At 32.0% G+C, this 72089-nt stretch overlaps 3 protein-coding genes, 2 long non-coding RNA genes and 1 pseudogene across 7 annotated transcripts; 3 read left to right on the forward strand and 3 right to left on the reverse strand.

The window, feature by feature from the left end:
* The first annotated feature begins 6109 nt into the window (after positions 1 to 6109).
* LOC120068811 (uncharacterized) lies at positions 6110 to 6851 on the forward strand. Its single transcript, XR_016527714.1, has 2 exons — positions 6110 to 6480; positions 6565 to 6851. It is a non-coding gene; the product is annotated as an uncharacterized LOC120068811 (long non-coding RNA).
* A 6490-nt stretch (positions 6852 to 13341) lies between these two features.
* Positions 13342 to 16600, reverse strand: LOC120070145 (putative E3 ubiquitin-protein ligase RHB1A). Of its 2 annotated transcripts, none has more exons than XM_090310201.1 (5): positions 16342 to 16600; positions 14680 to 14798; positions 14212 to 14584; positions 13974 to 14083; positions 13342 to 13797 (listed from the first exon to the last, which is right to left on the reverse strand). In XM_090310201.1, exons 1-5 carry the CDS (start codon positions 16460 to 16462, stop codon positions 13774 to 13776), a joined length of 747 nt encoding a protein of 248 aa, XP_090166327.1. In that variant the 5' UTR covers positions 16463 to 16600; the 3' UTR covers positions 13342 to 13773. The 2 variants fall into 2 exon arrangements, with proteins under 2 accessions (XP_090166327.1, XP_090166319.1); XM_090310193.1 differs by having other exon boundaries at positions 13953 to 14083; positions 16342 to 16591.
* On the reverse strand, positions 14874 to 16329 carry LOC150038203 (uncharacterized). Its single transcript, XR_016527227.1, has 3 exons — positions 16241 to 16329; positions 15523 to 15650; positions 14874 to 14961 (listed from the first exon to the last, which is right to left on the reverse strand). It is a non-coding gene; the product is annotated as an uncharacterized LOC150038203 (long non-coding RNA).
* Positions 16601 to 31278: 14678 nt separating the features above from the next.
* CRCK2 (calmodulin-binding receptor-like cytoplasmic kinase 2) lies at positions 31279 to 34843 on the forward strand. The gene is made up of 6 exons (XM_039022000.2): positions 31279 to 31675; positions 32279 to 32508; positions 32615 to 32783; positions 32864 to 32953; positions 33220 to 33515; positions 34071 to 34843. The coding sequence occupies exons 1-6, from the start codon at positions 31378 to 31380 to the stop codon at positions 34332 to 34334; spliced, it is 1347 nt and encodes a 448-aa protein (XP_038877928.1). The 5' UTR covers positions 31279 to 31377; the 3' UTR covers positions 34335 to 34843.
* Positions 34844 to 48808: 13965 nt separating this feature from the next.
* Positions 48809 to 53478, forward strand: SLD5 (DNA replication protein-like protein). Its single transcript, XM_090306654.1, has 8 exons — positions 48809 to 49152; positions 49900 to 50115; positions 50537 to 50659; positions 51148 to 51230; positions 51318 to 51427; positions 52177 to 52276; positions 52381 to 52505; positions 53129 to 53478. The coding sequence occupies exons 2-7, from the start codon at positions 49939 to 49941 to the stop codon at positions 52475 to 52477; spliced, it is 690 nt and encodes a 229-aa protein (XP_090162780.1). The 5' UTR covers positions 48809 to 49152; positions 49900 to 49938; the 3' UTR covers positions 52478 to 52505; positions 53129 to 53478.
* Positions 53479 to 55950: 2472 nt separating this feature from the next.
* On the reverse strand, positions 55951 to 56878 carry LOC150038204 (brassinosteroid-responsive RING protein 1 pseudogene; annotated as a pseudogene). The gene has a single exon (XR_016524334.1). The product of XR_016524334.1 is annotated as a brassinosteroid-responsive RING protein 1 pseudogene (transcript).
* Between the last annotated feature and the right edge of the window lie 15211 nt (positions 56879 to 72089).

Consider the following 72089-nt stretch of genomic DNA (forward strand, 5'->3'; position numbering starts at 1 on the left):
ATCATATATTATACATCACAAGCGTTCGTACAAACTAGTTATAAACTACAGGACGAGACTTTAGGGCATCATCCCCAACATAAACATCCTTCTTCAGTTCGTAAAAGATAAATTCTATAGGCAATCGGAAATGTGTATGAACAGATTCACCATCCTGCCAATTGGAATAACGGTAACCATTTACTGCACTTCTGAATGTGACTACGTTGGTTGGCTATTATGTGTTTTTAATGTTCATTTTGGTGTGTAAAGTCACCTTAATGCTCTAGATGGGGTCTACAAACATATTAAGAACAAGTTGGCTTTGCATGCTGCCATAGCATGAGGGGAAAAGACGTATCCGAATTATGTCATGGGTAAATTCGATGTCAAGTGGTCAAATGTGGACTTCGTGTATACGGCAACAAATATCGATCAACATTGGATGTTGATTACATTCGATCTAAATAGAGGTTGGTTGTTCATATTCGATTCAATATCGTCCAGGACATCGAAGAAGAAGCTGGAGTCTTGTCTTGAACCATTGTCTTACACCGTACCATCGTTTCTTTACTAATGTGACTTCAAACGTTGGAAGTCGGACATAGAAATGTCTCATTGGAAAATATCCCGACCTACTGCTACGAACACACAACACAGATCGCTAGATTGTGGAATATTTGTAGTAAATTCTTAGAGCATTTGGTGACAGGTAGTTCCCCTTCTATAATCACTCAGGAGAAGATGAGTGACTATAGGATGCAGTTGGCATGTCAGCTGTGGACGAACACTCCATATTATTGATGTACATGTATATTATGTATATTATTGATGTAATTTTACTAACATGTTATTTGAATTGTCAATGTATAACTAACATGAATAGACAAACATTTGAGCAACATGAATAGACAAACTTGATTAAATTCCAGAAAGGTTCATGAATAGACAACCAATTTATTAAATTTAGCAAGATTAGTGAGACATTTCCAGATATTCGTGAATAGACAAACTTGAGTAAAGTTGTGTAAGTGATAGCGAGATTGGCGAGAGCGAGATCCAGAGAGAGAGAAATATTTCCAGAGGCAGTTAGATGACAAACTTGAGTGAAGTTGTGTAAGTGATAGTGAGATTAGCGAAAGAGAAATCCAGAGAGAGCGAGACATTTCTAGGGATTCGTGAATAGAAAAACTTGAGCAAAGTTGTGTAAGTGATAGCGAGATTAATGAGACATTTCCAGAGAGAGCGAGACATTTCCAAAGATTCGTGATAGACAAACTTGAGTAAAGTTGTGTAAGTAATAGCGAGATTAACAAAAGTGAGATCCAAACAGAGCGAGACATTTGAAAAAGATTTGTGAATGTCTAAAGAGAAAAAAATATATATTTGAAATTGACAAGTCCGACTATTTACATTGAGGATTATAAGTGGCACATACAAAATCACACTTGATTGACATTTGAATCATTTGGATTTAATTCAATAGGTCGCCCAGACGTGAGTAGTTCACTGTAGTTTTGCCGATTATGCCCATAGTTCCCACATCTACCACATTTTATTTGTCAACGGTGTTCTTCTTTTGATGGTATTTTCAGTACTCTTCATCGCCCAACCTGCATCACTCTTCTAGCAGGTACAATATGCTTTTCCACATATCCCGAAGGACTCTTCCATTCAGATATGTGACCAAGTGGATTTACGGGCTCTGCATAAGCAGCCATGAGGGAGTCAACTCTATAAAATGGACTGTATATACCTCGGATGGGGATGTTTCGTTCTCGCACAGCCACAATTGCATACGAACATGGGATACCGAGTGAGTCAAATTCCTTGCACGTGCATTCCTTCGTATGGAGGTTCACAATACTGTCCAATCAATTTTTCCGCACATGAATCCTATAACAATCAATCGGCTCAACTTGATATCGTCTGCCCTTGTCACACTCACTTGCTTATCAGTTTTCACAATAGTTCGAGTGTGACATCGTTCAAGATGCCCAATAATTTCTCCGCTCATAAAACTATGATTGGACAAGGCCTCGAACATGTTCCAATAAGCACATTATGGGCAGTTGATTTACGACATGAAGACATGGAATTCAATCCTATTGATCTCTCATTAACAACCACTACAGGTCTATGCACCTCTAAAGGACCACAGTCCCTAGAATTCAATCCTACTGATCTCTCATTATCAACCACGAAAGGATCATGTTCTACCAAATGACCATAATCCAAAAAATTCAATCCTGCTAATCTCTCATTATCAACCACGAAAGGATCACACTTTTCCAAAGAACCACAATCCATAAAATTCAATCCTGTTGATCTCTCATTACCAACCATGAAAGGATCACACTCTTCTGAAGGACCACAATCCATTGAAGTAAGTCATCCCGATCTCTCATGACTAAACATAGGTCCACTACATTGAGTTTCTTTTTCCAAGTCCCATGCATGAATGTTATCATTGTTTATTGATAATGTTGATGGTTGAGTGTTCATAAACAATGGAATGTCACCCTCTTCTCAATTAAGCTCATATGATACCTCGTATTGTCTGTCTACCCCTGTACCATTATAACTCATATTCACATTTTTTTCATGGTTCGATTTTAGCATTACATATAGTCGAACTCTATAAAGATCTTCTTGGAAAAGAAGGAAGCGAACATCACCGTCATTCCGTGTGTACTATGGAGGGGCTTCATAATTAAGCTTATATTTAACTATCATAACAACATCAAACTCTGAGCAACTTACATTTGAAACCCTATAAATGTGAGCTTTAAGTTCATACTTCAATGTAATAGGCATAATAATTTATGTTAGCTTGCCTCCAACATATAAATTTTGGTTCTCATCCCAATCACCTCCGTATCGAATTAGTAGATACTTTTCTGTCATCCTACAAAGCAAGAGAACATTTTTTATTAAGTAGATGAATGTTGTCTAATACATATGGATATCTCTCACTGCCATTCTCCATTGCTTTCGCTCTCATGACTCTCGTTGTCACCTCTCGCTGTCACTCTCTCTCTCTCTCTCTCTCCACCTAGGTCGTTTCGCTCTCTCTCACCATCTTTCTCGTTGTCGCTCTTTTCCACACCCCTTTTGTTATGCTACTTACATACCTTTTTTGAGACAAATGAAACCACGTTCAAGAAAAGTTTGTTCCGTTCTGAAAACTTCGTTTGGTTCCGAAAAACTTCGTTCAAATGAAGTTTAGATTTTAAAGAATTCACCATTACATGTTTGTTGTGTGTTATCGATTTTAATTTGTAAATAGATGATTCCATGAAAATTGTGAAATCAATCATACAGTGACAAAAAATCACATCATGATGGAAGATAGACAGACAGGGAGAGCAAGAACCATGTAGCGAGAGCAAGACAATTATCAAGGGTAATTATTGTAATCTTATACCGTCATGACATCAACAGAAGGTCAATTGACAGTTTTTTAAAAAAATCGGGTCATTTGGCATTATGGGCTTAGATATTAGGTCATTGGCCCAAATTTTCCTAATTTAGGAGCCAATTTTTAGGCCATTTTCAAGAAGGAGAAAAAAAATTGTATTGAATTAAAAAATAATAGTAATAACAAACAACTTGAGATTTTAATTTTTTAGAAGACTAAAATTTGATTTTAACTTAGTGGATCCTTAATTTATAGAGAAATTATTTTAAATGATAAAACTCTTGAAAATATTTATAAATTTGGTAAAATATCACAATTTATATGTAATAGATTGACTATTATCTATGTCTATCATAATATAGATAGATACGGAGTCTATCGCAGTAGATAGACAATGAAATTTTGAAATATTTTGATTCATTTTGTTATATTTGAAAACAGCTCTAATTTAAATCTTTATCTATCTATATTTATACTATTAAAGAATTTGAAGATACTTTTGATTTTACTATTGTTTGAGGTCATTTCACATTAGATTATTAAATAATCTCATTATAAATTATCATTACGTCTAATCATTAAATAATCTCATTTTTTAAAATAATTTTAATAATTTTGAATTATTTTGCTTTATTTTTTATAGATTTTTTTATAGCTCTATGCCCATATTCGTTTTTTTTTCTTTTTATGGTTAAGATCATGTGTTTTTTTTTCTTTTCGTCGAGCTTCTAAGTGTTTTTTTTTTCAAACTCTAAAGTAGACATCACCTTCATTTTCCAACTATTTCTAACTTTGTTTTGTATTTGCTTTAAATTAAAGTTTATAATTAATAAGATAATCAAATCATCCACTCTAAATATCAAATATATATATTTTAATATATAAGCACAATTTTTCTAGAGATTTCTATATAGAAGACTTAAATATAGGCTCATATTACAACAATGTCTTTCACATCTTATTTTTGTATAAATGACCTACTAGCTTCAATTTTTCAAAAATATTAGTAACCTTTTACTATTTAAGCCTTGTCCACATTTAAAAATAAATAAATAAATTCTTCATATCCCATGCCAAAAATAATTATTTCTCTCCTATCATTAAAAAAAAAAAAAAAATCTTCTCCCATCATCAAATAACCCTAAAAAACATCTTCTTCCTTATCTGCCTCCACACTCTTTTCTTCCTTCAGTCCTGTCTTCTTCCTCACTCTCTTTTTCTTCTTCCTTTATTCATGGCTTCTTCAAATTACAAAATCGTCGTTCTCTCCTTTCAAACGAAAGCAAGGTTGCAAGTGATCATTTAAACTGCAAAAATTGAATCGATTATGAAACCGAACTAAAACTAAACCAAATAATATTTGAACCGGAATTATGCGGTTCGGTGCGGTTTAGTATAATTTTCAAACTGAATTTAGCGGTTTGGTTCGATTTCAAAACTGGAAACCGAATTGAAACCAAATCGAACTACTTTATTTTTAAAATATAAAAAATAATATATAATTTATTATTTTATTAGTTAGGGTTTAGATTTAGAACTTTAGAGGGTGAGATCGTGAGGCGTGAGGGTTATCTTGTTACTGCTGCCCACTACATTGATCTCCATCTCGACGTCTCCTCTTTGCTTTCCTCTTTGTCTCTGATTTCTTCGTCTGACGTTTCCTCATCCATCCATTTCCTTGGCTCGTGGTTTAAAGTTTTTCGCTCGTCTCTGCCCATTTTCGTCTCTTCTCTCTTCTCTGAGTCTGGCATTCATCTCTCTCAGTCTCAACTCTGATGTAGTGACGTTTCCTCTTCGACCCTCCATCGGACCACAGGTCGGATCCTTTCGTCAAATCTATATCGCTGAGATATAAGTGAACACCCTTGGTCAAGAAAAGGAAAAGAAAAAAAGAAAAAAAAGCAAAACAGCAAAGTTGAACCAAACCACACCATTCAATTTGGTTGGGTTCAAACCCAACAAGCAATTCAGTTTGGTTTAACATAATAAATTTTTTAGGTTTGCGGTTTGATTCGGTTTGAGCCCCAAATCGAATTGAACCGAACCATGGACACCCCTAAAGCTTGCAACAAATGGACGAAGTAGGGTTTGAGGTTACAAAGGTCCATGAATGGATGTCTACAATGGACATGGGTGATCAATGTTAGATCTTGGTTGGACGACACTAGATCTAATAGGTGGTGTTAGATCTGAGGTTAGAGAGCTCCATGAATGGATGAGGAATCTAGGCATAACACAATAAAGTCAGATCTAAGGTTTGAAACTGAGATGAATGTCCACAATGGATCTCAATCTGGTTGTTGGATATATGTGAGTTTAATTCAAATAATCCATATATATCTGGTAGATCTGGTTAATGGATCTGAGCTTGCAGATGGATGGACGTTGGATTTAGGTGTATTTATACAATTTGTTTTTAATTTCAAACATATATGGTTTTATTGCGGCTGCTAGGGTTGGCAAAAAAACCGCGAGGGCGGATCCCCTCGTTCGGATTGAGGATTCCCCGGTTTGACTGGGGATGGGGTCAAACCGGGGAATTTATTCGGGGCCCATCCGGGGACGGGACGAGGACGGGGACAGTATCCCGCCCCGACCCCGAATTTATATATATAAAAATTTTATAAACTTATTATAAAAATATATAAAAAGACCCAAAATGAAAAAGGCCCAAATTTAAATATTTTTTTTAAAAAAAAAATCAAAAATATTTTCCTCTCTTCCTTCCTTTTTCCAAAATATTAAATCCTTTTGGCTTTTACTGCTACTCAACCCCAAAATCCCTAATTCCAAAATCGTAAATCAACACCAGCAGCCTCCCTCTGCTCTATCTGCTCCCGGCTCCACTGCTCCAGCTCCACCAGCGTCCAACTGATTCGCTGAAACACTTTGAGCATCGTCGTGATTCGTGAAGATTGAAGAGCTCTCGTCTAGCTGATTAATCACCAGCGTCCAACCGAGTCGTGATTCGCTGAAACACTTCTACTGCTCCCGTCCAGCTGAGCCTCTGAGTCTGCGTCCAACTGAGCGTAAAGCTGAAACACTTCTGTGTTTTCTCAACTCACCCTCAGCCATTTCAGGTAAACATTCGACGTCGTCCGTGTTGTTTTTATATATTTTGACTGTTCTAACTTCTATGTTGTTTTTCTTTTGAAAAAAAACAGATTTGTGCTATTTCGAGAGGCAAGATCTATCCGTTCAACTTTCAAGACTTTAAAGTTCAAGCCCGTACCAGTAAAAATTTCCTTTCATTCTCTTGTTTGGCCGTTTGATATTTTTGAAAAGTATGCTTGAAATTAGTAAATAATATGTTTGAGAAATATGTTTGTGTATGTTTGATATTTGAATGATTTGAATTTTAGGCTTGAATATGTTTGAAAAATATATTCGTGTATATTTGATATTTGAATGTTTTGAATTTTAGGCTTAATATGTTTGTGTATGTTTGAAATTTGAATGCTTTCAATTTTGGGTTTGAACCGTTGAATGCTTTGAATATAGTCCAAGTCTGAAGAGGGGTTTTTAAATTAAATGTTTGTATGCTTTGAATAGGTTGAAAACAATGTCTTCATCACCTTCTACAAATAAAGATTCTTCAAATCCAATTCCAAGTCCAATCCCAGATCCAACCCCAGATTCAACCCCAAATTTAACTTCATGCTTATCGAATTATGATAATTTGAATGTTGATAATTGTATTATTCTTGATGAGGATATTGGAAGGGATCTTATATTGACATCGGTTGTTTGGAACCATTTTAAGAAACAAAAAATAGATGGAGTAGACAAGACAATTTGTAATTACCGCAAACGAAAATTAGGGGGTGAAAGTAAAAATGGAACCAAACATTTACATGATCATATTAAGATATGCCCATATAAAGGACAAAAGGACATACGACAATCCCTATTGAATCCTAATAGAGAGAAGAACAATACATTGAGTTTATATAACTTCGATCAGGAAGCTACAAAAAAAGCATTAGCTAGGATGATAATAAGACATAAATATCCTCTCTCAATAGTTGAGCATGAAGGTTTTAGGAAATTTTGTAATGTCATCCAACCATTATTTAAGATGATGTCAAGAAACACAATAAAGAAGGAGATTTTGAAAATTTATGAGACTGAAAAGTTGAAAGCCATGGCATTGTTGAATGAGATTAAATGAAAGATTGCTCTGACAACGGACATATGGACTTCCAACCACCAAACAAAAGGTTATATGGCCATCACTGCTCATTTTGTTGATGATAGTTGGGTTTTGCAAAACAAAATAATCAGGTTTATATATGTTCCTTCTCCACACACTTCTGAGATGCTTCATGAAGAAATAATGGAATTTCTGTTAGATTGGAATATTGATCGAAAATTGTCATCAATAACTGTAGATAATTGTAGTACCAATGACTCTACGGTTAATATGCTTGTTGATAGTTTGGGTGGAAACTTAATATTGGATGGGAGTTTATTTCATATGTGGTGTTGTGCTCATATTCTGAACTTGATTGTGAAAGATGGGTTGGCAGTGATAGGAGATGGGATCGAAAGAGTACGTAGTAGTGTGTCTTTTTGGGTACATACACAGAAAAAAAAGAGAAATTTGAGGAAACTGCTCGACAGTTGAATGTTTATGATGGTCAGATGTTGAGTCTTGATTGTTGTACTAGGTGGAATTCTACCTATTTTATGTTAGCCACTGCATTAAAGTACAAAGCAGTTTTTTATCGATTAAAACAACGAGAACCAAAGTACAAGTGTTTGCCTTTGGATCAAGATTGGGTATTAGCAAAAGAGATATGTGAGAAACTGAAAATATTTCATCACGTGACTAAAATATTTTCTGGATCCAAATATCCTACCGCTAATCTTTTTTCCCAAAAATTTGTAAATTGAAAATTTTGAGTGGACTAATTCTGGTATTCAAGAGATCAGACATGGCTTCAAATATGATGTCAAAGTTTGATAAGTATTGGAAGACAATTCATGGGGTAATGGCCATAGCTGTAGTTTTAGATCCACGTTATAAATTAAAGTTGATTGAGTTTTACTTCCCTAGAATTTATGGAGATGGTTTTTTTCTTGAAGTGGAAAGGATTAAAAAAATTTGTTCAGATTTGGAAACAGAATATCAGCTGAAGCATGAAGGTGAAAGTGATGATTATCACGCTAGAAATTTAGATGGAACCTCACAGAATATCGAATTTGATGATTTTAATGATTATGACTTGTTTGTATCAAATTCCAATAATATGAATCAGAAGCAACAATTTGATGCATATTTGGATGAATCTGTCTTACCTCGAACATCCGATTTTGACATTTTGAGTTGGTGGAAATTGAATGGTGTCAAGTATCCAATTTTACAAGAAATTGCAAGAGACATATTAGCCATCCCGTTATCTAGTGTTGCATCAGAGTCTGCTTTTAGTACCTATGGTAGGATTGTAAGCCCACATCGTAACAAACTTCATCCAAAGACGATAGAGGCTTTGATGTGCGCTCAAAATTGGATTGCGACTGAAGTTTTGACAGGTTAGTTTGTTTATTTTGTTTTACATCTTTCTATCATTTAATATATTAATAAATATTTTCTTTTATTACAAATATTTGACAATGTAAGGTACTAGCACGGGAAAAGAAATGGTTACACATTTAGCAACTGTTTTAGAAGATGCAGACAATGATGAAGATGGCGTGGTGACTAAGGTATGTTCAAGGATTAACATTATTTCGTGGTCTAGTTTTTTTAAAAAAAATTTTATGACATTATTTGTTTATTACATTTTAAATGTAGGAATGAATACAACTAAGGATGGGATGATGCCAAGAAAGGTGAAAGATTTGATTGTGAAGTGTTGAAGAGAGAAGGACGAGTTTTATTGAATTTTAAGTTGTAATACTTATTTGAATGTATAAGACGATTGCCTTTAATTGACTTCCTTATTCAAACTTTATTGAATTTTAAGTTGTAAAGTTATCTAATGGATTTGTTAGTTTTTAAATTGTCAATTGTGTTTATTTCATAGAATAGTCTATTGTTTTTTGTTCATTTGTTGTGCATTAGTCAAATTTCAAATAAAATCACTTGAATTAAAAAAATGAGGAATTCGATAAACTTTTTTAATGGATTTTTTGTAGACTAATCAAATTTTAACTTAAAAAAAATGGGGAATCCCCACAGAGAATCCCCGCGGGAAACGGGAAATGTGGCCCCGTGGGGACCCCATTTCTCCGACGGGGAATCCCTGCCCCCGTCCTCGCCTTTAAATGGCGGGGGCGGGGGCGAGGATGGGGGACAATTTCTCCCATGGGACCGGGGATGGGGGGCGCCCCTCCGCCCCGCCCCGGCCCCGTTGCCAACCCTAGCGGCTGCAATATCATTGTTTAAATATAGTTAGTATATGATATTCGTTTAAATATATACTATTGTTTAAATATAGTTAGTTAGTGATATTCAACTGTATATTGCATATTTACACGGTATCCCCTTACAATATACATTAAATATACAATTGAATATTTGTATTATGGGGGAGAAATAACATTATTAACACTCTAACTTAATAATTTGAACTCTACGAATTTGATTTATTTTTTAAATAATTTTATGATGTCATCTATCTTAATGTATGATATAGTTTGTAGCATATAATATGAGGTATATATTTGTGGAATAACTAAATATACATGTGTATATATGGCAAAGTATTTGGAGTACATAATTCAATAGAAACAATAATAAAGTTAAAATTTGGAATATATATTATATAACAACTTTAAATATGTGCTTCTTTTAAATGTATTTGGAATAACTTCACATTCAAAATATCATGGTATATATTTGAAATATGTTTCGTATATATATACATAAAAACGAAAAAAAAAATGAAGATTTGTAACCATAATTATGCAATAAAATTGTCAACTGAAATCAGGGATTTTGCAATAAATGTAGTCCACTAAATTCGATAAATGTCACTTTGGAAAACAAAATCTCATTGATTCTATATTAAATGCATTAAAATGGAAATTTATATTTACACAACAAAAAGTTTTGAAAAACGATTACAAAAAAGAAAAAGGAAAAAAAACCAGACATATTAAATGATAATTGAAAAGGTTAGAATTGTCCCAAGTTATGTCTAAAAGTTTTCTATGAAATAATTCAAAATTTAAGACATTTATAAAATATATATCTATAATGAATGTCTCTTACGTAGAAATCTCTTTTAAAAGATAATAATATTTTAGTTATGATGAAAAAAATCTTTACTAAGATGATTATGTTTCTGGAATATAGTGTATGTCTTTATTGTACATTAGTCTCCCTAAACTTTAGGATAAGTGGGAGATTGTTGGGAATGGTATCCTAAATCTCCTTGTAATCTCGTAGTTTGTAAACTTTGTATAAACATATTGTTGTTAATAAAATAAGTGTTGTTTTATAAGCATATACTCAATCCAATAAACTAAGATCTGAGGTTATTTCATGTAATTTAAACAAGTATGTAGAGACATACAAGTGGATCTTATTTAAATAATAACCTAAACGGTTTGTAGTAAATGGATAAAGTTGGGTACCTTATCCTGGTGACACTACAGATACAGCCTGCTTTGTAGGTGTTACAAGTATTGTAAAATGCTAAAAATGATCTAATCCTGATCATTCATGTGGAGATATGTAAGCGAGGGTATCCTATACAAAGAGTTTGTATAAGACCGGACCCCGAAATGTTAGTATCTTATATAACATCGTTAATATAGGTGACATGACCTGAATTCTAAGTGAGTTGTGAACTCCTGCTCATGAAGGCGACCCTTTTGATTTGTATGGGTGAGAGTGGCCAAATTGTCAACTCAACAAACCTACCAATTTGGGGATTCGTCTAACTAGGAAGTTGGGAACACAGCTACACAAAACGGAATTCACTTCTTCCCCGATGCAAGGACAAGTAAATAAATTGCTCCCTTAAGGGCTGATTCCGAGTCTTGAACATTGTGACCACGCCTTCTCCTGGCTCGAGAGAGACTTAGTCATAGTGGGACTATGACTTATTGTTCATTAGAGGAATCGGTGGTACTTAAGAAGTTAGATGTAACTACAGGGGCAAAACGATAATTTTAGCCCAACTGTACTTACGAGGGTCATCGCACTGTTGATTGGTTATATCCAATGGACACAAAAATTTATCTGTAGTGCGAAGAGTGCAGCTGTCGGTCTTTAGTGGAGTGACCGACAGTTAATGGATGTTGGGTAATTTAATTAAAGAGTTTAATTAATTTTCTGAGTACTGTTGAAGCTTCAATCTACAGGTCCATAAGGTCCCCTCTGTAGCTCAACAGGGATTTATTGAGAATTATTTTTTGATTAATTTGAAGTGTTCAAATTAATTGAAGGAATTAATTATATATGTAATATAATTAATATAATGTATTTGATATATTATAATATGAGAGAAATTTGAATATGATTCAAATACTAATTATATGAATGATATTCATGTAATTAAATTTAATATAAATATGATTTATATTTAGAGAAATTAAAAATTTGGATATGATCCAAATATCATTTATATGGATGAGATTCATATAAATGGATTTAATATAAATGTGATTTATATTAAATGTCATGTATGGCTGAGAGAAAATAAAATCTATAGTTTCTGTTGTATTTGATGCAATATAAAACTATAGGCTATATGTTATATTGATATAACATATAGTGTGTATATATAATAAAGTTGTTATTATATATATATATATATTATTTATCTATCTATTTATTTATTTTTAATTAATTTAATTGAAATTAATAAAAAAGGGAAGGAGTTACAATTGGCTCTCCATATTTCTCTCAAGTTAACTTCCGTGGGATTCAAGAAGTTGAATTAATCATCTTCTTCCTCAATTCACTGTGAGAGAAGAGTTCTCTCCTGAAAGAAAAATTAACAAGGGAGAAAAGTTCTTCTCTTCCCTCTCTTCCTCTCCATCTGTTTTCCCTCTTCCAAGGATTCAAGCAAAGCCCACAACTCTTACTTGAATCCTTTATCCCAAGAGAATACAAAGGATTCTCGAGTGGTGGTCTTCGTTCTTGAAGAAGGAGATCCGCGTGGAGAAGGAGTTCTGTTCGTGGCGTGTACAAGAGAGTTCTTGAAGAAAAGGTTCTTCAAAGGTAAGGATTTCTGAAACTTAAGTATTAAAGCATGATGTAATTTTAAGTAAATACATATCTTCTTGTTGTTTTAATGTAAAACTTGATATTCAATAAAAAAATGGATTTGGAACGATCTTTGCTTCTGCTCAAAAGATCTTTTTCAATAAATTTCCTTCAGATTATCGCAAACTAAAAAAACCTATACAAGATATTTTAGTTATATATTCTTTTATTATAAATTTTAAATTATTTTAAATTTAATTAGAAATAATTAATATGTTTCCTCACCCAACTTCCAAAGTTTTTATAAAGGTAATTATTTTAAATGATAAAATTACTGAAAATATTTTCAAGTATAGCAAAATATCACTGCATAATATAGTAATTAAATATTTTCACTAACTGATAGAAGTCTATCACGGTCTATCATTAACAGACAATGATATTTTGCTATATTTGTAAATAAGATGACTCATTTTCCTTAGATTGAAAACAGCTCAACTTATAAATAATTTTTTATGACTTAAAAAAAACAAAACTCTTATTTATAAAATAAAGTTTTGTTATTAAAATTTTATAATTAAGTTTTCTTTTTAAATTTAACACAACAGCACATGCACTGCAAATCGTATCAAACCAATATATAAAAACATGATTAAAGAAGACTCGATCAATTAATAGTTAATACTTATACTAAAAAGGTGCACTTTCCTTTTTATTAATTAAATTTGAGATCAAATCATACGCTTGGGGCTTGCGGGGATGTCAACTGCAGGCAAGATTTTCAAAGCCAAAATGAGAAAGACACCTCATATTCTTACAGAGAATGTGTGAATCTTTAATACTCCTTTTTTGAGTCTTATTCTTACAGAGAATATGTGAATATTTAATACTCCTTTTTTGGGTCTATAAGCCTGGAGGAGTTCCTTCAGAATTGATGATTGAAAAAATAATGAATATGCATGAAGATCCAACATGAGGAAGGGAAGCACAGTTGTATCATAGCATGATTTCTTCCCCCACTGATGTATCAAATCGACTGACTACAACAATTTACATCACGAATTTGTAGCTAAGAAACGGCCAACGTATCTATGCAGCCATAGTTTTGAAAATGAACCTGTGGTTGAACGAGGAAACGCACCATCCACCAGATTGAACCGAGCTCAAGCTTGAATTTGAAGGACTAGAGAAGTTTCTCATTTCTGCAGACTCAAGGTAGCTCAAATATCATCTCCTGTATCGAAAATCAAGGACAAATTTTTATCAGTATTGCACGAGCGAATCACAAACCTTCCGGCAAAGTGTTTTTCATTATAAAGAACTCAAAAAATCGTCATCTAAGACAATGTAAGTAATGGACGTTGTTGAATTTGAATTTGATTGTCATACTTGTAACTTGTTGGAACAAACCTTGTCGCAAATGGGACAAACATCGCTTCGTTCGGTCCACTCGAGAAGGCAAGCGAGGTGAAAGTGGTGCTTGCACTTTGTGATAATTTCTGGATGTACAGAATCATACTCTACATAGGAGATACAATGTTAAACATGAATTGTGGATTTGATCTAAAAGTACACGCAAATGGTGCAAGTGAAAAGAAGAATGGTATGCAAAAGAGTATCAGTTGCTATAGATGCCAATTCAACTCACCTTCAAGACAAATAGGACAGACATCCTCTTCTTCGACGACCAGAGTCGGTGTACTATTGCTCTTCGACTTGGAATGTTCCAGTTTCCGTGGAGGGCCTCCAAGCAAAGGGCTGTCTTGGGACTTACTATCCAGTTCCCCAACACTTTTAACTGCTGATTTAAAACTACATCCACAGATTGTTTCTTTAACAGAGTTGAGATCTTTCGGTTGTGGATATTTCAAAACCACATCGTATGGGAGAGGTGTTGGAGGGGATCGATAAGTGTTCGGTATCGACAAATCCAAGTTCAAATCATGTCCTGCATTCAGGAGCATGGAGGCTGAGCCACTATGAATTTCGGATGACTCTCGCTCCTCCATAGCCAGGGGGCACTGCAGAAAGGAGTGAAAATTATGGATCTTAATTTTAGCAAAGAAAACAGATGCAATAGTGGGTCATGATCATGTGGAAAGGCAAATGAACTAACATAGTAGTATGCTGGAGTTCCATTCAGGTGAGAATTTCGAGTCGAACAGCAGCAGCCTCCCATTCTTTGATGATTTCTCTTATCTAACGAGCAGCTGTTATAACATGGTTTCCTGTTATCTGGCGTAAATGTTGTACATTAGACTTCGAGAACAGATGAAAAGGACAAAGAACCATACAGATTAACAGAAAACATACAGATGCAAACGTAGAAAAACTGAGACACGATCCATTGAACAAAAATTCTTCCCCAAGAGAGAAGATAAGGGAAACCAGTCTACAACTTGAAGATCAAGAACACAATTCTGCTTTATCAATGTGGTCGACCAAATTGGCATGTGCTAAAAGTAAAAACAAAAGCACCAAAAAGAGCTGATTTTCCTCTAACATGACTATTATTATGTCTTCCAAAATGTTTCGCAAATAAACAATGCCGATTCTCACGACTCAAGTTTCTAGAAACAACCACAATTCTGCCCATGATCACCAAATATCTCAGCATGGCTATGTTAGGATACCTCCAAACAAGAACACTCAAGAACAATTAAGAACACAAAGTACACTAACGATAGAAATATATATTGCAATATCAATGAAGAAACTACAATATACCATAGTCTTTTGAGAGGGCTTCTCTCTCCTAAATTCTCCAAAGGAAATCTCACAAAATTCTTTCACACCCCCTTCCAAGCCCACTCTCTCTATTTACTAATATGTTCCTTTTCTAGTACTCACACTAATAGTCTACTAATAATACTAATATTCTTCTTGAAACGCTCAAAATCTGGATACAAATAATGGATATAAATGAGGCGATATAGTGACGTAAACCGCAGATGAATACCTCAAATCAACTAGGCTTTACAATCAGAGAGCCAAGTTGCACATAACTGCCAACTATATAAGTATCATGTAACGAACTGGATTAGGTACCGTCTTCTTTTTATCTTTCAATACAGATACAGGTGGAGACTGCAGGATTTAAACTTCATCTGGTTAACTCAAATCAACTAGACTTGCAGTATTGGGCCAAACCCAAACCATACGGCAAATAACCACTGAATGGCTCATAGTGAACATAAAGATTGGATACAAAAGTATTTGAAATCAACTTGGTTTTATCGGTTGAGTTATAACATATGTATAAATATTGTCTCCATTAAGACTTTGATTTGGTAAAATAAATTAATGAAAACAAACAAGGCGTTAAGAAGTCCGTTTTCCACTGACTAACAAGATTCAAAAGAACATAAAGAAGCATCTCAATCTTTCTTTTAAATGAACAGAGGACATTTCAAAGGTAACCATTAAAAATACACTGAACAAAGTTAGAACCAATGAATGAATGATTTGCATTTTTTGCTTCTACCACCATAGCTAAACGTCCAGCAAAGATCTTAAATCCACTTAAAATATCTCTCTAATCCCCAGTTTCTCAAAAAACCCCAAAGAAAACAAAAATCATTTGATCATTCACAATTTCATGACATAAACACAGAATAAACTCCAGTCAAGAAAACGATGAAAAAATTAAATCAACAAATCAGCAAAACAATCCAAACCCAGATCGCAGAATCATCAGCAACAACATTAACAGAAACCCAAAAGCTCAAAATGAATAACTAAAACGATTTGATGAAGAACAAAGAAGTTGGAAACAAACCAATTAAGAGAATCGCCTCAGAAAGGAAGTGGCGCCTGTGTTTGAGCAGTGCAATTTCGGGCTTCAACTTCAATCCACGCGAGTCGCTTTCAAGAGCTGATGGCGGACGCCAATTTGCCATACAGCATTTTCGTTTACTAATTATTGTGCTGAATTTAATTAAAAGCTCCCTAATTTAAATACGAACAGACACGACAATCGATATGATGTCGAGGGAAAAAGTTCATGACGAAATGGACAAAGAGAAAAAGAAAAAGTTTCTTTAATTTTCTTGGACCTACTACAAGATAAAACGGTGTTCGTGACGATAATGTATAGTTTTTTTTTTTTTCTTTCTTTCTTTTTTAAAGCAATAGTATTTTAGTTGTACTAGTTGTTGGAACCCGCTACCCTCTGATTGATAATATTTAACGACAGCGAAAAGTTTTGAACGATACTCGTTAAGTAAATGTAACCTGTAAAACATAAACTCCTTACTGGGTGAGTTGCGGATTTAGCTCTCTTTAAGATATTTTGCGACTTTGCCAAAATGTGCAAGCAGTTTTACAAAATTGTCACGTCGTCCCAGGATAAAACAACCCAGAATAGATAGCACTGTGATCAGAGTAGCACCGTAACTAATCGAAAACTCACACCATTCAGATTGACTTGCTCGGAAAACAAGAATGGAAGAAAGAAAGGGGGCGAGCTAAAATCGTGCACAGAAGACTTGACTGGTGTCCTCTGCTCACAACACGTGGAGCTGTTGAATGAAGAATTATATAAAAATAAAAAAGTGAAATAATAATAGTTCTTTTTTAAAAAATAAGCACACACTCGCCTGAGTGGATGGCAACACGCGTGTGCAAGCAGTTCTGCGGAATTGTCACGTCGTCCCCAAGATAAAACAGTCCAAAATAGATAATATTGTATTGATCAGAGTAGCACCATGACCGATCAAAAACTCACAGCTTTTGGACTGATTTGCTCGGAAAACGAGAACGGAAGAAAGAAAGGGGGCGAGATGGAATCGCACCCGAAAGACTTGACCAGCGTCCTCTACTCGTGACACGTGGAGTTGTTGAATGAATAATTATATAAAAATAAAAAGTAAAATAATAATAAATTTTTATTTTTTAAAAAAATAATCACCCATTCAGATGTCGGCACGGGTGTGCAAGCAGTTCTACAGAATTATCACGTCGTCCCAATGATAAAATAGCCCATAATAGATAGTACTGTCTTGATCAGAGTAGCACCGTGACCAATGAAAACTCACACCTTTCAGACTAATTTGCTTGAAAAACAAGAACGGAAGAAAGAAAGGGGGCGAGATAGAATAGCGCGCGGAAGACTTGACCAGTGTCCTCTGCTTGCGACACGTGGAGCTGTTTAACGAAGAATTATATAAAAATAAAAAGTTAATAATAATTTTTCTTTTCTTAAAAAATAATCACACACTCGCCTGAGCGGATGGTGGCACATGTGCGAGATACCCACCATACTCACATTTTCCTATCTCCTCATTCTCTCTAAAATATAAATACCCCTTAAAGCTCAAACCCATAACCTAAGGTGGAAGGATAAGAATAAGACTTTTCTCTCTCAAAATTAAGCAATGTGAGATTCTCAAACCAAAAGTTTATTTTTCTCTTTTAAAACTTAAATTTTCACTAACACTAGTCCATGACAAATGGGATATACGTGAAATTTATAGTTTATTTAAGTTAATTTAGAAAATAAATTAAAAAGATTTAATATATCTAATAGTTTTTTATATTGACCCGATCAATTGTAACTATCGTAATATAAATTACGTTATGGAAATAAATTTATGAGATTTTAAAAAGAAAAAAGAATAATTGTCCACTCAGACATATCTCCAACCTTAGATATTGATATTTTATATTTATGGTTTTAATTACACCCATGCATGAGATATACCACTTCAACTTACATAGATGTAATGTGTCAAAGGATATTACTATCTATTCAAACATATATTTGCTACCAGGTCGTGGTTTTTAATATTTATGGTCTACATCAAACTTATACACAAAAAGATATATTACTCTGTAACTAAGAATGGAAGTGATTGTCCGTTTAAATATGTCTCTATCGTTAGACTGTGATATTTCATACTCATGGTTTTGTTCACGGTCGTACATAAAAGAATACATCATTTCGTGTATAACCACCTTCACTTGGATAGTTGAAATGAATGACAAAATAGAAATTATGAAAAACTTTAAGGGCAATATAGGGATGTAAAAATTCCCTCTTGATGTATTGATGTTATATAATATTTAGTAGGTTAAAATATTATTTTCATCCCTTTGGACTTGTTCAATTTTGGTTGATGTATTTTTAATTATATAATATTCGTCCATCTAATCTTAAAAAAAAAAGAAGGTTATGCTAATTATCGTTAAAATAAGCTTACACTGATTTTTTTTAATATCAATATTTAACCAAATCGATTGAAGAATAATAATAGGACCACCATGTTATTTTAACCTAAGTTTTTATAAGCAAAATTCACATTATAATGCTTGCCTTTTTTTCCACATATATATATAGATTAATCAAGCTTTATGAAATAAAACCACCCATTTATAGTCAAGAATCACCAACTAATTTGAATGTATCTATCTAAATGTATAAATTCTGATTTTCAATCATTTTGATCGGTCTTTTTCAATCAATTTATATGGTTGTTGTCTTCAATGAAATTATTAATTTTGTATTAATCTTTTATAACAAATTTCGATAGTCTGTTATCGCACATGATATTGTCTTTCTTTTTAGGAGATTATTGTTTCTTTGTTTAATTTATTAATATTTATTAAAATCCAACATCAAGAAAATATTTTTGAAGAATAATAATTAGATAGTTAAAAATTCTCTGTTTGATAATCATTTTATTTTTTTGTTTTTAAAAATTAAATCTATAGATACAATTTCCACCTCCAAATTTTTTATTTTCTTATCTACTTTTTATCAATAATTTAAAAAATTGAGCTAAAATTTGAAAACTAATAAAAGTAGTTTTTCCAAAGTTGTTTTTGCTTTTGAAATTTGGCTAAGAATTTGATCATTATACTTAAAAAAAGAGGTAAATCAAAATTAGAAAGGAAGAGAAAATATGTTTAATATTCAAAAACCAAAAATAAAAATCGAAATATTTATCAAATGACGTAAACAATCCACAGCTAGGAACAGTCTTTTGTTGAATTTCTCTGTTTGGCACTCTGAAAAAATTGAAGACCCACTCATTTTATTGTATGAGCATAATTAATTTCTGTTATGCATTTAAGACAGTCAATTTTGGCCGACTTTAAAATTTATGAAAATATCTACTACTTTTGTAATACATAACTAGTTGTATCTTGTACAACACGGAACCTAACTCAATTAATATAGGATAATTGTACTTAAAGAAAATTAGGCGTTGTCATAATGTGATGGCACACTTCTTTGCGTCTTAAGCGTTGGAGTAGCAAGATTTCTCCTCATTCGATTGTTTATAAAAAATATAATAAATAAAATATATACGTACTCGTGTTAGCTAGAACTGTTGCGTCATATTTATATAATAACACTAAAAGGGGAAAATCATATTTTTAGCATTATTTTTGTGTTAAAAATAGCTTAGCTCAATTGTCATCAATATATGTTGAAAACCAAAGTCTATGGTTTAATAATATGTTGCATAATCATTCAATCAATAATTTTAACATGGACATAAATATAACTCAGATTGATTAGAGTATTATTATTTATAAATGTCGGCGTGTAGATCCCGTTGAGGTCTTGGGCTCGTAGATGAAGCTCTTTTATTTGATAATGACATGTTCCATAATCATTTAATCAATAGTTTTAGGCCAAAGTGCAAGAGAATATGCACCAATATGGTGCCGAGTTGAATTCATTGTGATGCCTAAGTTAGTACACATGAAGTGTCACACCACTCTCCAGATTACCCTCTTAATCCAATAAGGGGTGTGAGGACAACAATTGTCAACTCTTTTATGACACTACCATCCCACTAAACTCTATAACTTGTATCCTTAGCACTTGGCAACCTGATAAACATTTCAATACTATAACTGTTCCAAGCATTACTTCATAACAACATGTTAACACAGGTGCTATTGGTCTAAAAATCCACATTCATTCACATTACAGTTAAACTAGTAATAGACGGTATTATAATTACATTCCTTGTCTCTGTATTTCTTCTTAGATTCTCATGATATGTACAGACAAAACCATAATTAAACAGATATGGTGAACCACCTAAACACTATTCTCTGGAGAAAATCCCGGATAGTACCTGACTGACAGATCTACTCGGCTTCAGGATGTCGACCACTACCTGGGAAAGAAAACATTTAAAAGAGTGAGCTCAAAATGCTCAGTGAATGACTATCTTAAATAAAACATACTTTAAATCATAAACAATATGAACGTGTTTATCATTGAAATATTTATAAAATCATAATCAGGGTTTTGAAAATGAAACTGGAATCGTAAAAATACATCACGTAAGAAAACTCTAAAATAAAACTCATTAGCATCTTTCTAGAAAACACCACTACTCCATTGCCTTAACATGTGAGAGAGCCATTTTGCTCAAACTCTAATAAGCTTAGTTGAGAGAGAGCCCTTTCACTCGATCTCATCAATGTTAATAACATAGACATACATGCACGTAGAGTTGAACTGGGTCTTGACCACCTTACCATATCTTCAATGCCAAGGGTCCCTAGCATAACTGAAATTTGGGTACCTTACCATACCTTTAGTATTAGCATTTGAGTAGGGTTCATACAAAGCACAAAACATTTATGCACATGGAAGAATATACACTCATTTAAAACATTCCTCATAGTTTCATTATCATCACATGGTGTCTTGTAAAACAATAAGCATGCTTATAAAATTCCTTGATAAAACTTTATCATACTATAAAACATGACATAAGCTTACTGAAAAACCGCATACTAAATTCATAAATAACTTCATCACTTGAAACATGGACCACGTGATCAACATTCATTAAAAGCATGCGTCCATTGAAACATAATATGAAAACTTCATATAAACTGCCTATGCGATAAAAACATTTATAAAACTGTCTTTGGAAAACATTTATTAAAACTTTTCACTCACTGTCTTAAGCTACTTATCCAAGGGATTTGTAAGCCTCTCCTATTTACGTCTGCATGTAATACTAAACTTAATATTATCGCATATCATCATCACATCATAACTGAGTTCATCGCATCCCTTATACTTAATTACTTTACCTTTTTCATGTCTAGAGACTGGCTTCCCTCTCTATTGGATGCTCTATGGTCGCAAGGACACCCTTCTGTCCCTATGTGTCAACCAACCCTCGCGTGCCTTACTTCATGTCTTTGTATGTCGTCGCATTCCTTGACAAACTAGCTGCTTGCTTACTTTTCATATGCAGTTGCCTGCTTATTCATCCATAACATTAATTCAGATTCAACTTTTTAAACCTTATAATTCTATTTCCAGCTATTAATTAACTAAATTTCATTTTGATAAACTTGCTCAAAACTTCTTAGCTCACTTACCTTAAAATTTAAGCATCAATTCCTTTTTTATTTAGCTATAAACTTCTCATATCTCCTCAAACTTGCTCATAAATCCTTTAGCACCTTTACAGTCTCAACAAGCACTCACACTTCTCTTAGACGTAGGAAAGTCTGGCAAAACAATCTCCTTCTTTGCTAAGCCTATTTATACTTGGGTTTATATGAGAAGTTTGCTTAATTAAATGCCACCTGGCCCATTAGTCCTTAGTTAATATTTCCTAAGCCTGGCACTTAACCTATTAACAAATTATTAAAACTGAAATCCTCAACTTATTTTCATCACAATGAGCTTGTGATCACTTGAGCTTCTTCATTGCTTATCGCATAACTGGGCCATCGTCGCACCGTCTGTCCCAGAATATTCTTGGTAGACCTTGAAATAACTGGCCCTCATCCATTTCCATAACCTACTTCTTACTTGGCTATTATTTTGGCCGCATGGTAATTAGAAGCTGATCACATACCACTCTGTCTAGCTTTAATCAACATCATACTTGACCCTTAACTTGACTTTATTCACGACCTTCCCAAAACCCCACGACCACACTTAGACATAATTCCTTTTTCCTTAAACACTTGGTCGCATGTCATCTGGAAGAGTTGGTCACATGAACTAGCATGACTTGTTGTATACATTGACATGATTTCATCGCATGGACATATTTATCTTCCCTCTAAGAGTTAATTCTTCTTCACTCACCTGAGAGCTTAACCTTCCATACTTGGAATATTTTCCTACCTTCTAAAGAACCCGGGAGCCTTACCTTTAACACCTAGAAATTTTCTTCTCCTTTAACTATACTTACATGCTCATCATATTTTCATAACATTACACACGGTGCTGTCATCATAAACTCTTACTTGTAAAGGCATTAAACATTTCATTAAGAGGATTTAAATATAACTACTTAGTAAAACAAACTTAGGGGTTTACATGAAGTGTTTAGTTCAACAAAGCAATCAAAATATTTCCTACCCCTTGAGGTGGAGGAATGGTACTTATTAATATAAAGTTCAACATTTGGCATTTTCTTGGTACATGTGCAATATTGACTGCGTTAATGTAGGTATAGTAGGATTGGCAATGGGGTTGGGGCGGGGCGGAGGGAGACTCCTCACCCCCGTCCTCATAAAGGTGTTTCCCCTCATCTCCGCCCTCATCCTCGCCAGTTAAAGGCAGAGACAAGGATGGGGATTCCCCGCGAGGACCCATCCCCATTACATATATATATATATATATAAGTTAATCAGGGACGTGGCAGAGATACCCTCCCCATCTCTGACCAGGGACCTGATTATAATCCCTAGTTTAACCCTCATCCCCGGTCAAACCAGGGATTTCCTGTCTCGAATGGAGTGGGGGGACCCACGGGGACCCGACCCGCGGAAATTTTTGCCAACCTTAAGGTGTAGTCCTTGAAGTTGCAGGTTTTCAAGGGTAAGCTTTCATCGATGCCCTTTTGGTGATAAGGATCAAGTTCGACATAACTGACCCAACACTCGAAGCTTTGACTTTTCATTGGAGATCCGTGGACCCATACGCGTACTTATGGGATGCGTTAGACTTAGATTTTGCCTTGGATGACCTTTAACTCATAAATACTCTTAAATATTTGACGAATCCACTCCTCTTAAAAACCCTTAAAAAATGTTTTTTAATATAGAAAAATACCATCAAAATTCATAAAAGTAATTAACATTGATTTGTGTATTTCAAAAAAGTGCATGTATATGTTTTTTTAGTCCACCAATTAGTGCGACGAGGATTTAAAACCCTAACATTTTGGTGAAATAATAGAATGTCAGAATTAGTTGAGTTATACTATATGTACACTGTTAAAAATATGTTAACGGTTAATTAGAATGATATTTAGATTATTCGTATGTAATTTTTTTTTCAATATTTATTATTAAGGATTCAAACTTATAACCTTTTAGTCGAAAATATATGTCTATCTAGTCTTTATCAATTGATCTATGCTTAGATTGATTATCATAGACACCTTTATTCCATAAATATCCAATCACTTAATCAATAATAATATTATTATTTTGTAACATGAAATTTATTATTATTATATCTATTTTAGTCCTAGGAAAAATTCCAAATATGACATAGTGAATGTACGGCCCACCATGATCTCAAATTGACTTTGTATTTGCAATAGAGGCCAAGTTGGTCCTCTCCTCTCATTTTCATAAATTCCATGGGCCGAATTCAATTCATTGGGCTTCTCAAACCAACTCAACACTAGTCGGAAACTTTTCAATATTGTAATAATTAAACCACGTAGATTTATTATTATTTTTTTAAAGAAAATTGAATTTGTGTAATTTTTTTATTCAATAATAAACGATGGTAAGAATTTGAACCTTAAAACTTCGAACGGAGAGAGCAACAGTTGATTTTTTTTAATATAATAAATGTAGGTTGAAAGGTCTAGCTATCGACTTTTTGAGGTGACGATTAATATCTTATCCACTGAATTATACTAAAATCAACATAATAAAATTGTAGTTAGTTGATATATGATCAAGTTAAATAAACTATATTTGTTGGGTTGACCATAATTCAACTAGTCAGAAAAAAAAAATTATATATCAATGATAAAGGTTAAATATTTAAATCTCTCTTATTTCGTATTATTTAATTATAAAAAGCTCTCTACCTCTCATGTTATTTAGATTATTTAACTAATTAAAGTATTATTCCCTTTTGATTAGTATATTCATTTATTTGGATTTATTGACTAAAGGGGAGCTTTCTTGGAAAGTTGGGCAAGCTTAAATTCTTTGCATTTTGAAATGAATGTAAATTTCCACCTCATACCCAAAAACAAAAAAAAACAAAAAACAAAAAAAAAACTCAATTCAAAACCATTAATTTAGATGTGATTGACAATCTCCAACTTAGCAATAATATCCCCTTTGATTAACTTATAATCTAAGTGCCATCTTCCCTTTTTCTCACCACATCATTCTTAAGTAAACCTCAATTCAATGGTTAAACACACAATAATAAATTTTAAAAAAATAATGATCTAAAATTAAATTATCTATATTCTTTTAAATGTTTTGTTATCACTTGATAAACTCCTTTTCAAGTTAAAACTCTTCACTAACAAATTTTTTACCAGTAAAGTATTCAAGTATTTGATAGATGAACTTTGATATGTTGTTTTGTTTTAATGTAAATATTCAATAGGTTTTTTAGTTAAATACTTGTAGGACGAAAGATCGAATTTTCGTCCATCGCTATGATGTTTTGTTCACTAAATTTAGCCTAACAGACTAAAAACTTGGTAAGTTGTGTAAGTTTTAAAACACTATATTGAATCATATTTTAAGGTATTATAACTTAGGATTGTTTGGATGATTGAATTGGTTATTATAGTCGGTGGATCATAATAGCCAGTGAGTTATAATCGGTAGGAGGCGTTTGATGGGCAGATTTGGAATGTTAAGCCTAAGAATGTTAAGTCTGTGGTTAAACTAGGAAGTTTAGATAGCCTAGGTTTAACAAAATTGAGTTTGGAGTGCAGGTTTTGGAAATCTAGGTTTAAAAAACCTATGTTTGGAGTGCTTGGGAATGAAGTACAGATTTATAAACCTAGAGTTTGTGGAATATTTTCTTATATTTAATCAGTGATTATATTTTATATTAGTTTAAATTTGTCATCTTAATTGTTTTAATATAGTTAAGTCTAAATAATCTAAAAAATTTCAAAGGATATTTGTTTTTTTTAATTATTATTGAAATAGAGTTTTGAAAAAAAAAATAATTTTATTTAATTTATTATTTTAATAATTTGATATTTTTATTTTAATAGATTTTGAAATAAAATGTTATATAGACTTTTGTTACTTTAATTAACTTTTAACTAATTTAAGTCATGGTTTTCTATACCTATAGCTTAAATAGATATATTTAATTACACAATTGCAGTCTAATGGGCTATTATTTTACAAAAAACAAAAAAACAAAAAAACAAAAAAAAAAACAAGTCCAATTTAGTTTTTAGATCTCCTTACTATTCAATTTTATTAAATTAGTCTCTATATAATAATAATAATAATACAAAAAGAAGCATATAAAAATATTTCTTGTAATGATCGATTTACAACTAGGATAATCTAAACAAAGAAGAAATAGAATCTAAACTAGAGGAAACAAATAAACAAAGAAAGGAAGAGAGAATCTACAAAGATAATATAATAAATAATGATAGAAAATACTCCAAATGAAAAAAAGGATGAGAAGAAAGAGAAAATGTATTTAAAAAAATATTCTTGTAATTAAACCAAGTGTCTGTTTATAATGACTTGTAAAAAAAATATTTTTCAAAAATTCATTTTTATTTAAACAATTTTGATTAAAAAGACTTCTTAAAATAAAAACACACATATGTTTGGCAATTATTTCTTAAAAATATTTGTATATACAAGTTTGTTTAGTTTGTTATATACTAAAAGTGTTTTTATTAATGTTTTCCAGAGTTGGCCGGTGGTAGTAGAAGTTTGACTAGAGTCGGTAGTCAGAAGTTCGTTGGAAGGTCGCTGGGAGTGGCTACCGGAGGTGGCTAGTAACGGTCAGAGTTGGTTGATAGTGGTTGCCAGAGGTAGCGGTCGAAGTTTGGCCAGAGTCGATAGCCGAAAGTTCTCCGATAGAGCCGTTGGAAGTGGTCAGTGGCGGTCGTTGGAATTGGTGAGCAGTGGTCGCCAAAAGTTGGCCGACAAACTTCCTAAATTAAATTAGGAAAAAACATGTAATCCATGTATTCAAACTCATAAGAAAGAGCGTAGGAAGCCTTGGCTTCTTAAACCATTGTCCGGTCCATCCCAAACTCAACCCTTGAAACAAACACCCCTTAATATTTGAAGTGTAAGCTATTATAGTTTGGATCATAATAGTTTGTATTTTGGGTGTAAACTATTTTAGTTTGTGTTTGAGGTGTAAACTATTTTTATTTTTTTTGTAGAAAATTGTAAACACGGTAGTAAATGAAAAAATATAAGATGAGTGACAAATACTAGGTATTGTAGTAAAGAGAGTTTTGAAATAACATTTACTATAATTAGTTATATGTTATAAATAGTTGTACGCCACAATTATATTTTGTACCCCAACCATTGAGTGAACTATAATAACTCACTCCATCAAGTTTTGGTTTGTCCCAAACGACCCTTTAGATTTTATTTTATTTATTTTATGTTTTTTTTTAAGTTGTGACTATTCACATTTTAAAGTGTAACTACTAATCATTTTATTGGAGTTCTATTATTATTCTTTGCATAACACAACCGCAATAACTATTTAGGTTATGTATGTTGTCATTTCTCGATGTTAAACAAAGGTCCAAAGGTTTACTAATCTGATTTTCAAGATAGACAATTGTTGGAGTAACCAAAAAGTTGCTCATCTACCCAAAAAAAAAAAAAAGAATGTTAAGAATGAAGGATAAACTTTAGTAGGATATGAGAATAATTTTAAATTAATTTATAATATAAAAGTGTTTCAAATTAAAAGAAGTATATGACATCACTTTCAAAACCCCTTTGTTTTGTCTATATATGCAAATATTTAGTATTATTTATGCATAATATTTGAATTATAATTATTTCAATATCTATTATAAGATTATTATTATTATTATTTTTTAACTCTATTGAATCATACATTAGACTTAGAAAGTGTTACAACTTCTATCCACAATTTAACTAATTTCAGCAATTGATTTTAACAACAAGCAATATGCATACGAATTCACTAATTCCAATATTATTGAATTTTGTACATATTTTAAATTGATTAATGGTCGAATTAATCATTAATGTATTTTTTTCAAAACTCATAATGATTAAAAAAAAAAAAAAAAAACGTAACTTCATTGTCTATTTTGTTTAAAACTCTATATAAGATTTTTTTTCTTACCATGTATATATTTTATAATTCATTAAACGCTTTTAAGGATATTTTATTAACCATCTTTTAGACAAAATTTTATTAGAGGAGGAATATTACGATATTCAAAGTATAAAATAAAATTGTAGTATTTAAACTTGAAATTAAACTAGATGAAATTGAAAATCTAAAGTAAAAATTGATTCCCTCTTACATCTCGGAGAAAACTTTTAGGTGACTTAAAAATTCTATTTGTTTCTCCTTTTATTTTATTAAAAAAAAACATGAGATTTTCAAATCTATATTCTTAATGTTTAGTATTAGGACCCGTTTGGATTTACTCAAGAAAAAATTATTTTTCAAAAGTCATTTTTATTTAAACACTTCTGATAAAAATGATAGTAAATACACTTTAAAAACTATTTAAGTAACTGTCAAACACTCTAATTTTTTTTAAACTGATTTATTTTTAAATTAAACACTTAAAAATGTATTCCAAGTACACCTTTAGTCTGTTCATTTTTGAAAAATCTAAAACTTAGTCTTTAGAACTAATTTATATGTTGACATTTTAAAAAAATAATGGTTTAATTGTACTATAAAATTTGAAGAAATGTTCATATAATGCTTTATCTTACTGAGAATTATTATTATTTACCAAATTTTGATAAAATTTAAATTTGTTTGTAAATAATAATAATTCTTAGTAAGAAATGAATTATCTTAGATTAACTCAATTTAATATTCATTGTAAGTATTATTTTTCTGTTTGAAAAATAATATATTCTTATAAAAGAAAGGAAATATAAAATTTATATTTGGGATTGCGACACGACAGGACGGGACGCAGTCAAGCCTCCAATAATATCCGATTATATTTTTTTATTAATTCTTTTTTGAAAACCGATTACATTTTTTTAAAATAAATAAATGAATATACGTAGATGGATTAGATAGTTTTGAATTTAGGCTCAAGTTATAAATTTCCGGCTTTTTTTCCTTCCCATCTTCAGTTGTAATTTTTTCCATATTTGTGTCATCCTCTTTGAAGTAATACAGAATTGTTCTATTACCACAAATATGAGTGGTTAGCCTCAACCTCTAACATGAAAGTAAGATATAGAAATCTTAATAGATTATGTTGATGTTGAGCATCGTCGAGTAATATTCATTCACATGTCTAACACTATTAGAATAAATATACAATGTCGGTTAAAAAAAACTTTTAATCTTCAGACTTTCATAAAAACAATAATATAGACTTCGTCTGGTAACATTTTATTTTATTTTATTTTATTTTTTTAAATTAAGTCTATGAATACTATCCACCTCCAAATTTCTTCATTTGTTATCTACTAATCATCAGTGGTTTAAAAAACTGAGTCAAATTTTGAGAACTAAAAAAAGTATATTTCTTCATTTGTTATCTACTAATCATCAGTGGTTTAAAAAACTGAGTCAAATTTTGAGAACTAAAAAAAGTATATTTCAAAAAATTGTTTTTGTTTTTGAAATTTAGCTAAGAAATCAATCATTGTATTTAGAAAGATGCAAATCATGGTAATAAAATGTAGATGATATAGACTTAATTTTTTTTTTAAAAAAAATTAAAATTGTTATCAAATGAGGCCTTAGTCTCTAAACTTTGATTTATAATGATTTAGTGTCTAAACTTTCAATTTCGTAACAATCTAGTATCTAAACTTTACTATGTCACAATTTTGTCTTTATACTTTAAAATTTGTAACAATTTAGTCTCTAATGTATAAATTAGTGTTAAGATTTAATGACATTTCCTACATAAATAAACCGATAAATTAATAAGAGATTCAATATATTTTATAAAATCAGAGTCTGCATCATAAAATAATAAAAATTGACATCTAATTTTGATAAATTGTTTACGTTAGGGACTAAATTGTTATGAATTTAAAAGTACAATGACTAAATTGTTACATATTAAAGTTTAGAGACTAAATCATTATAAGCCAAAATTTAAGGACTAAATTATCACTTTCACGAAAGTTTATGAACCAAAAATGTTTTTTAACCTATGATGTTTTAGTAGTTATGATGAACTTAGCTCAACGGTAATTAACATGATCTTTTTATATATGTCGAAAATTGATACTTCATTCCCATATTGTTGTACTCTGCTCTAATTAGTTATTTTTTTTTAAAAAAAAAAAATAGTTAAGCTACATTTAGGGAAAAAACCAACTACTCAAACATAATTTAACCAAGTCATTAAATTAAACACATTTTTAAAGTCAGATAATAAAATATCAGCTTATATTAACTTATACATGGTTGAACTAAAAAAGATACAACATATCCTTAAGTATATCCCTATCTTAATAATCAAAATATGTACCCATTTTAATGCTTAATTACAAAAGGAAAAAAAAAAAAGAAAAAAGAACTATGTACTTTGTCATTTGTCTAAAACATAATCCACGTTATTTAACACGTTCATATAAATGTTAAAAAAAATAAATAACATTGGGAATAAAAAAATCATTAAAATTATAAATGAAAGTTGAGACCTGAAACAAATGTGATAGTGATATGGGTTGATGTAGTTGTGTTCATATCCCAATTTTCGTTATAAGTATATGTAACACTGCTGTCAAATTTTCATCAAACATTCTAAATAATTTATTACAAGAGTACGTCTAAACCATTTATAAAATGTCAATAATAATATCACAAAAATTGAAACTTTAAATACTATTTTAGCTCTTATACTTTTGATTTTTGTTCATTTTGATATCTGTATTTTTAAAATGTTCGTTTTGATCTTTATACTTTCAACTTTAGTTCATTATGGTCAATGTACTTTCAAAATATTTACTTTGGTCCTCGTAGTTTCAACTTTTGTTCACTCTGGTCCTTGAACTTTCAAAAAATAACAGTTTTGATCCCTTAAAAATTAAGTAAAAATGGAAATGAAGAGTCCAAGATGGTCACTTTTAGCAAGAACAAGGACCAAAACGAACCTTTTGAAAACATAGAAACTAAAATGAACCGAAGTTAAAAGTACATGAACTAAAATGAATATTTCGAAAGTATAAAGATCATAATGAATAAACACTAAAAATATAGGATTCAAAATAGTATTTAAACCAAATGTTAACAAATGAAAGTTTTATTTTTTTGAAATGAATGACGAAATTTACACACACGTATTTATTATATTTTGTTATTTAGACTTTTTGGACGTACGAAAATTTCAAAATGAAGAAAAAGAAAGAACTTTTCAAATAATAGTATTAAGAAAAAAAAAAAAAAAAAAAAAAAGAGAACTTTTCAAGTTTTTCATATACACTGACACGCGCGCGGGCGCGTAAATTCAACGGCGTACACTCGAGTGGCATTGACTGACCAATCAGAATATTTCTTGATTTAAGCGTACGTTAGCGTCAACAACTTGCGTTGCTCTCTCTTTAAAACTTTCTCAACGATCAATATTAATTAGGTAGCGCCATTTCTGTGAAGTATCATTTCCGTTTTACTCTCTCGGCGCCGATGACGAGTCCATGGCACGGCGGTGAGCGGCGGAATTCCAACTCCGGCGGTGAGCGGCGGAATTCTAGCTCTAGCAGTGAGCGGCGGTACTCTAGCTCCCGTGGTAGTCGAACTCCAAATTACTTTTCCTACTCGCCCAGTCCTAATGTGTCCGCTGGTATGGAATCCCGCTCCCGACTTAATCCAGTGAAAGCCGCTGCCCGGTCCTTCGCCGGAGCTTTCATTTCTTGCTTTACACCGCCGGAGAATGAAACTTCGCCGGGTTTGGGTTTTGGTAGAGAATCTCGTCATTCTTCGGGTAATATTTGATTTCAAGCGAGGGAATGAGAATGACTTTTATTATGCTGTCTTCGCTTCTGTTTTCATTTTTGTGAAACTAGTAGTGAAGTTGAATCAACGGTCTTGTTGCGGCGTCTTTTCCGAGCAGTTAACCTGCTGTTTATTGCCATTTCTTTTTTGTTGGTTTTCGGATCGTGGGTGTTCGTCTGAAATTTTGGTGAAGATTTTATTCGAATTGTTTGTTTTCTGCATTATCTCCATTTGGAAACTCCTTGTTCTTGCTAATTGCAAAAAGATATCCTCCAAGACTCGTGTTATCTGTTTCTAGTTGATGATCGTCTGAGATAATGGGTTTCTTAATCTTGCGTTACATTGAGATTTGAAACATTTTGTCTTTTGCGCATTAAATTCTACCATTTCTCTGTTAGATAAGTAGAGGAAGATGGGAACAAGTGGATTCTTAAAATCATTTAGAAAGTCCCTGAAATTGAGTCAGTTAAGAAATTGCAGTTACAAGTTTTATTCTTCGTGGGCTCACTTGATTCAAATTGTTCTCGGTTTTAAAGGGTGGGTTAGCAGTAGATTACTTATGAATTTTTGTGCTTATATCTCTGTAATTCAGATGCTTCCTGTCATGATGGCAAAAGAAATCAAGGATCTAGGCGAGAACCCCACTTCAGTTCCAATCTAGCCCATGATAGAGAGCCTGGATCTTTAAGGATTAACATAGAAGAAATCCGCAAGGCCACGAAAAACTTCTCCGCATCTGCAAAAATTGGTCAAGGGGGTTTTGGGGCTGTCTACAAGGGGAAACTTGATGGACTTCTCGTGGCCATAAAACGTGCCAAGAAGGTTAAATTTGATTCTTAAGCAGTTTACGGCTTAATGCTTTTAATCACTATCTCTGTCCATTGTTGTTAACTTTGGTTCCATTTTTTCAAAACTTCTTCATCTGCAGAGTGTATATGATAATAACTTGGGCGTGGAGTTTAAAAGCGAGATCCAAACACTTGCACAAGTAGAGCATTTAAATCTGGTTAAGTTCTATGGATATCTAGAGCATGACGATGAAAGAATCGTCATTGTCGAGTATGTGCCAAATGGGACTCTCAGAGAGCACTTAGAGTGTGAGTTACTTTGTTTCAACTTTATCCTCTCTTTAAACTTCACCGTTTACTCTTATCTGAATCGTGAAACTTGATGGCAGGTATCCATGGCACTGTTCTTGACCTTGCTACAAGGCTCGCCATTGCAACTGATGTGGCTCATGCAATAACATATCTTCATATGTATACAGGTATGGATTTGATTTGGTGCTCAACTTATTTCAATTTCATAGAACTTAGGGTGAGTTTGGAATGACTTTGAGAGAGTGAAAATTTCTTTTATTGGCTAAACGTGCAGTTAATGATTCTTCCAAAAGCGTTTATTGAAGAACTCATTCTAAGACTTGAATCTTAATGTATCTTAGTTGACATTAACGAGTCATTATAGCTGTTGATCTTATTAGATCACACGTCTTCTCTAATTCTTATTGTCCCGACTTCATTCTGCTGCCTGTAGACCGTCCCATCATTCACAGAGACATAAAGTCTTCTAACATTCTATTGACCGAGAATTTTAGAGCCAAGGTTGCGGACTTTGGCTTTGCAAGGCTTGCAGCTGACGGTGATGCGACCCATGTGTCCACTCAAGTCAAAGGAACTGCTGGCTACTTGGACCCAGAATATCTCAAAACTTACCAACTGACCGAAAAAAGTGATATCTATTCATTTGGTGTTTTGTTGGTTGAATTAGTCACAGGCAGGCGCCCCATAGAACCCAAGCGAGAACTTGACCAGCGGATCACTCCAAAATGGGTGAGTCTTTTTCTCTCATCATTTCACTACTAGTATAAGATCATATATCATGACCGAGTCCACAATAGGTACATAAAGTTGAAGGATGATATCTCCATTGGTATACATAGTTTTCAGATAGAATCTAAAAGTAAATTCATGTGAACACAAACTCAATCTGGACAAAATCGTACCGTTGTGAAAATATATCATAATATAACCGTTAAAGAATGTGGGATATAGTCCACAATAGATAGATAAAGTTGAAGGATAATATCTCCATTGCTATACATAGCTTTCAGATCGAATCTAAAAGTAAATTCATGCAAACACAAACTCAATCTGAACAAGATCGTACCATTGTAAAAATATATCATAACCGTTAAAGGATGTGGATATAATTCATAATAGGTCCATAAAGTTGAAGGATAATATCTTCATTGGTATACATAGTTTTCAGGTAGAATCTATAACTATATTCATGAGATTGTACCATTGTGAAAATATGGAGTAAAAATCACGAAACTCAGATGTCATTTGTTCTTCACACACTGTTCTGGGTTGACATTAATGCAGGCCATGAAGAAGTTTTCTGAAGGAGAAGCCAGTGCAATCTTGGACCCAAATCTAGAGCAAACAGATGCAAATCATTTGGCAGTGGAAAAGATTCTGGAGTTGGCCTTACAATGCTTGGCTCCTCGGAGGCATAGTCGGCCTACCATGAGGAGGTGCGCTGAGATACTTTGGAGCATACGCAAGGACCACAGAGATCTCTCAGCTCCCGATTTCCGTTCATTCTCGACAAATTCGCAAAGGAGTGCCTCAGTAAGAGAAAAATGAAACTGAAATCAAGTGGAAAAATAAGATGTTCAAATCCAACGATGCATTTGCAGATAAACTTTGAGCTGAAAGAGAACTTCAATTCTTGGTACATGATCATGATTGTGAGGAAAGGAACAAAGCCCTCTTAGAATCATCACTCGAAGAAGCAACCAGATTCCCTAAACGTATGTTCCTCTTCTTAAGATCATTTGGTGAGATTATATTTGTTTGGCTTGTGTACTAGCTACATTGTTTAGCTTGATTTGGGCTGCTAATTCTCTCGTTTGCTTGTAAATTTGTGTATTTAGTTGTCTTAAGGATGATTAATTGGTTTCTGTTCTGACTTTGCTCATCTTTTGTGAGTGAATAGTTAATAAATTCAATAGGGAATGTAGAAACTTCTGGGCAATCTCTTGTTCATTGTCCATTCATAATAGGAATTACTGATGTGGGTTATTTCTGTTACATAGAGATGTAACTACTTTATATGAAATGGAAAAGGTGAGGACAAGTTGGAATTCTAGAAACTATGTGTTCTTTTCACATTAATCTTTCAAATACTTATTAATTTAATATATTAAGTGCGTATTTGAAATGATTTCTTTGGGTGAAAACAATGCTTGAAAACACTAATAAAATCATTCCAAACAAGCTTTAAATTATATCTATTTTAGCCTTGACTTTTAATATTTTATGGTGCTAGTTTATTCCAAGTTAATATTATTTTAGTCCTTAAACTTTAAATTTCAATCTTTAAACTTTCAAAAACATTTGTTTTAGTCCCTGAACTTTTGAAAAGTGTTTATTTTGATATCTACTATTAAAATTCAGTTAACTTTTAAGGATAAAATTGCATCTAACATGGATTGAACAAAATGAAAATGAAGTAAAATGTCAATGACCAATGTGCACATATAGTGAACGATCAAAAAACTTGAACCCAAAATGATTTATGTGATCTCCTATAAAAATCGTTTTACCATCTAATTCAAAATTGAAACCCCAAATTTTTTAGCGTTACTAACTCATTTGGCAACTTAATCATCCAAAAATGTAAGTTATCTTACTCTTCTGTTTAAGAGTTAATAAAACTTTAATAGTAAAGGTCAAAGTAAATAATTTTTAAAAGTTCAGAGATTAAAATAAATTTTTTTAATAATTTAGGAATTAAAATAGAACAAAATTCAAAATTTAGGGACTAAAATAGGATTTAACCTTTTATTCTATTATTGTGATACAAGCTTATTCAAAGTTGCTCTAATGAAAAAAAAAAAAAAGCATAGACTATATAATACAATTAATAAATGATAATATAATGATTATGACATTCGCAAGTTTTTCTAATAATCTAATAATCTGTCACCCAAGCTTTAAATTCATTAGTTTTTTCTGATGAATGTACTGCAGCAATGCTTCGTGAATGATACTAATGACATAATATGTAAAAATGTAATCGTTAATTTCCAAAGTTTAATAACTAAAGCTATGCTTAATAATCATTTAGTTTATTTTTTTCTACTTATGAGTTGATTTATTTTATTATTCACGTTTCTCAAATATTTTCAAAATTCAAGTCAAGTTTTGAAAACAGAACGATTCGTTTGATAATTATTCGCTTTTTACTTCTGTATTTTATAATTTTACTAAGAATTCAAGTCTTTCTTGACAAGGGTGAAAACTATAATTGAAAAATTAGAAAAAACAAACAAACAAACATAATTTCAAAAACATAAAACTAAAAATAAAATTGTTATTAAATGAGACCTTAATTTTCGTAATATCATTTTTATGTTTTAAAATTTAATTTAGAATTCATACGAAAACAATTGACGGAGAATTTATGAGAAAAACAAAATCAATTTTAACCAATAGAAAGCTAAAAATGAAATCATTATGAAATATTATCTATTAATGCAAAATTATTTATGCAACTTAGGCAGATTAATGAGCCATTTTTGCTGCAGACAGAAGCAACTCACACATGCCTTGTGAAATTTCTTTCACCATAAGTGAGGATCATTGAGTAATTTAATCTTCAAATGCTTTTTTTGGTTGTTTTCAAAATTTAAAAAGAAAAAGAACTTATTTAAAAATATAGCAAAATATCACTCTATCGATGACACATTATGATAGACTGCGATAGACTTCTATCACAGTGATAGAATTTCATCGCGATCTATTGCTTAGTGATAGAAGTCTATCATGATCTATTATTGATAGACCATGATATTTTACTATATTTGACAATATTTTCAATGATTTTACCATTTAAAGAAATATATATTTTTGTGATTGGAGACTTCATAAGTAAGAAAGATTATGCCAATAGGACAAGCTGCATTTAAAATGGGACAAAATTATCAATTTATAGAATCACCAAGTTTTATCTTGACCGTGCATTTGTGACCAAACGTAATTTTTAGGTTGTACAAAATTATTTTTTAGGTTGGACTTGACTTTCGATTTGAATTATAAGATGTCGTTTACAATTTAAATTATTCTCTGCATTTTATTTTTTTTAGACGTTTGCTCCATACTAAGTTTAATTTCAATGTATTATTTTAAGGAACAACAACATCATTTGATTTAGAGGGGAAAGGATAGACCAACAACATCACTCAATCGAATGCCTTCACCTCTTCATAACGATAGATGGAGTGAATACAATAATCTAGGAAATAAAAAAGAGAACTTTACAAATCAAAGAACAATCGGGGGAGACTAAAGTTGCTAAAGCATGAGCAAATTTGTAGCGGATTTGTGGATCAAAGAAAGACCACGGCGCCATCATCAAGCCTCCACCATCACCAACAAGATCCCGAAGTTGAAAATCAATTGACTTTCTAAGAGCGACAAGATTAGTGTTGATACAAAATAGTAAATACAAAATGACTTTGACAGAAAAATTAAGAATATAAAGATGGTGAAGAGAAAGAAGAACAATGGGACTTTTATACTGGTTCAACTCCAAGATTTGTGTCTACATCCACTGTGTCACTATATTATTCATCAGCTGCTTCACAAATTCAAATACAGAGAGATGAAAGAAATTTTAGAAATTAAACAAAATTCTCTAAACTTCTCCTCACTTCCAATACTCTATATTTCTCTCAATAATGATAAAGAGCAACTTGAAAGAAATCCCTAAATACCCAAGAAGATTCGTCAAGAATGAAAGACTTCTCTTACAGAAAGAATCTACTCATCCAATTGCTTTTCAACATACAATGACTTGCTTTTCAGTTTTGCAATCTTCTTCATACTTCCTCCAAAGGAAATGGGCATCGTATTTTAAACCGAGAGAAGATAATCGTCTTCTAATAAATTTTTGTTTTCATCACGTGGAGCGCTTGCAACTGAAAAAAAAAAAAAAAACTAGAAGCAGATGAAAAGCACGTGATCTCTCAAAAAAATCTTATCTCAAGCTTACTTCATATATCAGTTGGATTTCTAGCTCACAAACCAACTCATATTCCAGCTCATAGTCATATATCCCAGTCGATAGAAGATGTTACAAGTCAAAACATATCATGGCAATCAATTTCAATAATCTCCACCTTGATTGCTATGCATCATACAAGCAGCAAAAACAATATGTTAACATCAAGTCTAAATGACTTGCACAGAACAAATTTTGAGAGTTTTCAAACAACTCTCAAATTTCTTAAAAAACAATGACTTTGTAAAAGCATTAGTAACATTATCAAATGTATTTATTTTTTCAAGAGTAAACTTTCCTTCAAGCAAAATATCTCTTAGAAAATGATATCTAATGTCAATGTGTTTATTTCTATCATAGAATGTCTGATTTTTTTTAGAGAAATATAGCACTTTGACTATCACAAAATACTCGCACAACACTATCATCTTTTACAAGTTCATTTGTGAGTTCTTTCAACCAAATAGCCTCTTTAAAAGCTTCAGTGGCTGCTATACACCCAGATTATGTAGTGGATAAAGCAACTACAAATTGTAAAGTGTTGGGGTTGATGCCCTAAAGTCTCGTGTCCTGTAGTTTGTAAACAGTTTGTACGAACGCTTGTGATGTATTATATATAATATTTTACTCCACTTCTTGATTTTGCTCAGTTGAATATTTTATTTGCTTTATCACAAACCAATAAACCTAAAATCCGTGGTTATCTTTATGTAACTTAAGCATGTATGTGGTGACATACAAGTGGATCATGTCTTAAAGGATAACCAAAATGGACTGTAGTATATGGATATAGAAGGGAAACCTTATCCTGGTAATGCTACGGGTGCAACCCGCTTTGTGGAATGGTCACAAGTGTTGTGACTTATCACAGATGGTCTGATCCTGATCATTCGTGTAGGGGACATGCGAGCGGGGGCGTCCTATACAAAAAGTTTGTATAAGACCTGATCATGAAGTGTTAACATCTCGTTATATAACATCGTTCATGACAGAGACTTCACTTCATTAGGATGACCATAAATAACATGACCTCAATCCTGAGTGAGTTAGGAACTCCTGCCATTGAGGGCAGTCCTTTGATTTGCATGGGTGCGAGTGGCCAAACCGCCGACTCAAACCTACCACTTTGGGGATTCATCTGATTTGGGAGCTGAGAACTCAGCTACACAAGATGGAATTCACTCATTCCCCAAGTAAATAAATAAATCCCTTAAGGGCTGATTCCATGGCTTGAACGATGTGGCGCCACACACCTTCTCTTGGCTCGAGAGGTGTTCACACATAGTTGGACTATTTTGTATTGTTCATTAGAGGGATCGGTGGTACTTAAGAAGTGAGATGTAACTACAGGGGCAACATGATAAATTGACCCAGCTGTACTTACGAGCACCTGTTAAGTGTCATCATGCTCATGATTGGTTATATCCGATGGACACAGAAATATATCTGTGGTAAGAAGAGTTCAGCTGTTGGTCTTTAGTGGAATGTCTGGCAGTTAACAAATGGTGGATCTCGTGGCTAAAGAGTTTAATCAGCTATTCACGTACCGTTGAAGCTTCGAGCTATAGGTCCATAAGGTTCTCTTGGTAGCTTGGATAAAGTTGAGAATCAGTTTTTGAGTCAGTTTGAAATGTTCAAATTGACAAGAGGGAGTTCAATTATATATGATATAATTGAACTGGTTAATTATGTATGATATGATTGATTAAATGTATGAGATACATTTTTTTAGAGGAAATTGGATATAAATATGATTTATATCAAGTAGAGGAGAAAATACTATAATAGATATATGATATTAAACTATAGGTTAAGAATATAATATGATTATATTCATTATTTAATTAATTAGGCGGTTATGAGATAATTGACCGATAATTTCTCCAGAATCGTGCGAAAGTGGGAAGATCGAATTCAGTTCTTGTAACTGAAGAATAAAATGAAAATTGTTTTCATTTTGTAAGATATGCAAGAAAATCGCTCACGGTGTGAATCCATACGATCGCTTAGCATTGAGAGCCTGTACAATAATGCCCATCGTCTTAAACGATCGCACACCCACGCACTAAACGATCGCTTAAGTTTACTACACGATCGCTTAGCGCATCGAGCAGACCTAAACGATCGCTTAACTTTTGATAGACGATCGCTTAGCTAAACCTACACGATCGTGTACCTTTTTTTAAACGACAAGCACCCGATTATACGATAGTCTTCTACTATCTCCCACTTGCTTGTTCGTACTACACAATCGTCTTTTCCTCCTCCCTTTACCAATTCCATCAAAGTCCACCCTTTCGATTCTCACTCCGAGAATACTGAGGGCTTCGAGTGGTGGTGTCATCCCCAGTTGCTGTTGGTTTATGTGCTGCCGATCGTGTAAATGACTGTGGTGTTGTTAGGCGGCTGTTTGCTGGGCGATAAGGAGCGTAGAGAAGTTTGTTTCCGCTGGACTGAGTTTGAGTGAAGATTGTCTTCAATTGGTACGTTTACTCAATCTTTTGTATTTTATTTGTTAAAGCATTCCTGTAATTAGTGTTACAATGCATATCTATTTGTTAGAATGTATGTTTGGTAATTCTGTCACAATGAAATCGAAAAGATCCGCATCCGCTCATAGATTCTCTTGTTTAAACAACTAAAAATTGTAAAGATGTTCTTTAACTAACAATGTTATTTAGATAATTAAAGACATAACCTGTAAGAGATTTTCTTTTATCAAATTAGCTGCATAATTGACATCAACATACCCCAATAAGGAATCCCGATTCACATTTCTTTGAGTATATAACAGACCATGAGATAAGGAAGATTTAACATATCGCATAATTCATTTGACTGCTAACTACTGTTATTTCTTGAGTTTCCCATAAACCAACTGACAATACTCATGACATGAGCTAAATCAGGACGAGTAGAAACCATCAATTACATTAAGTTACCAACAACATTAGCATTAGGTGTACGACTCATAGCAATTTTATCTTCATCGGATTGAGGGACTACTTAGAGGACAACTTAAAATGTTTAAACACAACTTTACAATTTTCCATACCAAATCTAGTTAAAAATTTTGTAGAGCATATCTCTTGAGACAAGCTCAAAGTGCCTTTTGATCTGTTTCTTTTAATATCTACACCAAGAATCCTCTTAGTTTCACCCAATTCCTTCATACCAAACTTCTTTTATAATAGACACTTTAGATTTTTTATTTCTTATATATCTTTACTTGTTATTAGTATATCATCAATATAAAGAAATAGAGAGATAGAAGATTTGTTCCTTTCGTGTTTGATATAAACACACTGATCCATATTACTTATAATAAAACCACAATATACAAGTCAAACTTCAAATACCATTGTCTAGGAGATATTTTGAGACCATATAAGGATTTGTTTAAAAGACATATCTTGTCAGGAGCTTTAGAGTCAATAAATCCAACAGGTTGTTACATATACATGGTCTCATTGAGATCTCCATGTAGAAAAACAATTTTTACGTCAAGTTGTTCTAACTACTTATAAAAAACAACAGTTAGTGATAATGAAATTCTTATTGAAGTATGATGAACCACTGGAGCAAAGATTTCCTCATCATCAACTTCTTGAGTTTGGGTAAATCCTTTAGCAATTAACCTTACCTTATACTTAACTAGTTCATTTGGAACAACACTATGTTTCAACTTATATATCTATTTACACCCAATAAGTTTTTGGTTTAATGATTTTTCAATAAGTGTTTGAGTATCATTTTTAAACAATGATTCCAACTCTTCATTCATTGTAAACAACTATTTATCTTTATTAGGTGAATTAACAGCTTCAGTATATGTTATGGGTTCATTACCAGCTTGATTTAATTTAGCACTTAAAGCATAAAAAACTAAGTCAGCTGAAGCATACCTTATAGGTTGTTTGATTTCCCTTCTTGTCCTATATCTTGCTAGCTGATAGGATTGAAGATTAGGAGGCTGCACTTGATGAGAAATTGGTGCAATATGATTTTCAACAAACAGTTGATTGGAAGTTGAACCTTCAGAAATTTTCTCACTGTTTGTAAGGTTGTCTGAACTTATAGCTTCATGAAGACTGAAAGAATCTTCTTGGATTGAAATTTCACCTTGACTAGAAGAGCTTTCTTGGAGTGGTGCTCCACCTTTATGAAAAGAGGTGGATCCTAACTCTATTTCAAAAAACAGCTTGTCCTGTTTTTTTATTTTCACTGCCTTTCTCTAATTTCATTGCAATTGTAGCCTCATCAAACACCACATCACAACTCATAAAGCATTTTTTTCTCCTTTTTCTGAGCTCTATAATTGGTAACCTTTAACACCTCGGGGATACCCTATGAAGACACGCTTCTTAGCTCTATTGTCAAGTTTTCCTCATTTGCTATGTGCATAAGCTACACATCCAAATACTCTGGAGGACTGCTTGTCCATATGTCAATTGGAATCTTAAAGTTCAGTGCAGAGGAAGGACTCCTTCGAGGTATGTTTACCTTTACCAAAGGATACTTTAGTTGACTTTCCATATATACAATGTTCACAAGGACCCAAAGATCCTATAGGAAATGAACTAAGAAATCCTTGTTTATTCAATTCAACAAGACCTCTTTCACTAATATGGCCAAGTCTGGAGTGCATAATTTTGCTTCTCTCTACTCAGCTTGAGAAGCTATAGCTGTTATTCCACACATAATTAATTGATCCTTCAAGAAGATAAAGACCATTTGTTGATCTTTATTTTATCTTCACTATCGACCCTTTTATAATTTCTATGGTTCCACCCCTTGTTCTACATGTATATCCAGCCTCAAATACTCTAAAAGACAGTAAGCTTTGCTTGAAATCGGGCACATACCGAACGTTGGAAACCACTCTGACTTGATTATCAAATATCTTCACTTGAACTGAGCCTTTGCCTTTAATCTTACATTCGTAAAGGTTTCCAAAGAGAATAGTTCCACCATTCAGAGCTTCAAAATCTTGGAACCATTCACGATTTGGTGTCATATGAAATGAACACTCAGAGTCCTGTTGGAACGTATCATCATGCAGCGGACGTGACCAGGATCCATAAGCATTTTAATTCATTAATTTTGGCAGAAGTGAAAACATGCTTCAACAGAACTAAATGGGTTTCATGACATACCGTTGTAGAACTTCCTCAAAGCTCGAATTCCAGCTGCAAATCTCCTCTGAATCTTGTTGTAGAGCACCCCAAGATCTTCTCTACTATTCTTTTGGTGCTCTAGATTGAGTAGTGGAACTCAAAATAAGCCTGAATTAAGGGAATTCAGAGACGAACTCACTGCAACAACCCAAAAATGAAGAACACCCTTCTTCTCATGAATTTTTCAGAAAAATTCTTTCGGTTACCTTGCCTAAAAAATACTCAAATCTCTTCAATATATTGCAGACAATCATGCAAAAAGATTAGTTGCATGAGATGCAGCTCAAGCTTGGAGTTAATGAAGCTTATAAAGTGGGTTGTTAGTGAGCTACTTGATGAAGTAAATGGAAAATGCTTATTTTCTATTTTTGTGTTTTTTTTTTCAATTTATCAAAATTGATTTCATAAATCAATTTTAATTAATAAAATTGAAAATATTATTAATTTTACAAAATTAATTTCATAAGTTAATTTTCTTAATAAAATTAATAAATAATTATTTAAACAATTTAAATAATTCTAATTAATTTAATATCAAATATTAAATTAATTTTACACAATTCCATTTTCAAATATTTAAATCATATTTTTTTCAATTTCATTTAATTCTAATTTGAACGTTTCAAATTAACTTATCACGCTACTCTAGAGCTAATCTATTTACGAGCTAGTAGAGGGACCTCGTGGACCTACAGATCATGGGCTCCAATGATCCGAGATTCATCGACTAAACTCATTAGACTGAATAACCCCCATTCGTTAACTGATGAGTGATTCCACTAAAGTTCATAGCTGAATTTCCCTCACTATAGATATATTATGTCCACTCAATATAACCATGATTAATAAGTTAACCCTTCACAGGTTGTTCGTAATAACAGCTAGGTCGAATCTCTGTTTTACCCTCGAAATTACCTCTTATTTCTTAAGTCTCACTGATCCCCTAATGAACAATTGATTAGTGATCCATTCAATAAATCGAATCCCTTTCAGGCCAATGAGAGAGTGAAGCCTCTTGTTCAAGACCTAGAATTAGCACTTAAAGGGAACAACCTCTCTACTAACCCTAATCAGGTAGAAGTGAATTTCGTCTTGCATCCTATGTCCCCAGCTATTTATTTGGTCTTATCCCTAAAATGAGAGGTTTATTGAGCAGAGACGTTGGTCTACTCTCACCGTTTGCAAATCAAGGGATAATCCCGAACAAACAGAAGTTCATAGTTAGCTCAAGATTAAGGTCAAGTTACCTAGGTCATCGCTTTGAAATAGTCAGTCTTAAACAGTAAACAGTGTTATAAAGTAAGAGTGACTACTTTCGTGGTCTGATCTTGTACAAAACTCATTTGCATAGGACGACCCCACTCCTCATTTCATAACATGAACGAATTAGGATCACTTCGTTTGTAGCACTTTACAACTCTTTGTAACAATTATAGAGTAGGCCACATCCAATAGTGTTACCAGAATAAGACACCCAACCTTATTCATATAATATTGATCATTTTAACTATTTACTCGAATCTGATCTACTTGTATGTCTCCACATAAAGTTCAAGTACTCATGTAATAGTCAAGGGACTTTAGGTTTGTTGGATTTCTAAAAAACAATATATTCAATAACAACTTATTGAATTTTCAGAATAAGTTATATTATTAACAAACCACGAGTTTTAGGACATAAAACCCAACAAGTTCATGATCCAACGAGAAATAGGTATACCATTTAAACCATCTCTTGCCATCAAGACTTTAGCAGTATCATAACCTTCTATCACATTTGCATTGTTATTATCTTCACCTCTTTTATTTTCTTGCCTCATTTTGTTCTTTAATTAAATACAATTCTTCCGGGTATGACCTTCTTTCAGGCAGTAAAAGCATTTTCTAACTTTCCCTTGAGATTTAGACCTTCCCCTATTGTTCTTTGATTTACCTCGACTGTTGTTGGCTTTATTGTTACTTTTCTTTTCAGACCTTCCTTTGGTAAAGTGAGCTTCACATTTCTTAGATCATGATTTCTTAACTTCCAAATCATGAGATCTAAAAGCATTAACCACTATTTCCATAGTTAAACTATCACGACCATACTTGATAGCATTTTTTATTTCATTATATGAATCAGGCAAAGAATTAAGTAGTATAGTATAATTTATTTTCATCGTCTAACTTTTCTCCAATATTACTAAGATCAATAGTGATTCTATTAAACTCATCCAGATTTTGCTCAAGGTATTTAGACGTATCCATTTTGAAACCAAATAATTTATCCTTAAGATAGAGTTTATTACTTAGGGATTTAGTAAGGTAAATCTCATCAAGCTTAGTCCATACCTCTTTTGCCGTGGATTGATCATTTACCTGCTTTCGAGCATTGCCTGCTAGGTAAAGAATGATCGTACTGTATGCAATTTCTTTCATATTAACAAATTGCTCATTATTCATAGATCCCGACTTTTCAACTGATTTAGCTAAGGCTTTAACAACTTCCTGTTGCACCAGTAGGCCTTCAATTTCTTTTTCCACAGGGAGAAATCACCCTTGACGTCAAACCTCTCGACTTCGAACTTCGTCGTCGTTGCTCGAACACAAAGAAGAAGAAGACAGAGATCAATATATCAATTTTCCTAGGAGCTCTAATACCACTTTTTGATACATAATAGTAAATGCAAAACGACTTTGACATAAAAATTAAGAATATAAAGATGGTGAAGAGGAAAAAGAACATCAGGGCTTTTATACTGGTTCAACTCCAATATTGGAGTCTACATCCACTATGTCACTATATTATTCATTAGCTGCTTCACAGATTCAAATATAGAGAGATGAAAGAAATTTCAGAAGTTAAACAACATTTTCTAAACTTCTTCTCACTCCCAACACTCTATATTTCTCTTAACAATGATAAAGAGCAACTTGAAAGAAATCCCTAAATACCCAAGAAGATGAGTCAAGAATGAAAGACTTCTCTTACATAAAGAATCCATTCACTCGATTGCTCTTCAACACACAATGACTTGCTTTTCAATTATGCAATCTTCTTCATACTTCCTCCAAGGGAAATGGGCATCATATTTTAAACTGATAGAAGAGAATCTTCTTCTAACAAATTTCCGTTTTCATCAGTGGGGCGCCTTCAGTTGGAAAAAAAAAAATCTAGAAGCAGATGACATACACGTGATCTCTAAAAAAAATCTTATCCCAAGCTTACCTCATATATCAGTTGAATTTCCATTTCACAAACCAGCTCAAAGTCATATATCTCAGTCAGTAGAAGATCAAGTCAAAATAGATCATGACAATCAATTTCAACAATTATATTACATTTGAATCATTGAGTTTTTAAACTAACAAATTTTATCTATGAAATTTGCATTTTGTAGCAAATGTGATTCATATTTTTTTTATTAAAAAATATGTTTGTCTGATATTTAATTCTTAAACTTAAAAACCGATAACGACTACTTGAATGGAAGAATAAATCAAGTGAAAGGAGGGATGATGAAATAAGAGGGAGAGAAGAATGAGGAGAGAAATCAAAAGAGAAAAGAAAAAATAAATAAAGTTTTTCATTAAAAAAATATAGTGTCACGTTAGCTTTTCGTTAAAGTTTAATAATTAATAATTAGAAGATTATTTTTGTTTATAAAAATATGTGCCACGTCAACTATCCATAAAGAAATAATAGAATAATTCACTGAGTGTCTAGTAATGCTGCCAATTACAAACTTCATGACGTAGAGATTTAAGTCAACCTACCCTAAACCTTATTGAGCAAAAATGTAAGCATCTTCTTATTTTAACGAATTGACATTGATTCGCCAACTTATCCTTATCTTTAATATGAGTAATCTTTTTTGCTTTCATTTTTTCTCTCGATTTTTCTTGAGAAATTTGTATGGATGACCTCAAAATTGGAAAAACGAAAAAGACCCAAATTTTTAGGGAAAAAAAAAACTGACGTCAAATTTTAGTGAAAATACCAAAATATACTTGTGTGCACGTGGAATAGCCATCTCGGTCTCGCTCTCGCTCTCTCCCTTTCTTCTTTTTCTTACTCACAAATTTCTCTCTTTGCATCTCCTGTTCTCTTCCTATTCTCACTCATAATTCACTTCTCTCTCTATATTTCTCACTCATCTTTTTTCACTCATAAATCACTTTTCTCTCCTTTTTATTTTGTCACTCGTAAACCATTTTTTCTCACTCTATATCGTTTGCTCTCTCTAGGTCTCACTCTCTATATCTCTCGCTCTCTCTCACACTCTCTCTTGGGAGGGTTCATTGTGTATTAATCATCTTCAACGTCATCATTCTCACCCTCCCCGAAATTCTCTTCATTTCATATTCTTCACTTTTTCTTTTCCTTCTCCTTCTATTTTTATGCTCATGGATTTTTTATTTTTCATTATGAAGCTGTCCGTCGAGTTGGAAAGGCTCATTGTCGGAGAAGAAGAAAAACAAACGAGGTAAAAAAGAAATAAAAAAAGAGTTTTCGCCGAAGTTGGTATGTCGAAAAAGAAGAAATAGAAAGAAAGAGGAGAGTTTCCCCGAAGTTGGTCTGCCAGAGATGTTGTGGTCGCTCCAGAAACATAAAGAGGCATCAATGAATGAAAGAGAAATAAATATATCAAGGGCATATTCATAACTTCACTCAACTATGAATCAACAAAAGATCATTTGACATTTCAAAGAATGGGTCATTTAACATTTTATGTTTTTAAAATAAGATAATGGTACAAATTTCCCATTTTCCTTTGATCGTAAAGTTATTCTTCAAATATAAAAGGGTCAACAAACGAAATGATAAATTTTAAATAGTGCAACTAAAAATAAAAAAAAGGCTAAATGTGTCGGATTTTGTAAGTATGTTTAAACATATTGTTTGAAAATACCATAGTGAATATTTATACTTTTAGTTCACTTAAACGAATGAGTAAATAAGAGGAGTGTATTCAAGAAGACTATAGATATATGTAACAGTGAGAAAAAACAAATTTGACAATCAAGAATAAATGGTAATTTGTGTTCACTAATTCAAATAAAACCATGTTTTGCATATGATTAAATTTGATTGATGCATAAAATTACGTCATGATGAAATACCTTTAATTTATTGTATGGCGTTACGAATAATCGAGTACGGGATCTTGTTCTGGTGGGGTTTGGGGTTAGCACCCCCGAAACCTATTCAAAATTCATATTTAGCATATTTAATTATTTATGACTATTGACGATTATGATCCTAGGATTTAGAGAAATACCCTATATAAACTCTCTATTTAGCATATTTAATTATTTATGGTTATTTACGATTGTGATCCTAAGGTTTAGAGAAGTGCACTATATAAATTCTCTAACCTTATTGATGCAAATTTGTATTCAAAAAACATGTTCTCTAATAATATTGTTATCCCTCTATCTTGTGGACATAACTAACACTGTTAGTAAACTACGCATATATATGTGTCGATCTCATTTAATTGTCGATTTCGTAACACATAAAAATCAGTTTATACACCTACATTTTGGAATATATATATCTTTTCAAACCATAAATTAATTAGACTATTCATAAGTGATTTATAACTATTTTCACCTGATTCAATTTAAAATAAATTAAAAGCAATCTAAAGAAAATTATTATTATCTTGAAATTCTACCATAACACCATAACAATATATTTTAAAATTATTTAAAGAAATTATAAATACGTGAAATTTACACATTACCGTTTTCAATTTAAGGTTTTGACTTGCATAATTATTAGTAGAGCTTTAAAAGTAATATAAAAGATATTTTTGTATGGTCAATAAATTTTACGAGTATAATGTAATTTGATACAACTTCTTAAAGTAAGGATATATAATCTTTTACTTGGGTCACTCACTTGCATTATAGCTCACGTTCAACTAATTTAATATAATAATGTTTTGACACATTAAAACTATTTTATCACCCACTCCCTTGGGCTCGGGCTCATTCTTACTCTTTCACTTACACTTCTCGCTTTGGAACAAAAAGTTATTTTGGATTGAAGGGTTATCTATGTCATAAAGTTTTGTTTTGTTTTGTTTTTTTTAAAAAAAGGAAAATTGAAAGCCCGCCGAAGCACATCTTCATTCTTCCTTTGGCGCCATTCCGCTGCTGCCTTTGGCTCTTCCAATTCCTCCAAAAGACGAAACGCAATCGTTCTCTCCCTTCGCTATCTGCATCTGTCTTCGTAAGTATTCCTTGAATTTTCTTATGGAATTTCTTTTTCAGAACTGGTTTCGTTGAATTCACCGTGTTTGTTTCTTCTGTTGTTGGGAAGGTTTTAATGTTCGAGCTACGAAGCTTGAGATTGGGGGTAAAGGGTAAGGTGGGAAGGATTTAGGTATTCGAGGGGTTGGGGTTTTTCTTTCTTCGTTCTCTCTCTCTCTCTCTTTTTCCGATCAAATTTCAGAAATTATGTTGCACGCTCTCTAAATGTGCGATTTCTTCCTAACCCTTTTAATTTCCCCAAGTATTATTGAGCTTTACCCAATTTTCCTTCAGAATTTTCTAGAGAAGATTGCGTATTTTTCATATTTGATTGTTTGATTCTGCCGAATTTCTGAGGAAATTGGTTAACTCGATATGAATATGAGAATGGTGAGGTTGTGATCTTGTTATTTGAGCCTATGAGAATAGTTATTAACTCTACAGCTATCTAAGCCTTTAATTTGTGCTTATTGGGTTAGGAGGGCTCTTTATCCCTATCTTGTTGCCATCCCCATCGAAAAGCCTTTGACCCACCTTACCACTTGTGATTTTTCTTAAATGTAGCAGCCATTGCCTGGTCATAGATACTAAGATACAAAAATGGGGTAACAAGGCTTTGCAAAGTTCTCAATTATTGATTTAAGTTTGGCATCCTAAGTGCAAAGAAACTCCAATTGGCACCAATTCTGATTGAACTTCTCGTATCAATTTGTTCTGGTATTGATAGGAAAACAGTCTGGGAGAGTCGGCAGAATAATTGGACAACATGGCATCAAGTTTGGGAGGGGCGTCGATGTCACAAACAGATGAGTTTGAGACGTTCACGCCAACAACTGATGTTGAGCCTCTAAAGAGGGCCTGGCGTAATGAAAAGGCTGCTCCTGAGATTCTACCCTTTGAGGCATCTTTGGTTGGGAGAGTCAAAGAGCAGATTCAATCAATGGTATTCCAGAACTCTGCTTCAATGCCTGTTTAGTTCCCAAGCAGTTTTAGGCAAAGAAAAAAAGTTGCAATTTCGCACCTGATGTAACCCCCATGCTGTTATTTATCAAATGATTGAATATCATCTCTGAAATTTTAGTAATTTATTTCATTTTTATAAAATCTAGTTTCTAAAATTGCAATTTTAGTTCTTATATTCGATTCTCAAAATTTTTTATATGAATTAACAAAGAATTTGTACTTGTTCCATTAATGCTCTCTTGGTTCATATGGCACAATTTTAGCATACAGATCTTCTTGGTAGTGAACTAGAAATACATGTTGATCCGATTGTTCTAAAATTGTAAAAATTCTTCAATTATGTGGTCCATTTACTTTATTCATAGATTACTGACATCGATACCACTTGCATCCATTCGTAGGAAGATACTATAGAGGAATATTCAAGAAGTGGCATCGATCCCCTGATTGTATCACTCTATCAAATGGATTTAGATAGGACACAGTTCTTGTTGAGATCATATATTAGGAGTCGCTTGCAGAAGGTACAACTTGACTGTGGTTTAATTTTGTTCAGAGACAGTAGCTATGCTTTTATTTCTCGTTTTTTCTTCTCTCTTTATATTTCATACAAGTTTATAATGTTTTCATTGCATTTGAAATCATGAATGTATACATTCCACGCAGTGATACAAGCATAGGGAATAGACATGACTTGTGCGACCAAGTTGGGAGAGAAGATGAATTTGAATAATACCTCAATATGCCTTATCAACTCCAATGAAAGACAGCTTATATACTAGGCCTTTTTAAAACATACATAAGCCACACATGAGCTTGACAGAAATAAAGGTTACTGGCTGCCCGCTGGTAACTAAAAATTATAGCAAGTAAATAATTAAACAGAACACTGCTTAAAAGAATACTTCTTCACCGAAGCACCCAACTAGAAAATCAATTTAATTCTCCAATTCACGTTCCATGTATACTACTACTTCTCTTCTTTTAATTTAGAACAATCTTTCTCCCTCAGATTGAGAAGTACATGCTCTATATCTTGAAGTCAGATGAACTTTTCAGACGTCTTTCTAAAGAAGAGATAACATTTACTGATAGGTGAATGCTATCATCGTGTTGTTCATTTTCTAATAGTCTAGTAGTTTTTGTTCATTGTTTTTTTCTGGAATTCATGTTGTGGTGCAGGTGTCGTCATGATATGAAAAAACATTTTGATGAGAGTGTTCTATCAAAATTGCCAAATAATTATCAGGACATTTTGAGGCAATCTATAACAAGTGAAGAGGATGACATGGGTACTCGAACACTTTCAATAAATTCTTTGACTTTTTCCATGAAGCACTGTCTGTGATCACATGCTCTCACATTTTTTTAAATGTTCACATTCATGTTCTGTATACCTCAATTTGAATCTGCAGATGGTAATGGATGTGGACTCTGTGTAATTCCTTTGGAAGGATCAATCTCGTTGCAGAGCATTGATTAAATAGTTCATAATGGATTTGCAGTATATTTTAAGAACTTAAGGTTTCCAAAGATAAATTTCTTTCAGTATTTCTATCAATGGAGCGTTTCTATGATCTGCATAGGTGTTTCTATCATCGTGTTGTTCTCTTACAATGTACTGGCACTAAAGTAACTTTAGATATGTAGGATAGTTTAGATAGACTCCCATTTAGTATTTTTATTTTCAATCTGCCTATATAAACGGTCAAGATAAACTTTTTTTTAATTTAAATACTACTTTGGTCCCTATATTTTCAACCTTGGTTCATTTTTGTCCATTTATTTTCATTTTCATTTCATTTTAAGGGACTGAAACAGTCACCCTTTTTTTTCCCTTCCCTCTTAAAAGTATAGGGACAAAAATAAACATTTTGGAAGCATAGGGACCAAAGTAGTGTTTAAACTTCTTTTTCCCTACTGAATTCAGCTTATTTATGCATTGTAATCACTTGGAAGTTACTAGCACGTGTAATTTTATAGTATAAAATCGATTAACTTGTTATTTGAATCTTAATGATTCTGGTATTGTCTGATTCAGTTCCAGAACCTCCACTGGACACGTTTGTGGTCTGCAAAAGTAAGGAATATCTTGAACATATACAGCTTGAGGATGAGGACGAGAGGGCATCTAGTAGAATGTAACTTTTCTTTTTTCTCTTTTGTATCATTTTACTCCCTTTATAATTTCCTTTTTTTTGGCTATCATATATGACTATATCCTACAAGATATTAAATTCTACAGAGAGGAGCCTTTTGAGATGGAGGCCAATGTATTGCACATTATTCGCTACAGGCCCATAAAATCACTTGTAGAGAGCGGGAGAATTGATTTGCTGTAGACAATCTCCATAGCAGCTTTGGACATCGGTACCCCTCACCATCTTTATTATCTTGCATCTTGTCTTGGTCAATTTGTATGTGATAAAAGGCATTGTTCAAGTTTCTTTTGGTGGTTTCATGGCATTAATGTTGGTGACTGTTCAATAAAGTGAATAATGTTAAGAGCAATTCCAAGGTTTGAACCCTGGATGGTTTTTCAAGGTAGTTTAACCAGAATGTCTTATTGCTAGTAAATGGTCCAGAATGAACTGTGTAGCATTAGTGCAACCAACTGCTAAAATAGTTATGGCATCTGCCTTGAACTTGACTTTTGACATATTTTTGTTTGTATACAGATATTACTAAATTTTAAACTTAAAGTCTAAACTTATTTGATCACATTGGAGATTTGAACCTCCAATCTTTTGATCGAGGTGATCGCGTATCAACCATTTGAGCTAATTTTAAGATAGATTTGTATTCATATGATATGTTTCCTGATAAAAAAAAATTCTGTTCAATATAAGTGTTTGGATTCAACCAAAATGAATATCCAGATAAAAATTAAAAAATTTAAAAGATTAAAGACTTGCATAGAATAAATCAAAAAAGCTCCTTTAGTCATTTCTTTTCATATTCTTCCCTTATATTATTGTAATTCCATTTCAAAGGTGATGGAGACTATTTCATTGGTTGCTTGGATGCTAATTTCAACATTGGTTGAGCTCATAAATGAAAGGAATGGTAGAGCATCGAAAACATTAGCGAAGGTTGGTGAGCCATTTCAATCTGATATCTCATGATATTAAATTATGAATATAGCATTACAGTGAAACCAAACAGTATAATTTATAGCAATCAGTTACACATCAATTAGAAATGATAGATACTTTTAGATGTTTATTTACAAATTTAGCCCATGACCTTTGCGGTTTGTCTTTTCAATACTTGAACTTTTAAAAGTTTTTAATATGTCTTTGAACTTTCAATTTTATATCTAATAAGCTATTGAACTTTAAAATGTGTATTCACCTCAGTCTAATAGATATATTAAATTGTCAATTTTAAGTCTAATAGTTATTCTTCTATTTAATATTTTTTAAAACTCATAAATCTACTTGAATTCTATTAGACATAAAATTCAAATTTATATCTAATAGATCGATTAATTTTGTTCAGAAATTTTGAGTATAACAGAAATGATAGAAAACTAAAAGTAGAGGGATTTATTATATATCTTCAAAGTTCTGAGACATTATACACAAAATTGAAAGTTCAGACTAAATAAACACAAATTTAGGAATTAAACTTGTAATTTATTGTATTTTAAATTTATGTGAAAAAAACAATTACCATAATTATTTAGTTCCAAGTTTGAAATATATATGGTGGAGTTTGGTATTCCACAAATTATAATATAGCTTAGTCCAAAAAGCAAAAAAGTTGCTTCTGTTTAAAAGAAGAAAAGTGATTCTCTTTATGAAAGATGGCAGATTAGAAATCTTTCATTCATTAAAGAAAGTTAACAATTCACCTCCAAAAAGAAAAAAAAAAAAGAAAAAAGAAAAAAGAAAAAGCTATGTAATTATTATGTTTGTTTCTGGATTTTGAGCCATCCAAATCTATTTTGTATGATTTACTTTTTGATTATTTTTAATTAAGGATATTTTGAGATATAAAAAAAATATCAAATTATTTATATAAATAGAAAGGAGAGTGACTGATAGGCATTGATAAACTTCTATCAGACGTCTATTACTGATAGATTTTCATCTGTCTCTATAAAAAAAATCAAGATTTTGCTATTTTATGTAAATAATTTTTTTATTTTTTTATTTTTAAAAATTCTCCAATTTAAGAAATTGTCAAATAAGTTAAGAATCTATTAGACACAAAATGATAAATCTAAAATTTGTTTAAAATGTTTAAAATTTATATATTAAACACATTTAAAAGTTCAAGAACTTAACTTATCATTTAATTTAACCTAACTTCTAGAAGCAAGATCTTCCCCTCTCTATATATTTATATAATCAAACAACAATTATTTACACTAAAATTTGAAGGGAAAAATGACTTTTTTTAGCACCATTAACAGGGTAGGGGATAATCCAATAGTAATTATTTACCTTCAAATTTCAAGAGAATTAGTACATGCTAATTTTATATATATTGATAACATGTAAAGGTTAATATTAGTTGAATTATATTTATTTTGATAGGAAATATTGCATTGATATATGAGGCGCAACTTAAAAAATAACAACAATAAAAGATATACTTTCAAATTAATATTGTTTTGATTGAAGTGCAAGTTGTACCATGAAAGATTAAGGAAAGTGGATATTAGTTGTCATGCATAGCAGAGCATAGCAATGGGAAAAAAATCTTAATTAATGGTTACTTGCTTTCATCATACCAATTAAATAATATAAATCAATAAATAAAAAGGAGAGAGAAAAAAAAAATCATAAAATGAAGCTTATTTTTGAGAAATTCAATGACAAATATAAGACAAGATCCACAAACATCGGAGATTGTAAGAGGAAGCTTCATTCATCAATCAAATGTTTTGCCCTCTAAATGTACCAAAAACAAAACAAAATCCAAATAATCCTTTCCAAATCCAATAAAGATCCACACATTTTTTAATGTGAGAACGAAGGTATCGAACATCTAATTTTCGAAGATTATAGCACAATTTTATGTCAATCGTTTTGATCTTCTCTCCCCCTTTGAAGATGATTAAAATATTATTATTATCTTTCATCCTTTGAAAATTATTTGTACAAAATTCATTTTAGTTTTGCAAATAACAACGTGAAGATTAGAGTCTCAAGTTTTGAAAATTATTATTGATGCCTTGACTAGATATATTTAAGTTGACTCATTTTAGTTATTGTTAACCAATTTTTTTATGATTATCAAATTCAAAAATATAATATGGTTTTCTTAATACAATAACTACATGGAGATGATCGAAACTCTAACCCCGACACAAATAAACTTCTCTTTTATATTTCTCTCTAACAATTCATGTTTCTTTGTGAAATATAGTTGAACTAACCTCACTTATACAAAATTTTATTACAATTAAAAATATGTTCGATTTCTTTTAATAAAAAAAACAAATAAACTTCTCTTTCATATTTCTATCTAACCATTCATGTGAAATTGTTTAATCATATCTATGCCTTTTGTGCTGGTTAAGGACCATTTATATATATAGTTCTTTATTCTATTGTTACCTTCATCAATTTTTTTAATTTTAATAATCACAAAGTGGAGGGATATGAATCAAAATCTGCCAGTTGTACTACCACAAGTGGACAAAAGATATTCATAATTTAAAAATACAAAAAAATTGATTATGATTAGAATTAAAGTAAACTAAAATTAAAAGCTAATTGTTTTATCTTCATGATCCCACAAAGTTGGATTTACAAACAATTTTTTTTTAAAAAAAACATAAGCATATATGTTTAAGAGAAGATTGTATTTAAATGGATTTCCATTTAAATATTGGAAATTCACATTTTATTTTTTTTTCTTTTACTCATGGGATTTATCTTGGAGAACAAAATCTAATTTTATCTACACAGCCACTAGCAATCTTTTGGTTAAGAAATAATTAAGAAACAATTTTTTTCCTAATTAAGGAAAAAAAATTTAAAAACTTAACTATACTCGCCGGAAAACTCAGAACAACCGGAAAAATCCATAAGCGGCGGAATCGACTCCTCCGGCACGATTAGGGTTCTACAAAGAGGACAGCTTCTCTGGTCGCGAATCATCCATCGATCCAAGCATTCCTTATGAAAAATGTGTTTGCAATTCTTCAAAAACCTAATCTCCTCATCGTCCTGAAACTCACAGAGACAAACGGCGCAACACTCCGGCGGAAATCCGACGGCGGCGACGATGTCGGAGAATTTAACGACGGGGACGAATTCTTCGATAAGGATCGGAGATACGGATCGATCTTCGAAGATCGAGGTCGGATTTTCGGACCAAACGACGCCGGATTCGAGAAAATCGGAAAGCCCTAGAAATCGGAAGAGCGAAACAATGAGGCTTCGAATATAGCCGAGGAAGAAGAGGAGATGGAGAAAGAAGTTGGGGAAAAATGCGTCGGCGTAGCCTACGGGATAGCCCATGGCGGTCGGAGAAAGAGAGGATTCCGATTCCGGTTCTGTTTGTGGAACAGCAAAGAGAAAGGGGATTATGCGGCGGTTCATCGATGAGAAGAAATTTGTATAATTATATAGAGAGAACGGTAATGGTGGCCGGGAAAGATGAAGGTGGACGGAGGAAAGTGGAGACGCCGTAGAGCGGCGGCGGAAGGAGGTCCCAAACGGGGGAATAAGACGTGTTTCATCGATGGAAGGGATTTTATAGCCACTCTCTAAATTCCTCAAAAATTACTCATTTTGCACCCACTTGCCCACTTGCATTATTTTCATTTTCCCCACATTAATTTAAGGTTTTTTTTTAAAAAAAAATATTTACACGTCAGAAAATTAAAAAACTTTATAGTACATAAATTATAAATATTTTTATTTATAAGAATTTTCCTATAATAATACCCCCCCCCAATATTACATCAAATATCCACATGTGATGTATGAGTGGAGGTTGGAGCCTGAATTTTTTGAATAGATAACCTAGTCATGGACTCCTTTATGACTAATGACCAATCCCTCACAAATATTATGGTCATGTCTATCGTAGTCTTATTGCATTTTTATTTTTCTATTGTATTTTTCTCACAATTTTTTATTTTTTAGGCGAGAAAAATAAAGATGGCGATAAAGATGACAATCCCTAACTCGAAACGTTATAAAAAATATTAGTTGTGTTTCCCATATTTTCCATAATAATGAAGATCGTGATAGATAATCATCGTGTTAGGACTACAACAAACATGGTCATCCTTAATGCGATAAGTTATAAAATACGGTAATGCCTTCTAACATAAGCAAAAGGTTAGATTTCATATATTTGTGGGGCAGGTCATCAATCATAACCGTTCTTATAGCGTACCAAAGAAAAAAAAATCGTTGGAACCTACTTATGAAATTTCTCTCAACTATATAAAATCAATTTGTGACCCTAAAATTTGGGTGTATTATTTAAATTTTCATGTTAATAATGTTAAATTTTAATGAATAAATCAATTTAGATTAATTATCATAATTTAGTTTTGAAATCGGTCAAGGCATAACTTATGTGTATAATATATGTTTCTTTAAATGTAGATATTAACGTAATAGTAAAGAAATATGGGAATCAAATTAATATTTTGCATTCACATGAGTGTGATGTTTCATCTTCTCGTCTTTGCTCTATAATTCTCTGCTTATTTAAGTTTTTTCTTACTACTTTTAAAGAATATTTAAAGGAAAACATTTTATTCAAATGATTTTGAGTTAGTTTTAAATGGAATCAAGTGAACATAGTTAAAAAGTTACTTTGTACAAATTTATTCGATCATAAAATTTTAGGATTTAAACCGATACAATTATTAGTTTGAGGTTCTAATTGATATGGCTCAGAAATAGAAATGGATGTTTGTCCTTAAATTTTACTATACTATATCATAAAGGTTTTCTTCTTCTTTTTTGTAAACGTAGCATAAATTTTATTTTAGTTGAATTATATGTTTAGTCATTGAGATTATGTCTAATAGATCTTGGACTTTCGATTTTTCAATAGATCATTGGACTTTAAAAAACCTCTTGGGGGTGTTTGGCTCACCAACATGAGTTTGGTCTACCAACTTTAAATATTGGTGGAGTTGAATTGGTATATTTTACCAATTCACCTGAACTCTCCCAAACTCTCTCTTCTTCCAATGTTTTCAATGACTCCACCCATCGACTACTGTCGGTAACTAACGTTGCCACAATCTTGGAACCAACTCCCGACTCCGACAACCACCCCCGATGACAATTTTGACAACCAATTTCGAACTCCGGCAGCCACCTCCGATGATAACTCCGTTGACCTGACTTCGACAACCACCTTCGCGTGACCAACTTCGACAACCAATTTTGGATTCTGACAACCATCTTCGACAACAAATTCGACGACCAACTTCGACAACTACCTACTTAGGCTTCGACAACCACCTTCGACTACAAGCTTCGACAAAAATCACCTTTGATGACCACTTTCGAGCGAGCAACTCTGACAACCACCTCCAATGACAACTCCAGCGACCAACTCTGACGTCCGATTCCGGGCTCTGGCAACCACCTCTGTTGACAACTTCGATAACCTAATTCCGACGACCACCTTCGCATGACCAACTTTAACCACTAATTTCGGGTTCCGACAACAAACTCTGATGACCAACTCTGAAAACTACCTTCATAGGCTTCAACAACCATCGTCGGCTACAAACTCCAATGAAAATCACATTCGATGACCACCTTTGAGTGAGCAACTACGACTACCAACTCCAATACTACCTTCATACCATCAATTTTGAGATTCGACAACCACCTCTGACTACAAATATTGACGAAAATCATCTTAGATGATCAACTTCGGCAACCACCTTTGTGCGACCAACTTCAGACTCCGAAAACCACATCTGACGACAAACTTCAACGACCAACTCCAATACCATTTTCACACGATCAACTTCAGGCTTCCACAACCACCTCTAACTACAAACTCCAACAAACATCACCTTCGACAACTACTTTAAATTATTATAAGACTGATGACTATTAAAGTATGTTGTAAGATTGTTGATTATATAAATAATGTTATTTTGTCTACAATAAGTGTAATACTTATACATATAAATTTGTAGAAATATATTTTTATCTAATTGAACACATATCAAATGAGTGTTAGTAGTATTTAGAAAAGTATATATGCAGTTGAAAATTATGTAATACATAGCAAAAATAAAAAAATAAAATGGATATTTTTACAAGAATATTTTATGGCAGGAAATAATGAAAAATGGAGATTTGTCCTCCGGTGGTCCTCCAAATTTGGAGGAATTGAAAGTGAAATTGTTGAAGAAATGTGATTATATTGCATTAATTGTTAAGATGATAAGGGAGATTCAATTAAAAAAAGTTAATGAAGAAGTAAAAATACAGAGTAACAACAGAAATAAGAAGAAAAAAAAGAAAAAAAGATGATGATGAAATTCATGGAGAAAAATTAGGAATCAATTTTTTTTTTTTTTAATTTCTTTTTGGTTTCTCATTTCATTTAATTATATTTCTGCAAGAAATATAGTAGGTTAATTGTTGTTTATTATCAAATAAATAAATAAATAAAAACTTTAAAAATTAAAAGAAAAAATTGCAATCAAATATTTTATTCAACATAAAGATGGGTAAAATTATTGAATAAAAAATTTCAAAATGAAAATAGTCATCATAAAAACAAATTGTTTAGAGTTAAAAAAACTGTACCAGATACCATACCTATGAACTCAACTTTGCACCCCAAACATATACATATGAACTCCACAGGTACGTGAACTCCAGATATCATATCTCAATTCAACATCCCAAACAATCCTTGATAAATTTGTCAACTTTCAATTTTTTGCTGTATAGTTCTCTACATTTTTAATTACATGTTTAATAAGTCTTTTACTCATTCTACATTTGTTTCTTATACATGGACTTATTAGACACAAATTTGAAGATAAATTTCGTTTGATAATCATTTAGTATTTTTATTTTTGAAAATTAAATTTATAAACTATAATTCTATATATGTGTTTCTATGTTTTCTTTTAGACATTAAGTTTCAATATTTCATCATCAAATTTTTATTATTGTTTTAAAAAATCAAGCTAGATCTTCAAAACTAAAAATATATTAGTAACTACTTTTTGTTTAGCTGTTTTGGTTAGAAATTCAAATATTTCTTTGATAAAGATAAAGCCATAATTAAAAATTTGGAATAAAACAAACATACTGTTGAGAAGAAATTTCGTCCAATCACAAAATGCCACGTGTCGTCCATTTGGTCATTTGATCACAATAATGGACTCATCAACTTGGTAAAACCTGGCTGGACGATGACAGATTAGGCTTTGAATCATAAATTGGATCGGACCGAGATTTAAATTTGCTCGAGTCCAAAATCTGACCCAATTCAAGCCCATAGTGGAAAATTTGGGCCAAAGAAAAGTGATTGGATCCAAACCCAACTTTGGCTCAGACCCAGAAAGTAGTTGGGTTAAAAGTCCAAAAGCAAATAGGGCCCAAGCCCACCAAAACCCCATGGAAATCCTCTATAAATAGAGGTCTTGCCCTTTCATTTAGGGAATGGGAGAAGATTGAAGTTTCTGAAAATTGAAAGTTATGAAGATCAGAAACTCTGCAGAATCTTTAAAGTTCTCAAGCTCGAAAGACCAAAGCTCTTAAGCTCTCAGGCTTTGAAGGTTAAAACTCCCAAGCCCTAAAGATTTGGAGACCAAAGACTTGGGAGGTTAAGGCTCCAAGGTCTTGAAGACTTCAGAGCTAAACTTGTAAAGAACATTTGAAAGATTTAAATTTCTTGTAACGTTTGAGAGAAAGAACCAAAGGAATTTATATATTAGAGACTGTACCTCTATATACTACAAATCAATATAAATACAAAGTTTGAATTCCACAAAATAAATTTATGTTGAAATCTCATGTAAATACATACATTTTTGAAAGGAAAAAAATCGTTATCAAATGGTAATCTTACTTTTAAGAAACATACGATAATAATATAATACTATTCTACATTTTGAAGAAGTTATCCTTTCAAACCAGTTTTTTGCAACTTTATATAATTAAGGGTGTGTTCGGGCGTGATAGTTGGAATAGTAATTAAAACAAAAAAAGCAAATTGATTTTTAAACAATCAATTTTATGTTTGGTTTTAAATTTTTAAAGTAATTTTCAAATATTTAAAAGTGATTTTGATTTATCGTGTTTGGTTCTAAAGATGAATTTAGAGTCACCAAATTACTCAAAATTATATTTTCTATTTGAAAAATTAATATTTAACTAAATATTTGTGATAAATATCTATTTCTATTTATTTTATTGAATTTTTATATGCATGATTGATATTTTGAGTGAGGTGAATGTTTATAATAGATATTGAAAAAAAAAAATTCAAAATATAAATAATTGTTTGTTTTATTAATAATTTAATGATAGACAATATCTGTCATCTTTTATTTCAGTACTTAAAATTTTAAAAAAAATGATTTCACAAATAGCTAATCAACCACTAAATTAGATAGCTATTTTGGGATTGATTCCTCAATCACTTAACAAAAATCACCTATTAACTAATTGTTCCAAAATCAATTTAAACGATTTTAGATTTTTCTAAAATCAATTTTAGCTCATGCCAAACATCATCATTTTAACGAAAAGTGATTTTGGCAAGAGAAAAAATTATTTTGACCATCTCAAAATCACTCCCAAACACATCTTAATTTTGATTGACTATGTGCTACACAATGATTTTTTTTAGTACAACAAATATGGGGATGGTGATTCAACCTCCCACCTCTATTATAGAAGTCATGACAATTATGGCTGAATTAAACTCACTTTGACTCCACGGTAAAATTATTTTGGTTGTTTTTTTTTTCTTTTCAAATTCACGCCTATTTTAATATATAGTATTCTAATATCAATTTAATTTAAAATCAACCATTTTCTTTTGAGACAATAGTTTTGTAGAAAACCAGAGTAATTAAAAACATGTCATAAAAAAGGGGTGTAAAACATGAATACATGTTGGAAAACTTGTGAGTATTTGTTTTCAAACTTCTTTTCAACAGGTAATGATTGACATTTTTAGCTTTGTTTTGTTCTAACACCATATTCCTTTGTTTCATAAAAATAAGGTCAAAATACGATTTGTTCAATTTTTGTCGGTATATTTTTAAATGTTAAATCTAGTTTGGTTGATTTTTTTTTTTTTTAATTATCTTTCAAGCTCTTCACTATACATTTTAAAAATATATTCACCCTTTGCATTAAAAGTTTTTAATATCATTTAGCATTAAAAGTTTTTAATATCATTTAGCCAATTTCATTAAAATTTAATTTGAAGGATTAAATTTAAGATTTACTGAAAAGTACATAGATTAAATTTAGACATATATCGATTAAAATGAACTAGTCTTAAAATATATGGATTAACATAGTTTTTAAAAATTAGAATATCATTTTGGTTCATATACTTTAATATGACCAATTTTATTCTCTATGTTTCCAATAAATCTAAACCTTAAACCCTTAATCTTATTATATACAAAACTAAATTTAATTTAGAAAGTTATTTGAAGGTTTTTTTTTTTAAAAAAAAAAAAAATTTAAAGATCTATCAAACATACCCACACATATATATACTTTCATAAATTAAACTTATAAGTTAACCAAAAAAAAAAAAAAAAAATCCAAATCCCTTATAACTTCTTGATCACAAGAAAGAAGATGATCTCAAATTGGTCATTTTCATTTCCAAATTAAAACCAATTTCTTTCCAAGTTTTTCGTCAGATGACTCAATTAAAAAATTAAAATGAAGTATGTTTATAAGACTGTGTGCTTTGACATTCCATTCACGTCATATGAGAATGAAATTATCAAAATGGAATTTTCTGCATGCAGGTAATAATCTATAACAAAAAAAAGTGTGGAAAAATACATTTTCTGTTTTAATGTCTACTTAATCTTTTATGTTTGAATGTTCAGAAAGAAGCGCTTTATTTATTTATTTTTATGTTTTGACAATTTGTAGAGTGGGAGAATTTAACCTCAAACAAAAGAGTATAATTGACATCTAGTACAAATAGAAACGACGAAGTCAAGAAGAAGCATAATGTAGGTCGAAAGTTGCAACTTATGAATAAAATGAGCTTAGAAGAAGGGACTGATTTGGGTTGTGGCTCATCTAGCATGCTCGGCCTCAACCTTGCCTTACCAAATACTTAATAGGGTGTGATTTACACATGCCTCAACCCAAGAGAACATTTTAGGCTCAAAATATGGCCTAAGGAAGATGCTAGGCCTCGACAACCAAACATGAAACCGAGCACGCCCTTGGCCCAGTAGGTTATCTAATTATCTTGAGGCGACTCCAAAACCCTAGGGAACAATATAGGTCAATTTTCGCTATAAATACATCATTATAACTTCGTATTAGGTAATTTGAATATGCTCTTGGACTTTCTAACTCTTGCACTCTCTCACTTAAGTATCATAGCATATGTGGAAAACACCATATCGATGTGCAAGTTTTATCTCTTGTAGGTAACACTATTCTTCCTTTCAAACAAATTCATTACTGATGTCACGTGAAAGTCAAGTGTGTTTTTCCTGCCTACAATTTGACATCAACATTACAAGCACGGTCATTTAATTAAGTTAAGCTCATTTTGGTAGAAACACCTTAATTTATGAGATTTACAAAATACTTCTAAATTGCATGTCAATTTATTTGGCCATTAGTTTATATAGTCATAAGTTCCAAAAGTATATATCCATTTTTAGTTTTAGTTTTTTGTTTTTATATTATCATTTTATAAAACCAAATCATGAATTTTGAAACATACTAGTGTGTTTCCTTTCAACCATTGAAACACTATTTTCTTACGGATCATTTTGGGGTCATTTGGGCCCTACTTTCAATTGAATGGAGTAAACTATTATAGCTCACGACATTTAAGCTCTAATTATAATTGTTCTTTTTTCCAAGTACAGTAATATTATTTGAAATAACTCTTTGTTATAGTGTTTTTTTACGCATTCTCTGTTTTCATTTTTTGTTACAATGTTTATTATTTTCTATCCAGGCGAAAAATAGTTTGCATCCCAAATAATAAATTAAACTTATAAGTTAATTAAAAAAAAAAAAACCCAAATCCCTTATAACTTCTTGATCACAAGAAAAAAGATGATCTCGAATTGGTCATTTTCATTTCCAAATTAAAACCAATTTCTTTCTAGGCTTTTCGTAGGATGACTCAATTAAAAAATTCAAATGAAATCTGTTTTTTAAAACTATGTTTTTTTGACATTCCGTTCACGCCATACGAATTTGAAATTACCACGACGAAATTTTCTGCATGCAGATTGTTACTCTCACTCCTTAGGATTTAGTTTTTTCTCACTTCTTTCTCTTACAACTAATTCTTATGCTCTTTGTTCTTGACTCTTGCTCTTTTCTTTTAACTCTTTATGCTCTTACCATCTCTACTAAAATAAAGTAAATAACATTAGAACTTTATGTTCTAGTTAAATCACTTCCATCCGTGCTAGTTCTTATACTGGAAAGTAAAGGAGCAAGGTCAAGGGTTTGAGAACCTAGTACGTGTGCACAATAAGATCATTTCGTTAATTTTTACTGATACCGACATAAACAAAAGGTAGAGAAAAATTTAAATTTTAAAAAGTATGACAGATTCTATTATGAATCATCGGTACTATTATTTCTTTTTCTCACACCGTAAGTTCTATTTTAGAAGCAATTTGGGAATAAATATTCAATTTGGGATAAGATAGCCCATGTTACTTCCTAAATGATTTCTGAATCCCAAACAATGTAGAATAAGGTAAAGCTTATTAATTTTGTGTTAATATAATTATTTATTTAAATATTGTGGATTTTCTCACGTGTAAAAAATGGGATTGCTTATTATGAAATTACTTTAGGCAATTTCGTGGACAATGGACATGGCTGCTTCCCTTTCTATATGCGGCGGCTGATTCATCATTTTGCACATATTTTAGTCTATACTTTGTTTGGTTTGATGTGAAAATCACATTATAAATTCAAATTATTTGAAACTTGTGTAATTTTAATTCTTTTTCCCCTAGGATAATGACATCCTTTATTAATTAAAAAAATTAGAAAAATAGACTCACTTTTTTTTCTTCTTTATTTTCTCCTAATTAAATAATGTATTAATATATATATAACTCAATTAATTAAGATATATATATATTCTTAGTCATATGTTTTAATCTTCCTTCTACATATTTGTGAGTAGGAGAAATACGGAGTTTCTTTCTCTATAGGTTTTTTTTAAATATATTTGCGAGGTGAAAAATCAAATTATTAATCTTTACGATAGTAATTGGTTCTTTATAATTAATTGAATTACGTTCGAATTGACTTCTCTTCTTTATAGTAATAACACTATAATTGAGTACTTTAGGTAACTTGTTTTCAAAGTTATTATGTACAAATATGAAGCAAATTTTCAAAATTTTGTGAATAAATCTTACAAAACATTTATGGTTTTGGATATCAAAGGTTAAAAAATTTAAACATAGTGAAGTGGTTTGAAATCTTAAATCCTATATTTGTAGTACTAATAAATAAATAAATAGTGTATTAAGATACAAAAAAAGCATCTAGATTGTCAAAAAAAAAAAAAAAAAAGAAAAAAAATACTTTTTAGAATTAAGGAAAGAAAGGTAGTTTCAAAAATAGGGATATCAAAAGTTTCAAAAATTGAAAGAAAAATATTTAAATATATAAAAATGTTTTTTAGGGGCAGGAATGGAAATTAGGGATTGAGAAATATAGAGTCGAACAACATTCTAATTTAATAGAAAAATATTGGACGGTAGATTAGGTTTCACATTATTTTATGACATAATAATTTAATAAATGTTTAAAAAAACTTAAATGTAAATTAATTTATTCCGCACGTGCTGAAAATAAACACAAAGATAGAAAAATGAAGGAATGGACGGATTTACAAAAATGATTTATTTTGTTTGTTATTTTTCTTTAAAAGAAATTTGTTTGTCATATTTTCCATTTTCTGGAATTATGATGAATTAGGTTGTTGAGTTTAAAACTTTTGATCAATTTGGTAAAGATTTGGTTTTTAAGTTTTTGTTTTTAAAAATTAGGTCATAGAACCTATTTCCACCTCCAAATTTCTTCATTTGTTATTACTTATTATCAATGTTTAAAAAATCAAGTCAAATTTTGAAACTAAAAGAAGTAATTTTTTAAAAATTATTTTTGTTTTTGGAATTTGGTTAAGGATTCAAACATTGTGGATGCAAATCATGGTAAGAAATGAGAAGGAAATGAACTTAATTTTCTCAAAAACAAAAAACAAAAAACAAAAAGGTTACCAACATGACCTTAATTTTTAAATTTCAATAAACAAGTTTAAAAGGTATTTTAATGATTTTTCCACTATTATTTCTAATAATTATATGAAATTTGAAATATAAAATAATTTTAGGGAGTAGATTATGATTTTATTTTCTTTAAAAGAAGAAAAATAAAATGTCAAAGGAAATAATGATTGGGCTGGGCGGTGTGGGCCCAGACAAAGAGCAAGAGTCACTATCACTACGGATACCAACCTTTTTAATTTCGGACTTCTCGGCCCACCCGAAAACTAATAAATGGACTGACAATGCTAAAAGCCCATTAATATTCGAAAGCGACGTTAAGGAGTAGGTGGGCCGTGGGCCCAAGCCTACTTAGAAAGAAACGGTTTATTTTCTATTTACATATTTACGTATTGGAGAATTTGACCTCAAACATGAAGGTTGATGTGGACCAAAGAGTATAATTGACATCTAATATAAATAGGAACAACGAAGTCAAGAAAAAGCATAATGCAGGTTGAAAGTTGCAACTTATGAACAAAATGAGCTTAGGAAAAGGGACTGGTTTATGTCGTGGCTCATCTAGCATGCTTGGCCTCAGCCTTGCCTTACCAAATACCTAACAAGGCGTACTTTACACATGCCTCAACCCAAGAGAAAATTTTAGGCCCGAAATATAGCCTAAGGAAGATGCTAGGCCTCGACAGCCAAACATGAAATCGGACATGTCCATCGGCCCAGTAGGTTATCTAATTATCCTGAGGCGACTCCAAAACCTTAGGGAACAACATAGGTAAATTTTCGTTATAAATAAATCATTAACTTGGTATGAGGTAATTTGAATCTGCTCTTAAACTTTCTAATTTTCACACTATTTCACTCTTTGACTTAAGCATCATAGCGTATGTGGAAAACATCTTATCGATGTGCAGATTTTATCTCTTGTAGGTCACGTTATTATTACTTCCAAACAAATTCACTATTTGGTGTCACGTGAAAGTGTCATGTGAAAGTCAAGTGCATTTTTCCTGCCCAAAATTTGACATCAACATTACAAGCACTATGCCATTTAATTAAGTTATGCTCATTTTGGTAGAAACGCTTTAATTGATAAGGTTTACAAAATGCTTCTAAATAGTATGTGAGTTTAATTTGGCCATTAATCTAAATAGTCATAAGTTCCAAAAGCATCCATTTTTTATTTTTTATTTTTTTGTTTTTATATTATCATTTTATAAAAACAAATCATGAGTTTTGAAACATACGGGAGTGTTTCCTTTCAGCCGTCAGAACACTATTTTCGTACAAATCTTTTTGGGGCCATTTGGGCCACCAATTTCAATGAATGCAGCGAACTATTATAGCTCCAGTGTTTGAGCCTTTAATTATAATAGTTTGTTTCCAACTATATTAATACTATTTGAAATTACTCTTTATTGTAGTGTTTTTTACGCATTCTCTTTCTTCATTTTTGTTACAATGTTTACTATTTCCTATCCAAACAAAAATAGTTTGCATCATAAACAATAAACATAACTATAATAGCGATTTCCTCAAACATCTTTTTTATTCACTCAAGAAGAAATAATAATAATAATAATAATATTGTTGGGAATGACTAACATAGCAAAATAAAATGCACGAATTAATTGTTGGTGATTAATTTAAAGAATTAATTTCAATTAATTCTAAAATATTTTTTGAAATTAATTTCAATTTTTTTTTTAAGAAACCGATCTTACCTTCCCTTTAAATAGATCTTAATTTTGAAAAGAAAGATATAGAGCAATTTCTATCTTTCCTATTCATATGTCCTTTAAATCTACTGTTTTCTGAGCATAATTTTTATTGATTCCAATCCATTTTTCGGCGAGTGCACGCTTGAAATTAGAAGTTGTGTTAACCTTGGGGAGCAATTAGCATAACAATTAGCACCGAGGTCGTACCGTAATTGCTATTGCTAGTGAAAATTTATTATTTCTTAATGAATAAAAAAATTGAGAGCCCCACATTGGTTGAGACAACAAGGAGATACCTCATCCCTACATTTCCTTATGGGTTTGGGCTCCAAGGGGTACCCAAGTTTTAAAAGGGGTGAGGAGATAGACAAATGAGGGTTTGATAGCCTTTCCACGCGCATTGTTGTTCGTATGAGTGGGCGTGGCATAAATAGTTTTTATTATTTTATTATTATTTTAAAAAATTCCTTTAATTAATAAATTTTCGACCCACATTACTAGTCCATTAATCACCTTTTTTTTCCTCTAATCCATTTTTGATCGATCGGTTTATGCCTCATTAAGATACGCACGTTACTCCCAATTTTATGCATTCATCGTTGGCCTTCAAGGCCTATAAATTGGGCTTTGGTTCTTTAGAGAAGATACACAAAATAATCACAATTCCTGTATTTTCTTTCTTAATCACATTTCTTTTCTACGTTTTCTGAGCACAATTTGGAAGGGTTTGAGCATTTTTTTATCAGTTTCTGGTGCAATTTCGATCGAGACGTATTTGATCTAGCCTGTTTTATCCCAGGGATGACGTGGCTTTCTTTCCAAACTGTTTGCACGAAGGGCATAGCTCCGAAACATCTTAAAGAGAGCTTGATCCGCGACTTAGCCTTTCACAGGTTTTTGTGTTTGCAGGTTTTGTACGCTGCTGAGAATTTCTGAGCTCCTATTCCTGTCACTTCTCGCAGGGTAGTCGTTCCAATAATTTTAAGACCTTGCAATCTATTGCTATTCATGATGACTGTATCAACACAGAACGACATTCTGTCCATCGACCTCAACCGCCCTTTCAAATTTGAAGGGGTACAGTTCAAACGTTGGAAGTAGAAGATGTTATACTTCTACTCCTAGTTAAACAGACAGTGAGTAATTGAAGTTTAACTATAAGAATCGTTAGAGATGCAGTAGCTGTTAACGCGTATGCATGGAGAAGTAGGATTGAGGGGGGAGACATCTCCAAGTCCCTAGGTTTGGTCACAAGGGTAATCCCAACTCACCACACTTGTGCATCGCACACCTTTCGGTGAACAATTACATGTGTCATATCTCTATGACACATGATTGAATGTGCAATGACTCTTGTGATCCACACCTAGCTTATGGAAGTGAAGAAAAAGCTATAAAATAGAAGAAGATAATGGAAATGATATTGAAGGAATTGAAGAGACGCATTGATTACAAAATGTATTAATATCTTAAGCCAAAATGTAATACAATACAAAGGTGAGAAGGAGAGGTGGAAGGCTAGATGTAGGCAATTTCTTGCTTCCATCAGATGTATGTCAAGGCTGCTGGTGGTGCAATGGATGGACGGTGGAGTAAGCCCTCTCGAGCTCTATCTCCAACGAGCTCTGGTCATCTATCGGAGGTGGTTGTGGAAGTGAAGAACTCTTAAAGAAATTCTTGCTTATGCTCTCGCCTGCGATCACAGGAATTTGCCTAAGGCAGAAATCTCAGATTCTTGAACATTGGCATCAAGGCTCTATTTATTGAGCCCAATGCTGACAACTTTGATAATTCCGCTCTGATTAGTCGCCATCACTAACGCGATAGGTGAGAATGTCATCATGATCTGATCACTTGTCAGAAGATCTGTTGTGCAACTCAGATATCTTGAGGTATGCGACCATACTCGTTTCTTCTGAAGGATCAACACATTCCACCCATTCTTTGCGATCATATTTCTATCATGGTTATCATTTTGTAGTTGCGGTAGACTGCAGTGCATGCAACCAACTTTTCTTTATTGAGATCAGCACATGCGATTAACTCCTGCGATAACTACAAAATAGATACTTTGACACAAGATAACATATGATATGGGGTCAGTTAAGATTTTTAGTGTAAATCAACACAAGTTTATTATTTCACATGAATTCTTAGTATTATCATCGCATATTCTGCTCATCTACCCTCTTTATTCTAAGTAAAAGGTTGTGATAGCTTGTATTTCTACAAGCTATCACTTGCATCACGGAGAAGCCAATTGTCTCACAAATGGATATGACCAAACAACAAATCAAAGATGCTACTACTTGGGAAGAAAATGATTTTCTCTAGAAAAAATTATTTTAAATGGTTTGACTGATAATCTATATGACTATTACAACACGATGATCACAGTAAAGGAAGTTTGGGACGCCCCTGTAGAAAAAATACATTACCGAATAGGTTAGTTAAAAAAAAGTATGCTGTCAGCAGTTATTTGAAGTTTCTAATGACGAACGAAAAATCTATGGAGGCTTAATCCCATAAATTGCAGAAGATTGCTCATGAAATCATTAGCGAATGTATGACTCTAAATGAGTAATTTCAAGTTGTTGTTATTATTGATAAGTTATCCCATATGTGGAAGGATTTTAAAAATATACTGAGGCATAAAACCAAGGAATTTTCCTGGGGAAGTCTAATAACACACTTGAGGATTGAGAATGAAGCTCGAAAGCAGGACCAGAGGGAGAAGGTAAACATTGTACTAAGAAAGTCCGCTTTTACTATTTAGAAACCTGAACTAAAGTCAAAGGAAAAACAAGATGAAAGTTCAGAATCGTGGATCCAACAACTAGAAGAATTGAGAGAATCAGGAACCCTCCTCAGGAGAAACGGTACAATTTCTTTGCTTTAATGGTAACAAGCCTGTGCATATGGGCAGAAACTATAGTAAAAGGTGTCATCCTGTTGTGTAGGCGAACTTGATTGTAGAAGAAGTGGTAGCCACGATTCAGAAGTAAATGTAATCAGGGTTTTAAGGGGTGGTGGCTGAACACTGGCGCTACACGCCATGTCTGTCATGATCGTGGTTTATTTAAATCATATTCTGAAACCAAGGATAGAAATATATTGTTGGGGGATCACCACTCAACAATAGTTGCTGGAATCAGCGAGGTAGAACTGAGATTTACCTCTGGAATGACTGTCATTTTGAAGAAAGTTCTGCACACTCCGAAAATAAGGAAGAATCTGGCTATCTCCTCAACAAGGCTGGTTTTACTTAGACCATATGGGCTGACTTATCTACTCCTATTAAAAATAATGTCTTTGTAGGGAAGGGATATGCAATTAATGGGGTGTTCAAACTAAACCTTGATATGAATAAAGCTCAATCTTCTTCTTATATGTTGTGTTCTTTTAATGTTTGGCCTGTTAGGTTTTGTCATGTAAATTAACGAATAATTAGTAATATAAGTAGGTTGAAAATGATTACTAAATTATCAATACAAGATCATTATTCCACATGAATTCTTAGCAAAATTAAAGCATGTTCTGCTCATCAACCCTCATAATTCTAAGTAAAAGGCTACAATAGCTTGTATATCTACAAGCTATCAGATAATTAACTTTTCATATAATATATATTAAACTATATAACTATATATTATATCAAATATAACACATAACCTATAGTTTCTATTCTCTCAAATTCATATAATTAATATTTGAATCATTTTCAAATATTTTTTTCCTCTCAAATAAACTTTATATTATAATGTATCAAAATAC

This window comes from Benincasa hispida, chromosome 1 (genome assembly GCF_027475165.1).
Source record: "Benincasa hispida cultivar pf3 chromosome 1, pf3_genome.v1.1, whole genome shotgun sequence".
Taxonomy (NCBI): domain Eukaryota; kingdom Viridiplantae; phylum Streptophyta; class Magnoliopsida; order Cucurbitales; family Cucurbitaceae; genus Benincasa; species Benincasa hispida.

Coding starts and splice junctions, on each gene's coding strand:
- LOC120070145 (XM_090310193.1), bottom strand. CDS start 16,462: ATGGCAAATTGGCGTCCGCCATCAGCTCTTGAAAGCGACTCGCGTGGA. Junction 14,799..16,341: donor TGAGGCGATTCTCTTAATTG/GTTTGTTTCCAA, acceptor CATTTACGCCAG/ATAACAGGAAACCATGTTAT. Junction 14,585..14,679: donor GAACTCCAGCATACTACTAT/GTTAGTTCATTT, acceptor TCCTTTCTGCAG/TGCCCCCTGGCTATGGAGGA.
- CRCK2 (XM_039022000.2), top strand. CDS start 31,378: ATGACGAGTCCATGGCACGGCGGTGAGCGGCGGAATTCCAACTCCGGC. Junction 32,509..32,614: donor CCATAAAACGTGCCAAGAAG/GTTAAATTTGAT, acceptor CTTCATCTGCAG/AGTGTATATGATAATAACTT. Junction 32,784..32,863: donor TCTCAGAGAGCACTTAGAGT/GTGAGTTACTTT, acceptor ACTTGATGGCAG/GTATCCATGGCACTGTTCTT.
- SLD5 (XM_090306654.1), top strand. CDS start 49,939: ATGGCATCAAGTTTGGGAGGGGCGTCGATGTCACAAACAGATGAGTTT. Junction 50,116..50,536: donor AAGAGCAGATTCAATCAATG/GTATTCCAGAAC, acceptor ATCCATTCGTAG/GAAGATACTATAGAGGAATA. Junction 50,660..51,147: donor TTAGGAGTCGCTTGCAGAAG/GTACAACTTGAC, acceptor TTTCTCCCTCAG/ATTGAGAAGTACATGCTCTA.